The sequence below is a fragment of the Zalophus californianus genome, chromosome 1, assembly GCF_009762305.2.
Source record: "Zalophus californianus isolate mZalCal1 chromosome 1, mZalCal1.pri.v2, whole genome shotgun sequence".
NCBI classification, from domain to species: domain Eukaryota; kingdom Metazoa; phylum Chordata; class Mammalia; order Carnivora; family Otariidae; genus Zalophus; species Zalophus californianus.
In genome coordinates this window covers 52,573,687-52,632,227 of record NC_045595.1, presented here as the reverse complement: position 1 = coordinate 52,632,227, position 58,541 = coordinate 52,573,687, and the positions used below count along the sequence as shown (strand labels likewise).

At 45.5% G+C, this 58,541-nt stretch overlaps 1 long non-coding RNA gene across 1 annotated transcript; it reads right to left on the bottom strand.

Annotated features, from left to right (window-relative positions):
- Window positions 1-21,271: 21,271 nt before the first annotated feature.
- Window positions 21,272-49,272, bottom strand: LOC113918882. The gene is made up of 5 exons (XR_003518711.2): window positions 49,157-49,272; window positions 38,001-38,131; window positions 32,513-32,596; window positions 31,311-31,417; window positions 21,272-21,566 (listed from the first exon to the last, which is right to left on the bottom strand). It is a non-coding gene; the product is annotated as an uncharacterized LOC113918882 (long non-coding RNA).
- Window positions 49,273-58,541: the final 9,269 nt, after the last annotated feature.

The following is a 58,541-nucleotide window of genomic DNA, read 5'->3' as shown; positions in this document are numbered from 1 at the left end:
TAAGTGAAAATGGCTGGTTATAGAATGTGTGCACAGTGGGGTCCTATTCATATGCAAAACATGTCTATGTGTTTGTGCAGAAGAAACAGTGAAAGAGTGAAAGCTACATACAGCCTCTATCTCTGGCTGGGTTTTCATTTTTTTAATGTTTAGCTGTATTGTTCAAATTTTATACAGTGGACTCTGATAATGTCTAAACTGGGATTGACCTTTGAGGTCATTTATACCCATTTTAAAAATGAGGAAACTGAGGTCAAGAACATGTAAATTCATTTCAACCGAACAGTTACTGGAGGTTTGCTGTGAGCAGAGATCCACGCTACAGGGCCCCTGGGGCATCTAAAGAAAGGTAACACCTAGTCACTTATTCATTCCTCCAACTCAAGTGTCTCCAAATGTGCTTGACTTCGGGATATAAGGATGAAGATGACAAGAATCTGCCCTCAAGGTATTCTAGCTGTGGAGAAAATATCGAAATAAACCATCCCAGGTTTACCCATGATGTGGTAAATGCTAAAGTAATGCTGTGGCAGAGACTGTGCTTGGCCACTTAATAACCATTCTTTCAATATTGAACCAAAAGATTGGATTTCCCAGCCTCTCTTACAGCAAGGTATGGTCCTGTGATTAAATTTTGGCTAATAAGATATAAAGGTAAATGTTGTGGGGGTTAGTGAGAAGTCTTTTTAAAAGGAACTTACAAAAAATATAAAAATAAATAAAAGGAACAAGCAAATGCTCCTTTCTTTTTTTCTGCTACTTGGGATGTAGATGCAATGGCTGGAACTTTAGCAGCCATTCTGACCTACAATGTCACATTGGGAAGGGAGCCCCATACTCAGATGATGGAGCAAATAAAATAGCCTCAGTCACTAATACCATGGAACTGCTATATCAGCCCTGGATTGTCTATCTCCATACTTCTTTTACAAGAAAGAGAAACTTATTTTGCTTATCACCCCATTATTTTAGATTTTCTCTTTCATACAGATAAACCCAATCCTAACTTACACAAATCCTAAAAATAAAGTGCTATGGGAATGAAGGAGTAAAGGGAGGGAGGAATGAATATTTCTACTCTTGAGCATCAAGGACATCAGAGGAGGTGTGAAGGGTGTGAAGAGTTCACCAGTGGGATGGGCAGGGATTAAGAAGGGAGAGGGTTTCAGGCAGAGTGAACCATGCAGGGAACATGAGCACAGGGCTGGAAATGGGCACTGGAATGGGCTGGAGATGGGCACATGTGTGTTGGAATCAAGCAGCCTGGACTCCAATCTTATCACAGTCTTCAGCAAGTCACTTCATTACTCTGTGCCTCAGTTTCTCCATCTGTAATAGGATAATAGTATTAACCTCATTGGGTTATAGTGAGGATAACATGGGTTAATACATGAAAAATGCTTGGAGCAATGCCTGGCACATGGTGAGTGCTCAGTAAATGTTGGCTGTCATATGCTTATCTGTAAAATGATCTCCTGTGGTGGCCAGTGCATATAACATGGCACGGGGCTTTATACAGAGGATGTGCCCAACTATGTAGCTCTCTTTCTCTCTCTTCCCTCAAGGAGCTTACAATCAACATTTAACAAATCTTCGTTAAGCTTCTACTCTGTGCCAGAGAGGTGGAACCTTGCTCCTAAATATGCTGCATTTCCCCATATTAATCATGTCATTAGGACATAAGAACCTTTTTCTGTTGCTCCTGAGACCCTAGACTTTTGAAACTCAAAAGACAGGAAAAGATTTTGGTTTCTTTTTTTTTCTGCGGGGCCAGAAAAAGAAAGTAGCCTTGAGACAGTAGCTTAAGATAAGACCTCTGGGTAACAGAAATTAGCAAGAATGCAAAACAACTCAATGGGCTTCCTTCATGCCCCCGTCAGAACGGCTGAAATAAAGACGAGTGACAACATCAAGTGTTGAATGGGATGTGGAGCCCCTGGAACTCCCCTACATGCCTGGTGGAGACACAAAATGAAACAGGCACTTTGGAAAACTGCTTGGCAACTTTAATAAACATAGATCTGCCTTATGATCCAGAAATTCCACTCCTAGGTATGTCTTCGAGAGAAATGAAAACATGTCCACAGAAATTGTACATAAATCATAACAGCTTTATTCCCAACAGTCCAAACTGGAAAAAAAACCAAATATCCACTCAAACAGGAGTTTGAATAAACAGATTCATTGTCTGGGATACCATACAGCAATCAATGTAGATGAACCATTGCTGCCCACAACAACACAGAAGAAAAAAAAATCATTATTTTGAATAAGAGAAACCAAATGCAAAAAAAGAAAAGTGAATATTGTATAATTCTACTTATATGAAGTTCTAACTGGCAGGACTAATCTATGATTTTAGAAGTGGTTACTTCTGTGGGAAGGGCGGGGAATGGGACTATTTATTGACCTAGAAGAGGCACTGGAAGCAGGTGCTAGAAAAATTCTATACTTTGATCTTTGGGATGGTGATACAGGTACATAGATAGGTGAAAATTTTAATACCTGTGCATTTTACTATGTGGAAATCGGTTTTTAAAAAATCTCATTTTAATTAAAAAACGCAGAGGCTAATATTTCAAAAATAATATGCTACCCTCAGTGCTATGACGTGGTAAACACATAGCACTCTGTGATAGCCCAGGAGGGGTATTAACCACACTGTGTGTGGGATAGGTGTGCAGATGGAGCGGTCCCCAAGGAAGGCTTCCTGGAGGAAGTGATGGCTCAGCTAAACTTCAAAGGACTTGAACTGAAGGTCAAGCAAAAGATGTGGCTAAGGGCATTCCAGGCACAAAGGAACAGCATGCAAAGGCACTGGGTGAGTCCTAAGAGAACTTGAATGGGGGTGAGGGTGGGGCATGAGACTGCAGATGGAAGCAGCAGTCAGATCTGACAGAGTCTCATAAGCTGGAGGGGAGTTCAAAGGGAAAGGACCTGAAAAGTTGTGGTCAGATCTGGACTTTAGAAAAAGCTCCCTCAGGAGGGAGGGAGTACAGTGGTGTAGAGGGAGTTGCAATAATCCAAGAGATGGGGGTATGTGGTCTGAGCTAGGGCAGGGTTGAGAGAAGAGCTTCCAGGGACACTGAGGAGGAAGGCTTTGTCAACTAATAATATTGGAGGGAAGTTAAAGAGACCGTCAAGATCTTGCCGTTCATGTCGGGCTGGAGCCAACTGCTGAGAAAAAGATCGGAGGCGGTAACATCTGTAAGTGTTGTAGTGGTTGGCTAGATGTTGTTTTGCCTGTCCAGACCCTGTTTCCCCCTTTCTCTTATGACAGAACCCTGCTTTGCCTACAGAGAACTTACTCCTTCCTAACCTCAGGCCAAGGGCCTAAAGTGGGAGTGACCCCACCTCTCAGCTGTAGGACATGTGACCCTGGCCAATCAGCAAGTTCCAGCTCTCTGGTGGAAGGCAGTGATTGGTTCAGGGATTGACACATGACCCAGATTGATCCAATGAGAGTTAGCCCTGGAAATTCTGTTGGAACTCTTGGGAAAGAATCCGGTCTTTTCTTCCGGGGTTGCCGAGCTGGTGGAATGGAAGCCTGGAGCTGCTGATGGCCCTCTTTGCCACCAAGAAGGGGAAAGCCTGCCTGAGAATAAAGCCAGCACTTGAGTAAACAGAGCCCTATGCCTGATGATATTTTTTCGGGCTTTTAGATCCAGCCATGTCTGAAAAGTGACCTGTACTTTTGACTTTAGTGAGCCAATGCCTTCTCTTCTTGGAGTAATTCTATTTGACTTGGGCTTTTTGTCCCTTTCAGCTGAGAGAGTTCTGATGACTGTAGACTCCACTGAAAAGCTTTACTTAGGTACAGAGCTTCTGTAAGGAATGATGTAAAAGCTCTGGGAATGAATAGTGGTGATGGTTGCACAACATTGTGTATGTACTTAATGCCACTGAATTGTACTCTTAAAAGTGATTAAAATGGTCAATTTTATGTTGTGTATATTTTATCACAATAAGAAAAGTTAATAAAAACTTTTTAAAGATATGAGAGACAAGCAACCCATTCCCCACACAACAGGTAGAGGACCCCTTTGATGCACATTGGATCATCTTTATTGAAAATCGTTCAGGGGCTTCCCATCCCACTTAAAATTCAGCCCACACACCTTCCCAAGGTCTGCAAGTCTCCCTGTCATCTACCCTTGCACCCCTCTGTCCTCATGCCCCACCCTCCTCCCTGGGCTCACTATCCTCCAGCCACTCTAGTCCCCTTGCTGCAGGCAAACACAGCAATCTTTTTCCTGTCTTGGGGCCTCTGCACTTGATGGTCCTTCTGCCTTGGACACTCATTCCACGCCCACGCCCTTCCCTCCCCCCACACCGGCCAATCTTTCCAGGGTCACCTCACCATCAGTCATCCTGTACTCAGTTGTCGCCCTTTGGAGAAGCCTTCCCTGGTCAAAATAGTGCCTCCCTGCCTATCATTTCACCCTTCATGGTTCTCGTGGCTGTCTGCAGTGGTCTTTTTCTTTGCTGGTTTGTTTATTGTCTCTCAGCTTACATTTGAATGTAGGAGGGCAGCTAGAGGGCAGGAACTCTGGCTTGTGCCTCTCTGTGTCCCCAGCACTTGGAAGAGTACGTGGTCCATAGTATGTGCTTAATAAATGGTCCTGAATGAACTTTGCACAGGTAAGTTCCTTACAGGCAATGGTGCAAGTGGGGAAAGCTGAACCCAGAAGCGTGGGAGGGACTTACCAAAGGCATCCTACAAATCACAGTCAAAGACAGACCTAGACCTAGGACTATTGGTTCCACATTCAGTTCATTTTCTGTAATTCCCATCCACCTCTTTTTGCCAAAAGACTTTCAAGGCTTGAATGGTTTTTCCCCTCTGATGCAAGCATCTCAGAACAGAAAGAAGATTGAACTAGAAATCAGGAGACTTGGGGGCTGGATCTAGCTCTGCCATCCACACACCATCCAGATTGGGTCTCCTGAAGGACAGGGGCATTGCTAGCATCTAGTGCACTCATAGTACAGTAGGTGCTTAGGCAAGGTTTGCTGAATGAGTAAGTGATTGCTTGCATGAAGAAAATGGGTGTCAACAAAGGGTGGTGCTTAAGATCTCAGAGTCTCAGCTAGACAGATTTGAATTCAAATCCTGGCTATGCCACTTTCTAGTTGTTGGACACCTGATCTCACATGAAGAATATATTTGGCAACATCTGTGATAGTCTGTCTCCAAGATGGGTCCCAATGACCCTTACCCCCTGGTATTTATGTTTGTGTGTAGCCCACATTAAATTAGGGTTGGCCTGCACTGACCCATAGAATATACTGTAGGAGTGACAGTGTGTGACTTTTGAATCTAGATCATAAAAGGTGTTGCAGCTCCTCCTTGGACTTCTGGATGGTTCATTGGGTAAATCAGCTATCATGTTGTAAGGACACTCAGGAGCTCTGTGGAAAGAGGGACCAAGGCCCCCACCCATCCCAACAGCCAGCACCATCTTGGGAACATATAAGTAAGCCACTTGGAACTGGATTCTTTAGCTCAGTGAAGCCTTCAGATGACTAAAGCCTCAGCTTTATGAGAGACCTTGAGATAGAACTGCCCATTCAAAGTACTCCTGAATTCTTCACCCACTAAAACGATGAGAGAGAACAAATGATTATTGATGTTTCAAGTCACTAAGTGTCTGGGCGATTTGTTATACAGTAAAGGTAACTAATATATCATATTCATCTTTATCACTGACATTTACTGAGAGCTTACCATGTGGTTTCTCGTTTGAACCCTCCCAGTCATGCTATGAGATAGGTGCTGTTATTTTTGTCTTATAGACAAGAAAACTGAAGTGTAGGGCAGTGAAATCTCTCCTTGCAGAGCCCCTGAACTTAAGGGCTTTATGGTAGGGCCTGAGAGTCAGAAACTCGCATATGTATGACCTAAGGCAAATACGGCTCTAGGATCCCAGGAAGGAGAGATGAATTTTGGATTCTGGTTTCTGGTAGTTTCTCAGAGGTTGAGAGAACACTCCAAAAGCATCAGACACATCCCCTGCCCTTGAGCACCTGACTAATGGAGGTCAGATGCTTATGAATAGCGTTCAGTGTTCTGTTGCTGAGAAACACACGTTTACGCAGTAATGATGAAACATAATAACCCTTCATAAGGGTCTGGCACTTTGCATATATAAAGCTTCATACCTGTAGAATTCCATGGAATCCCACCTGGCAAGTAAGCATGGATTTATGGACTGAATGTGCCTCCTCTCTCCCAACCAAATTCATATGTTGAAGCCCTACCCCCCAATATATGGTAGGCATTTGTGGGTAGAGCCTTTGGGAGGTAATTTGGGTTAGATGAGGTCATGAGGGTGGGACCTCATGATGCAATTAGTGGCCTTATAAGAAGAGGCACCATGGAAAACTTTCTCTCCCTCTCTTCCTCCTTTCTCCTTCTCCTTCTTCTCCCCCTCTCTTTCCCTCTCCTCCCTCTCTCTCTCTCCCGCTCCTTCTCTTTCTTTCTTTCCATGTACACACATACAGCAAAGGCCACAGCAAGAAGGTGGCTGTCTATAAGCCAGGAAGAGAGCTCTCACCAGAACCCAACTACCCTGGCACCCTGATCTCAGACTTCCAGTATCTAGAAGTGTGAGAAAATAAATTCATGTAGTCTAAGTCACACAGTCCATGGTATGTCACAGCAGCCTAAACAGACTAAGACACACGGCAATGTACGTTTTACAGATGGGGACACTGAGGCTTAGAAAAAGTTAATAGGACTCTCAAAGAGTCACACAGGCTTTAAGGGGCAAAGCCCAGATTAAAGCCTGGCAATTGGGTGTCCTTACAAGTGCACAGGGCTGTCAGTGGGGTTCCTCTAAGGGAGGTTCTAGGAAGAGGTGAGCAGGGAGCAGGGTTCTGAAATGGGGGGGTGGCCTGGTAGAGAGGATGGGGCATGGAGGGCCTCAAGGGGCAGGGTGAGCCCCCCGGAGGCTCCTGGAGGGTGTGAAGACAAAAAGGGAACATAGCTGGAATGGAAAGAATGAGCAAGTGTGGGTGTGTGGAAGAGGCTTGGCTAAAGGAATTCCAGTGTTAGGTGCAATTGCAGCAGGAGGGTTGTGCAGAGTGAGAGATCTTGGAGCTGGGGCCAAAGTCAACCACCGTGCCTAAAGTGGGAAGAAGAGCTTATTTTGCTTCTTGGGTGGTTTTATATTCACAATATTTTGCAACCATCACCACTCTCTACCATTACCTCAAAAAACAACTCCATTTTCCCCATTCCCCTCCCCCATTCCTTGGCGACCACTAATCTACTTTCTGTCTCCATAGATTTCCCTGCTCTGCACTTTCGTATAAATGGAATCAACTCTACCACATGCTGTCTAATGTGACTGTCTTCTTTCACTTATCTATGGCTTTCAGGGTTTATCTGTGTTATAACATTACTTCATTCCTTTTTAAGGCTGAATAATGTTCCATTGTAGGGATATTCCACATTTTTGTGTATCCATTCATTAGTTGATGGACACTGGGTTGTTACCTCTTTTTGGCTGTTAAGAATAATGCTGCTATGAACATTCTTGTACAAGTTTTTATGTCAATATATGTTCTTTGTTCTCTTGTGTATACATCTGGAAATGGAACAGCTGGGTCATATGGTAATTCTATGTTTAACTTTTGAGGAATCATCAGACAGCTTTCCAGAGCGGCTGCACCATTTTACCTTCCCATCTGCAATGTTTGAGGGTTCCAAATTCTCCAGATCCTTGCCAACACTTGTTGTCTTGTGTTTTATATAGCCATCCTAGTGAGTGTGAAATGGTATCTCATTGTGGTTTTGATTTGCATTTCCCTAATGACTAATGATATTGAGCATCTTTTCATATGCTTATTAGCCATTTGTATAACTTCTTTGGAAAAATGTCTATTCAGATCCCTTGTCCATTTTTTAGTTGAGTTGTTTGCTTTTTAGTATTGTTTTGAATTCTATTGTTTAGAATTCTATATAGAATCTAGATACTAGACCCATACCGGATATAAGATTTGCAAGTTATTTCCAAATAATTCGCCTTTTTCTTTCCTCCCATTCTCTGATGGGTAAGGCTCTTCTGAGCTGGTAGGGACCTTACCCCTGGTGCCAGAGCACCAAACACTCTCCCACCGTGGAAGCAAACGGTTCCTCAGAGGTCTCACCCAAGAGGACATGTTAGTACCTCAGTACCTTTACAGTGAGTGCCCCACGTGCCAGGCACTCAGGGCATAAGTCTAACGATAACATGGTCCCTTCCCTCTTGAGCTGCTTGTGTCCATGAACAATACCTACAATCACCCAGACTCTCCAGGGGAAAACTCCAGCGCCCCCTCAGGCCACCAGCCAATTTGCCCCCGTAGCCCTCACTTCCTGTCCTCTCTCCTCCCCCCACACCCCAGTCTAGGCCCAGGTTACCTGAAGGATTTCAATCACTGCATAGCTGCCTATAGACCTCCCGGCTTGCTTCTTCCAGTCCATTCTCCCCTCCATCAGCACAGGAGCAGAGTGACTTGCCTTAAATAAGAATCCCATCATGGGTCTCCCCTCATCAACACCCTCTCAATGGCTATAGTCAAGAGAGAAGACCCACACAGAAGCAGTGGCATTTGGCTTAGACAGCTCTCTTTACCCTCGTTCTTCAGTGACTCAGCCAGGCTGAACCTTTTGCCAATTTCCCAACTCCGCCTCCACGCTGGGCAAAAATCACTCACTGTGCCACGGGAAAGCGTAAGGAGATGGCAGTGGGGAACTCCAAAATAGGTCATGGGTTGAGCCCCAACAGGTCAGGGAGGAGCTGGGGGTTTGTGTGGGGAAGGGGGAGGGGAAGAGTGCGGGGCGAGGGGAGGGAACCTCACTCACGCATGTGCAGTGATGAGCTTGGACTTGGACGTGCAGGCCCGCTGGGTGGACTCACCTGAGTCTCTGGGGTGTGTGAGAGCCTGAGTCAGCCCTAGGTGTTGGGAGGCAGATTCTGCTGCCCACCCCCCACCCCCAGCCCCATCTTCTGATGAGGTCTGGTTTTCTTCCCAGAATTCTGAGATGTGCCTCTGGCGAGAGGTCAGTGAGGTCCCATCTGTGTGTGGTTGACCAGCTTACTTTCCAGGACTGGAAGCCAGAAGCCGGCTTGCCTGCTGCCCAGCTGCTGAAAATACTTCTCCCTGCTGGAAATACTTCTCCCTGCTGGATTTGGCTGTTAGGGATGTTCTGGGGAGAGAAGTCTCTTGGGGTGCAGTCCCTAATGAGCTGTGAAGGGGAGGTTTGGGGAGGGAGCGTAACAGGAAGCTCCATCCTACATTGAATAGAACTGAAACCAAATTAAACAGAAGACAAGTTTGTCTTGGAGCAGGGTGGGGACTGCGGTCAGGAGGGGGCTGGCTAGGGCTTCAGCGGTCACCTCCTTGTCTGTCTCAGCCTCCTGGCACCTTCCTGGCTCCCTGCTTGCCCTTGCCCTTTCCATCTAAATGTGCTCTCTGGACAGGATCTGAACCTCATCCACATTCAAGTGCAATTGTCTAATAATACCGATCTAAAACATGATCATACTCCTTTCTTTTCTCTTTTCTTCCTTCCTCCCTCCCCACCCCTTCCATGGTCTGCTTTCTAATTTTGCCTCTGGTCTTGAGCTCTTAATCGGAATTGCTTTCCCCAGGTCTTTATTTCTTCATTTATGATTTGTGTTTTCCATGCTCGCTCAGCAAACCTACAACTCTGGTCATGTCCACTCTTAGCCAACGCTGCGTCCACCCCCATGCAGCTGTAGCTGAACAACCACTCTGGCTGTGCTCGCTTTAAAAATTTGTGACCTTGAACGTCAAGAGAGTCCTTGGTACTGCCTGGCAATTAGGCTCTACCTACCTACCCATTGGCTCTCCAGCTCTGTTAGACCACTGTTCCATTCCTCTGCTCCCCTAAACCCTTAGTGGCCCGCCCCCCACCCACACTCTCCACTGCTTATTCACTGACAAAATTGAAGCAGTCAGGATGTCCACATACCCACCACACACTGACCCTCCCACGTACTCAGGCTTCCTACTTGCTGCCACAGGTGAATGATGCATGAGCTCCTGTACCTGTCTTTGTGCACTGGACCCCACCCCGCTTCATCTGCCCTCTTTTTCCACAGCATCATTTTTATTTATTTTTTTAAATTTTATTAATTTTTTTTATTTTGCTCTTATTTGATTTCCTCCCACATAGGATTTTTTTTAATTATTAAGTTCATTTAGCCAGCATATAGTACATCATTAGTTTTGATGTAGTGTTCAACGATTCATTAGGTGTGTATAACACCCAGTGCTCATTACCACACTTGCCCTCCTTAATACCCATCACCTGGATACCCCATCCCCCCACCCCCTCCCTTCTGTACCCCTCAGTTTGGTTCCCAGAGTCCAGAGTCTCTCATGGTTTGTCTCCCTCTCTGATTTCTTCCCATTCAGTTTTCCCTCCCTTCCCCTATGATCCTCTGTGCTATTTCTTACATTCCACATATGAGTGAAACCATATCATAATTGTCTTTCTCTGCTTGACTTATTTCACTTAGCATAATCCCCTCCAGTTCCCTGCATGTTGATCCACAGCCTCATTTTTAATCTCTTCTGGATCATTCTCATCAGCACACAAACATGCCATTAATTTCTCCCATCCTTAAAACAACAACAAAAATCTGGGCAGCTATGTGCAAAAAAGTAAAACTGACCCACTTTCTTACACCATATGCAAAAATAAACACAAAATGGACTAAAGACTGGAATGTAACACCCAAAACCATAAAATTCCTAGAAGAAAACATAGGCAGTAATCTTCTTGACATCAGTCTTAGCAACATTCTTTTGGATCTGTCTCCTCATGCAAGGGAAAAAATAAAATAAACAAGTGGGACTATGCTTAGTGAATTGTGTCAGAGGGTAAAAGACAAATATGGTATGATTTTACTTATATGTGGAATCTAAGAAACATAACAAACAAAACAAAACAGGAATAGACTTATAGTTACAGAGAAGGAACAGGGGTTACCAGAGCGGGGGTGGGGGGAGGGGGGTGATGGGTGAAATGGGTGATAGGGATTAAGAGGTACAAAAGTCTACTTATAAAATCACTAACAGGGATATAATGTACAGTATAGGGAATATAGTCGATAATATTGTAATGACTTTGATGGTGATGGGTGGTAACCAGACCTATGTTAGTGATCATTTTGTAATGTATAAAAATATCCAATCACTATCTTGTACACTTGAAACCAATATAATACTGCATGTCAACTGTAATTCAATAAAAAAAGAGTGATGCCATCACTACTAAGAAAAAAAATCTTGACTCCTCTTCCCTCTTGACGATCCCTCCATGTTTCCTTGTTTGGATTAGTTACTACTGTAGAGCCATCCATCCCAAACTTAATGGCTTTCACACAACAACCAGTTCCTTATGTCTCCACGCTGTGGGGTGGCAGGGCTCTGCCGGGAAGCTCTTCTGCTTCATGTGGCATCAGCTGGGGCTGGAGGCTTCTGGAGGCCCCCCTGGGCTGGGGTGTCGGAGGGCCTGTGGTGGGTGCTGGCTGGTGGCTGGAGCCTGGTTTGGCCTGTTGAGTGCAGGGCCCCCTTTCTCCCCTCCACGTGGCCTGCCCTGTGGCTTGGGCCTCTTACAGCATCCTGCCTGGGTTCCAGCAGTGTGGAAGCTGCCAGGGCCTCTTAAGAATTAGGCCTGGAACTGGCACGGTGTGGCTTCTGCCACATTTTATGGGGTAAAGTCGGTCCCAGAGACAGCCAAGATCCAAGGGAAGGGACTATAGAAAGACTTGAATACCAGGAGACAAGGTCCCTGGGGGCCACCGAGCAACAAACTGCCACACTCTGATGTGCAACAAAACTCCTCAAAGGAACTGTCTGTCCTCGATCCTTCTGACGCCTCCCTCCCATCCTTTGTAAACCCATTCTGATCAGAGGGCCACTCCTGCTGCTCTAGGGGTGCCCCTTTTGTCAAGGTGGCTAGTGGCCTCCTCATGGCAAAATCAATGCTCATTTCTCAGTTCTTGCCTCCCATGTGGGTTAGCACGGTTGACTCTTTGTTTCTCTCTCGTCTGATTTCTGGACCCTGTGCTCCCCCAGTGGTCCCCGTACCTCACTGGTCTCTCCTCCTTCTCCTTCAGTGGTTCTCTTCTCTCTCCAACCTCTTGATGCTGAGAAGACCCAGGGCTCAGTCTTTGATCCTCTTCTCTTCTCCGTCTGTATCACTCTTATTAACCTCGCCCAAGTCATTGCTTTCAAACCCATTTACATGTAAGTGACTCCACATTTATGTCTCCAGCCTAGACCGCTCTTGAATTCCAACCACAGTGATTGCCTGTTTGACATCTCCATCAGATACCCAATGCACATCCAAACGCTTCGGGTCCAAAACTCAGCTCCTGATTGTGCCCCCTTCCAAAACCTTGACCTGACCCCAGCTCTCCCCATTTAGGTGGGTGGCAACTCCTTGTTTGCCGTTGCTCAGGCCCAAAACCCCAGCATGAGACCTGCTTCCTCTCTTCCTCGGATACCCGTATGCAAATCGCCATGAAATCCTGCTGCATCCACCTTCAGAATATACCCAGTCTCTGACCACCTCTCATCCCTTCTACTGCCCCTACTCTGGTGTGAGCCACCATCCCCTTCGGCGGAGGAATTCTCATAGCTCTTTCTGCTTCGATTTCAACCTCCTATGGTCTACTAATCTATAAGAGTTTTCCGAGGGATCCTTTTAAAATCTAAGCCAGGTCACATCCCTCCTCTGCTCAACACCCTCCTGTGGCTCCCATGTCCCTCAGCAAAAATACCAAAGTTCTCAGCATCACCTACAAGGTCCTATTTGACCTGGACACCCTGTGACCTCTGACCCCCTCCACTCACTTTGCTCCAGGTGCTTGGCCTCTGATATTTTCCCTTAAACACAGAGGCACACTCCCACCCAAAACCTTTGCACAGGCCCTCTCCCCACCTGGAATGCTCTCCCCCTAGATCCCTTCAGGGCTCCCTTCCTTATCTCATTCAGGTCTTTGCTCAGAGGTTACCTTCTACATGAGTCCTTCCCTCATCTCTCTGTTTAGGATGGCATCCCATCCCCGCCTCTTTGGCTTTTCCAACCTCTCTTTCTCTGCTCTTTTCTCTCATCAATAGCTCTTAGCCCTCTAACATACTCTATATAATTTACTCATTTGTTATGTTTATTGTTTATTGTCTGTTTCATGCTGCTAAAATGGAAGGGTCACAAGGGGAAGAATCTTTGTCTCTTGTTCACAGATGTATTCTATTGCCTAGAGTGAAGCCAGGCAGAGAGACTGTGCTAAAATTTTAGTTTTTTAATTTTACTATAAGTATCTTGAATCCTTTTGAGTATCTCAAATTCTTTGGGACATGAGGCAGGGTGTAGACCAATTTATTCTTGCATTCACCTACCCATCCAATCATCCATCTATCCATCCAATCTACTGCCTATCCATTTGCTCATATCCATTTATCTGCTTATCACCATCCACTCACGTCTGTCCACCTGTCTGTTTATCTATCCATTCATCCCATCCAACATATTTCCAAAACAATCTTTCAACAAACATTTTTAAAGCATTGACTTTTGGCCAAGCACTGTGCTGGGCTCTAGAATCAAATCCAAGACAGTAAGACTCTGACCCCTGAGGTGACAGTAATGGGATAACTGTTACAGGATGTTTGCATAAGAAAAACTCCACAACCACAGGGCCTCAAGTCTTACTGTGAAGATTGACACCATAAATGACAGCTGGTGAATTGCTTGGGTGCAGGTGGGCTAGGGGAAGGAAAGAGGGAAGTTGCTGGCTCTTTCCATGTCTCTGCTTCGGCTCCCCCTGCCCAGCAGCAGGCACAGACCTGGGACCTCTAGATTCTACTTCCCTCCAGGTCCCCAACCCCCAGTCTCCTCATCTGTGAAGTGAGACAGCAGCACTCGCTTGACAGAATTAACTAATGCATGTGGGAAACTTTCTGTATCTGTGGTACTTAACCCTGGTGGCACATTCTACCCCTCAGAAAGCTGATGCCCAGGGTCCACCTCCAAACTATGAAACCTGAACCTTCTGGAGTGGGGCCCGGGCATCAGCATTTTAATCATTTGGCAGTGGGGTCTGGGCATTACTGTTTTTAAGAAGCTTCCAGGGGATTCTAATGTGCAGCCAAGCTTGTGTACTGCTGGAGCTAGAGCCATTTAATCAATGCCCCTTATCTAAATAGATTGATCTTGAATATTGCAGCTGGAGGAAAGCAGATTTAATTAGAGGAGATGAGACATTTGTGAAGATGCTGAAGACAATGTCTGCACACTTTCAAGGGCCTCACAAGTTGTACGTTTCTTCTTATCTTACTCTTAACTTGTTTTTGATTTAGCTTATGTCACGGGAAAAACTCATGGAGAAACCCTTGGAGAGAAGCTCTCAAAGGCTGAGACCAAGAGAGAAGAAGAGAAAGAGAGAGGAAGAGGGAGGGAGAAAGGGAGGGAGAGAGAGGAAGGAGGCAGAGGGAGAGGGAGAGAGGGAGAGAGAGGGAGGGAGATATTTTCTTGAGCTAATTGGCCAAGAGTAAGTGGAGAAAGAGCAAAGAAAAATGTGGAGAAACAGCAAAGAAAAATCTGTGGAAGCACAAGAGCCCTGGCCAGAGATTGTATTCCCCAGTGCCCAACATGACCAATGAGAAAGTATGCTGGGCAGGGGCTCCCCTCCTTCCAGAGGAAGGTGGAAAAAGAGCCTCAGACCCAGGCTCCCACTTCACGGTCTTATTGAGACTGGACACCAGTCCAGGTCCTCTGAGAAGTGGACCCCAAGACAAGAGGCGTGCAAGGGATTTGGTGGGGGGGCAGCCACTTGTGAGGAATAATCAAGGGGATGAGGAGCAGAAGGAGACAGGAGAGCCTCAGGTCCAAGTGCAGTTGGACACCTGTGAAAGCTGAGCGAGAAGAGGCCTCGGATGGAGTGGTGCTGAGAAAGCCGAGGCCAGGCAGATGGGGAGCCCCAGGACAAAGACTGGTTGTTAGAGGGGTCTCCATTGGGAGGGAAGGCCCAGCTCTGGTACCCCCATTGTGCTCTGTGGTTGGGAGCCAACTGGGGCAGCTGCTGGAGGCAGTCAGCCAATGGCTCACATCCCAGCAGGAAGCCTTAAAGGGGCAGCTCTGTGGCCACCACAGACACCCAACAATGGAAACGTTCATTCTTCCAAGCAACGTTATTGAGCTCATGATAAACATAAAGACAGTGTGGCTGTGACAGTGAACCGGGCAGGCATGTCCCTGCCCTCCAGGAGCTTTACACCACAGCTGGAGAGACAGTATTACACAATGAATTAGTCACAGTTGCTAGAAGGGTCTATAGTGAATGGATGACCATTTGATTTACCATCTAAATCTAGACCTTTTGGAAACTGAAAGTGAGTGCTGTTAATAATTATGCCTGGACAACTGGCAAAAACTGGGACTATCCTGGGCAAACTGGGACATAGAGAAGCACCATCTAGCCCAGAGAATCAGGGAAGACTTCCTTGAGAAAAGAACACTGAAGCTAGGATCTGAAGGATATGTAGAGGTGAACCAGTCGTTTGGGCCGCCATTATATGTTATCAGAGCCTGGTGATCCCCCCTGTATGGCTGGCACCGCAGGTGTCGGTTCATCATTTGGTGATTGATTTCTCACAGTCTTAGGGACTCCCATGTCGGGGATGTCACCACGGTCTGGAAGAGCACTGCCTGGGATTTTTTGATGGCACTGAAACAAGGGCACCTAGAAGAATCTGTCAATGGTTTTCCCTCTGCCTTTGATTATGTTATTCTGGACAGAGGATAAGGGAATCTGTTGACATCTGATTATAACCCACTTTTGCCTTTCATTTTATTTTTTAAATTTAATTTTAATTTAAATTATAATTGAATTAAATCTATATTAATTGAATTAATTATATATTAATTAATTATATATAAATCAATATATAATTAATATATAATGCATTATTGATTTCAGAGGTAGAGGTCAGTGATTCAGCAGTCTTATATAATACCCAGTGCTCATTACATCACGAGCCCTCCTTAATGTCCTTCACCCTGTTACCCCATACCCCACCCACCTCCCTCTAACAACCCTCATTTTGTTTCCTATGATTAAGAGTCTCTTATGGCTTGTCTCCCTCTCTGATTTCATCTTGTTTTATTTTTTCCTCTCTTCCCCATGAACCTCTGTTTTGTTTCTTAAATTCCACATATGAGTGAGATTGTATGATAATTGTCTTTCTCTGATTGATTTATTTCACTTAGCATAATACCCTTTCCATGTCATTGCAAGGTTTCACTTTTTTGAAGGCTGAGTAGTATTCCATTATTTTTTTTAAAAGACTATCTATTTATTAGAGAGAGAGTGAGCATGAGTGGGGGGAGGCACAAAGGGAGAGGGAGAAGCAGGCTTCTCGCTGAACAGGGAACCCCATGCAGGGCTCGATCCCCGGACCCTGGGACCACGACCTGAGCCGAAGGCAGATGCTTAACGACTCAGCCACCCAGGCACCCTCACTTTTACCTTTTTTGAAACATCAATGAAACTGCTTTCCACTTATCTTTTTTAAAATTGTTGTAAAATACATAACATAAAATTTGCCATTTTAACCATTTTTAAATGTACACTTCAGTGGCACTGAGTATTTTCACACTGTTGTGCAACCATCCCCACCATCCACCTCTAGAACTTTTTCATCTCCCCAAACTGAAACTCTGTTAAACACTAACTCCCCAATCCCCTCCCCCAGCCCCTGGCCCCCACCATCCTACTTTCCATCTCTATGAACTACTCCTAGGGACCTCACAGAGGTTGAGTCATGCCGTATTTGTGACTTTTGTCACTGGCTTATTTCAGATAGTACAATGTCCTCAGGGTTCATCCATGTTGTAACGTGTGTCAGGATTTCCTTCCTTTTTAAGGCTGAATAATAGTCCATTGTATGAATTTACCACATTTATCCGTTCACTCATCAATAGACCTGTGAATTGTTTTCACATCTGGGTATTGTGAATAATGCTGTCATAAACATGTGCATAGAAGTATCTCTTCAAGTCCTTGTTTTCAATTATTTGGGTATATACCCGAAAGTGGAGTTGCTAGATCATAGGGTGATTCTATGTTTAATTTTTTCAGGCATTACTTCACTGTTTTCCACAGCATCTGCACTATGTCACATTCCTACCAACGATCCACAAGCCTTCCAATTTCTCCACATCCTCTCTAACACGTTAATTTCTCCTCTTATCTTTTATAGGGACTTAATATTTTTTTTGAGATAATTGTAGATTTACATACAGTTTTAAGAAATACTGTGGAGAGGTCTTATATACTCTTCCCCCAATTTCTCCCAATGCTAACACCTTTCACAAGTATAGCCTAATACTACAACCGGGATATTGATGTTATACAACCTGCTGACCTTATTCAGATGTCAGCTTTATATGCACTCATGTGTGCGTGCGTGTGCGTGCGTGTGTGTGCGTGTGTGTGTGTGTGTGTGTGTGTAAGCAGTTTTTTGCAAATTTATCCTCTGTGTAGATTCATGTGACTCTCCCCCCCATAGTCAAGATACAGAACAGTTCCATCACAATGATCCACAATAGGGATTAAAAAAAACCTTTTGTTTTAGAAAAATTAAAACTAGTAGAGAGCATAGTGTAATTGACATCACGTGCCATCAGCCAACTTCAATAACTCCCAATTTATGGCTGCTTCCGTTTCCTCTGTAGTCTGGCCCACTCCTGTATTATTATGCAGCAAATCCCAGCCTTTTCATCACTTCAACGGCAAGCATGTCAGACTAACTCTAAGAGAAAAAGACATTACTTTTAAGCAGAACCACAACACTACCCTTGTGCTCTCTCCCCTGCCCCTAGCCAGCAATAATCCCCAAAAGGGCTTCACAGGGAATTGGCAGATACTGTAGCTTCTCCTCCAAGCTACATCTTAGGAAGGGCACACATCGGCCATGAATAAGTTGCTGGAAGATAACAGACAAGAGTAACAAGTTCCTTTTCTCCCAGACCCCACAACCAATCCATCAGAAAAGCCCGTCACTCTACCTCCAAAATAGAATCAGTATCCAACCATATGTCACCACCTCTGCTGATGTCACTGTGTCCCAGCCTGCACCCTCTCTCACCTGGGTTGCTGCAGAGCCTCCTCTCTGCTCTCGCTGCCACCACCTCTGCCCCCTACAGCCTCATCTTTGCACTGAGCCAGAGGATCTGTCAAGAAGGAAAGGAGAGCATGCCCCTCCTCTGCTCAGCACCCTCCAAGGACTTCTCATCTCATTCAAAAGCCTAGACAATCGCTCCCACGCAGTCTCCCGTTACCTCATGCAGTCTCCTGTTACCTTCTGATTTCATCTCCTCCCCTCACTCTGCTACAGCCATAGGCCAGTCTGCTGGGGCATAGATGCCCCGGGCACACTCCCACCACAGGGCCTTTGCTCATGCTCCCCAAATACTCTTTTCCACATGTCCACTCAAACTTATCCCCTTCAGGTCTCTGGTCTAATGTCCTTGTGTAGTTTCTGTTTGCATGCTTGGATCGACTCAACACCTATTTCCACCCTTCTCCGTCTCCTGGGTGCTGACTCTAGGGAATAAATCAACAGAACCTTCGCCCTCTGGCTTCCACTGGGTTTGGCCTATGGAGGGCACCACGAGGAGTGCGCTCCCTCCCAGGTGACTGTTGCAGGCTGGCTGTGGCCCTGTCAGGTGGCCTCTCTACACTACTTCTGTCTTCTGTCATGTGCCCTCCCTTGCCAGCCTCAGAGTCATAGTAGCCTCTCTTCACTGTCCTTGTGGTTTCTCTCCATCCTGCCCACATCATTGTAAATAGTTCCTCTGCTAACTCTCCTCCAGTGACCCCCTTCAGTGTGCCAGCTGTTCCCTGCTGGGATGCTGACAGATACAGTAATCTTCTCGGGGAGCTTGTCCCTGGCCACCCAGTACAAAATTGCACCCTCCCACATGTCCACACCCCCTCTGTATTTTCTGCTTTATGTTCCTCAGCATTTCTCACCATCTACTGTGGTACATATTGTACTTACCTATGTTGTTTATTATCTGTCTCCCCCAACTGGGGCAGTTGTGTCCTGTTGCACAGGGTGTGCACCGCACAGTTCCAGAAGTCACTATTTACACAGACTGCAATGTGATAGGACAGTGGCTCCTCCTAGAGTTGTGCAGCAGGGTGGCCCTGACCCCCATCAGAATATAAGCTCTGACTTTCCCCCCCCCACTATTCTATCTTAAGTGCTTAGAGGAGTGCTCAGCACATAGTTCTCACAAAATTGTCATTAATGACTGTTAATCTCTTTTACTTCCCATGAGAAATATAAGTGCAAGTACCTTTATAGGGTGGTGTCAGGAGTTTTCTAAGGGTTCCCCTTGATACACTGTCTTGCAACTGCAAGGCCCTGAGAGTAGGAAGCATGTTTACCTTCTGTACTACCTACCGCAGTGTGTGCTCTTGGTGCCTCTCCCAGTTCCCCTGAGAATTGCCCTCAGCCAGATGGGAGCCCTCTTGCTTGGGAGGTCTGCCTTCCACACGTGGGAGAGTCTGTGGCCAGGGACTAACACAGATACAAAATCCTGCCCCTTGTCTCCAGGTGGGACCAGCTCAGCGGTGCACACTTGCAGGGCCTGGATGAAGCCAGCCTCCCTGGAAGGTCGCATCCTCACCTAGCTCCCACCCCACATGTCCATAAGCATCTTGACTGGGACTCCCCTTCCTGGGAACCTGCCCTAAGATGCCTGTGTGCTGTCCATATGTGGCATACTGCCCAGCACACAGCAGGGGTCCCGTCACTATTGTTAGTGAATGAATAAATCCGCATGGGTTGGCTTCCCAGCCCTGCCACTCACTAGCTGTATAACCTTGGCCAAGGCAGTCCTGATCCTAGCCTCAGTTTCCCCAAAGGCCAGGTGAGGTAATCCTATTCACAGAGATGACCCTCCGTGCTGTGAGGGACAAATGCTAGTTAGGGATGGCACACCATCACCCTCAGCTCTTTCACTCCTCCCTGAATGTTAAATCTTGTCTGGCCAGCTTCCTCGTTAGCTCCTGCTGGGGTGGCTTTCTGTTTCCTGGCCTCTTTCCTCCAGGGGACAGGGCTCACAGGTGCTCTGGATGCTCTTTGCTTGATTGGAAGTGCCTTGGGAAACAGGAGGAACTTGGGGAAAGACAGCGATTAGAATAGACCATTAGGTATTAATGCCACCCACCATCAGTGCTGCGGCCAGACTGGCTTCCTTTGAGTCTGCTGAGCTGAAGTTAATTAGCTTTTGGATTTCTTAGCTGTGGGGTGTCGCTTTAATCATCTGCCACCTGGCCCCAGCTCAGCCCTGGTGGGAGAGAGGCCTTTAGAAGCATGAGCTGAAGGGAGGCCAGTCTTGCAGAATGAGAGCCCCTCAGAGCCGAAACTGTGATCCAGCAACCGGACTGCCCACCTGCTTGCCCCATTTGAGGGAACTGAGCAACCGGACTGCCCACCTGCTTGCCCCATTTGAGGGAATCCCGCAGAGCTGGGATTCAAGCTTGGGTTTCCTGTGTTATGGCTTGGGGCTCTGTCCATTTCGCAATCCCTCCCTTTGTTCCACAGATACTTCCCTAGCACCTCCTCAGGGTGGGACATTGGGATTTCCCGGATGAGGAAACCAGAGCTAGTCCTTCCCCCCCGGGGGCTTACCCTGTAGTAGCAGCCATTGACGGGAAAGCGAGCAGATTCAGTATTAATGACAAATGGTGAAAAGGGCCCTGGAGGAGACCAATAGGGCAATGAAAGGGAGTACCACGAATGGCCCTACAAAGGGCGGCAGGGGAAACTTCTCTAAGGGGCTGACTTACGTTCCCTAAGATGACAAGAAGTTTTTCTCTATAGAATGGCAGCTAATAAATAAAGATGAAATAATAGCATGAGACTATCATAATTTTGCAACCCCAAAAGGGTAAATGGACCATGCTTTGAACATCAGTGGCCGCAAGCATCACAAAAAGGGAGGCCAGCAGACACTAAGTGCCTCCCGACGGAAGAACGTGGCATCACCCTGAGATTGCCAGAAAATTGAACCTAAATCTGATCAAGCCCTTAGCTCAGGACTATTCAGTGAAATACACACAAATGCAAGTCACACAGGTCCCATATGTCATTTTAAATTTTCTAGAAAGCGCACTGAAAAAGAGGCGAAATTAATTTTAATAGATCTTACTTGACTCAACATATCCGACACATTATCATCTCAATATACAATCAGTACAAAAAACGATCGATGAACTTGTTTCCATCCTTCTTTCATGCTCTGTCTTTGACATCTGGTGTATGTTGTACGTGTACAGCACATCTCGGCTCGGACGAGCCGCGTTCCAAGGGCCCCGTAGCCACACGCGGCTGGAGGCTACTGTCCCGAACAGCGCAGCTCTGCTCAACAACCGGTTTCCAGGAAATTCAGAAGACAGAGGAATGTGTGAACACCACCACTCCGATGCAGTCAGCCAAGTTCACAAGCTCTGATTTTCTGGAAAACTCTATAGAAAAAGCAATCTAGCTTTTTTTTTTTTTTTAAGAAATACATTCTAAAGGGGGAAATTAATGGAAAGAGGACCCATAAATTAATAGAGTCTTCAGAGACATACATATCAACCAATCAGTGTATGTGAACCTTACGGGATCCTGGTTGAAGCAATCTGTAAACAATCTTTAAAACATTTTATAGTGTTTGAGATAATTGGACATCTGAACACTGAATATTTGGTGCTGTTAAGAGTTGTTATTTTTTCTAGGTGTGATAATGGTATTGTGGTTATTTATTCTTTTAGAGAGTCATTATCTTTTAGAGAGACATACTGAAATATTTATGAAGGTACTTTGACGCTATGACGTATCAATGGGGTGAATTCATCCCATGGGCCATCAGTTGGAAACCCCTGGTCTACCACCTACATTGTGTGTTTTTCTCTCTGTATGGTCATCGTCTGCCTGCCTCACTGTCTGCCTCTCCCATAAGATCACGAGTCTCGAGAAGGCCAAGATCACGATTCTCTTGTTTCCCGCTGAATCCCATATGCCTCGCTCACTCTCTGGCATAGGGCAGAGTTCAGTAGATGCACGGATGGACGGAAGGACAGAAGGAGTGAGGTCACTCACACAATTCATGGAGGACGACAATGCAAAGATATGCATCAGTACCATACCCGGCAAGGGAGGGAGAGAGGGAAGAGAGGCGACTTGGCTTCTGAGTTTGGATGTAACTGCACCACTAGCCATTAGCAAGCTCCTCAGTCCAGGGCCACAAGGGCCAGACCAGTCCCTTTGCGGAGCTGCCAGATTCTGTTCTTGGTATTCCAAGTGCTTCTAGAGCACTCACTCCACTCACGGTGAGGACCTGCCTTCCTGTGTCCATAAAGCTTACTGCCTGTGGTTACTCAGCACTGAGGGCCTGAGGGCTATGACTCCCATGCTTCCCCCCCCCACCCCCCGCCTCTGAGCACCCCTGGTGCCCAGAGCTCCAGCAGGGAAGCAGCCTGCCTGGCCCCCTGCCAGCCTCAGAGCATCGAAGTCATGGCTGTCAGGTCAGGATGGGGCAGGGAGGTGGGGCTTCCCTTGGTCTGCCCCCCTTCGCTTCCTGCTGGCTTCTTTTGAGGAGCTTCTTCTTCCCCTGCTCCACCGCCCACTTGGCTGTGAGGACACAGAAAGGCTCATCAGTTGCTATAATAACACCTACCACCTTCCTCTGCACTTAGCTGGGCTATTTAGTCCCTGTTGGATAATGGACCTGCCTGTAGAGTGACCTGGTCCCCCTTAAACTGGCCAGACACTGGCCCAGGCTGTGGCCTCAGAGTTGGGGCTGAGGCATTATTACTATTAGCAGAGGTGTTGTTGTTTTAGGTGGCCAATTACTGAGTGCTCACTGCGTACCAGTATTATAACGAAGCCTTTACAAGCACTATCTCATTTAATCCTCACAGTGACGCTATGACATGGGGAACATGGCTTTCGATTTATGGCTGAGGGAAAAGCCAGTATGGTCTAATGAGAGCGGGGACCCTGCCACTGGGCTGCCTAGGTTTGAACCCTGCCTGCCAGTTGCCAACTGTGTGGGCAAACCACTCCCTCTGTGCCTCAGTTTCTTCATCCATAAACGGAGATAATCATGTGGCCAGGAATGGTGTCTGTCATGTGGCAAGTGCTGATCTTGGTCAACCCCAGAAGGAGATCCTGAGACAAGCGTACCAGCAGAAATAGTTTGTTTGGTGAGATCTGAGGCAGGGAGGAGGGAGTGAGGCAGAAGAGGGAGGCCGCCGGGAAAGTGTGCTCTGTTGAGTTACCAGTATGAGCAACTGGAGATGAACCCTGCCGAGAGCCGGTATGGCCACACTCTTCTGAGTTACCCCATCTGAAGGGTGATGGAGTTGGGGGCTTATCCACTAATTCCACCAGCCATAGGTTGAGGGTTGCTCCTGGGTGGGTGAGAGCTCCCTAGCGCTTCTGTCCTACTGGATGGGCTCCGTGAAATCACTCTGGCATCTGCAGGAAGCTTGTAGCCAGGTGCTGCAGGCACCAGCAATGTGGAGCTGGGCTGGGCCTGCCCTGACAGCACCCACAGTATCTGCTACATAGCTCACAAATGTGTGTTGAATGAAGGAATAAAAGCAACCAGGGAAGGCAGAACAGCCCCCCGAAGAAGTCAGTGGCCCAATCCCAAGAGCCTGGGGATATGCTACATTACATGGCAAAAGGACTTCGCAGATGTGATTAAACTTACAGATCTTAAAACAGGGAGATTATGTGGCAGACCCAATCTAATTATACGAGCTATCAAAAGCAGAGGACTTCCCCAAGCTGGAGTGAGAAGGAAGCAACAGAAAGAGCAGCTGGAGAGGTCCAAGCACGGGAGAGACTAGCCTCACTTGAGAAGCAGTGCTTGTGGCCCATAGGGGCAGAGGCTGGCTCCCAGCTGACAGCTAGCAAGGTAACAGGGACCTCAGTCCTCCAGCCACAGGACCTGGACCCTGCCTACAGCCCGACTCCTCTCTGAAGTGGGTTCTTCTCCAGAGCTCCAGCTAAGCGCTGGGGCTGGCCAACACCTCTACTGCAGGCTTGTGAGACTCCAAGCACCATACCCAACTGAGCCCCTTGCACTTCTGAGCTACAGACTGTGAGATTATAATTGTGTGTTATTTTAAGCCACTGGATTGTGGTAATTCATTACAGCAGCCCTGGGAAATGACTACAGAAACTGAGGCTCAGAATGGGTGAATAACTTGCTCAATGCCATATAGTCAGTAAATAATAGAGTTGAAAAGCCATTTATCATCAATAGCCAGGTCCCTGACCTCTAGGTAACGCACTTCCTGCTTTTTGAGGGGCAGGAGAAGAGAGGAAACCCCTGAGAAAGGCTGTGGAAAGGGGGAGAGTATGGTTAAGAGCTCAGGTTCTGGGTTGGATCTATATGGATTGACGTCTGTTCTGTAACTAATTAGCTGGGTCACTTTGGGCAAAATCACATTACTTCTCTAAGCCTTAATTTCCTCATCTGTAAAATGTAGCTGACAATGGCACCTGCCTGGTGGGGTGTATTGTGAGGACTAGAGGAGATTGTGCTTACAAAGGGTTGTCTGTGATGCAGGCACATGGGAAGTGCTAGGTAAAAATTTGCCTAGTATGGTCATATATTCAGCATCCATTTTGTGTCATGTGCCTGAGTGGAATCCCAATGCACATAACCACTGAGGTAAGTATTGTTGCGCCTATTTTACAGATGAGGCAACAAGGCTCCTAAACACTTTTACTTTTTTACTGTGTGCATTTTAATTTATGAAATTAAAGGAAGTAAGGATGGGAATTTCACTTTCATCCATGAAAAAGGCAACAACCAGATGGAAAGAAGGCAAACACATGAGTGAATCCTCATGTTTACCCTGATGTTTAGCCTAGAGGTACTTTCCAGATCACAATATAAGATGGTGGCAGAGAGCAGAGTTTGAATCTGCTGAAGTAGTTGACATTTGCAAGGCAGAGTGCCAGAGGGGAGGGATTTATGCAGGGGAGGATGGCAGGGGGAGAAGTTCATGTGGGGGTTTCTGGTAGGTCCTTGGCCAAGGGCTGGAGTGCACATGTGCAGGGAGACTCTGAAAGGCCCAGCAGAGAATGAAGACACTGGTGGTCACCTAATGGAGTTCCATCCCAGTCTGAGTGGACAGACCTCACTGAGTATCTTGGACATTCACTTGACAGCTCAGAAAGGCCACACCTTAAGAGTAAAGATCAAGCACTGGGGCCATGTCCTAGTACAAAAGACAGAAAAAGATATACCACCCCAATGGTAAGCTAAACAAAGCTGGTGATATGTAAATAACAGACAAAACTAACTTTAAGATAAGGAGAGCAATCAGAGATAAAGAGAGACTTTTCATAAGGACAAGGGAGCCAATTTAATCTTAAATGTATAAGCACCTAATAACAGAATTTCATAATAAATAAAGCAAAACCTCATAGCTTAAGGGAAGAATAGACAAATCTATCATCATGTTTGGCAAGGTAACAACCTCAGTAATTGAAGAAAAAATAGACAAAAATCAGGAAGGATATAGAAACTTTGAACACTGTCAATCACCTTGATCTAACTGACATTTTAAGAGCACTACCCCAAATAATTGCAGAATACCTTTTTTTTTAAGGTACATGAAGTGTTCACTAAGATGGATCATAAACTGGGCCATAAAATAAGTCTCAATAAAATTCAAGACTTGATATATTTTAAAAGACTGAAATCATATAAAGTGTGTTCTCTGCCCACACTGGAATGAAATTAGAAAATCACCACAGCTCTAAATACCTATAAAAAAGGAGAAAGACATCAAATAAATAACCCAACTTTAATTAATAACTTTAAGAAACTAGAAGAGGAGCAAACTGAACTTAAAGCAAGCAAAAGGAAAAAAATAATAAAGATCATGGTGGAAATGAATGAAAAGAGTACAGAAAAACAATAGAGAAAATTAAAACAACCAAAAATTGTTTCTTTGAAAAGATAAACAAAATTGACAAACCTTTGGCTAGATGATCAGGAACAGAAGAGAGAAGATTCAAATTACTAAAATCAGGAATGAAAGAGGGGGCATTATTACCAACCTTACAGAATAAAAAATTGCCAATGTTACTTTGATACCTAAAGCCAGAAAAAGACATAAGAAAACCACAGACCAACATCCTTTGTGGATAAAGATGCAAAATCCTCAACAAAATACTAGTAAACCAAATCCAGCAACCTATAAGGATTATACACTATGACAAAGTTGGATTTATCCCAGAAAGGCAAGGTTAGTTCAACATCCAAAAATCATTTAATCATATCAATAGAACAATAAATAAAAATCCCATGGTCATCTCAATAGTTGCAGAAAAAGCATTTGACAAAACCCAAACCTACTCATGATAAAAAATTCTCAACCCATGAGGAATAGAAATGAACATTCTCAACGTGCTAAAGGACAACTATGAAGAAGCCACAGCTAATGGTATACTTATTGGTGAAAGACTGAAAGCTTTCCCTCTAAGATCATGAATGAGACAAGCATATGTACTCTCATCACTTCCATTCACTATTGTACTGTAGGTTCTAGCCAGGAAAATTAGGCAAGAAAAAGAAAAGTCTCCACATTGGAAAGAAAGAAAACTGTCCATTTGCAGGAGACATAATCATGAATATGGAAAATCCTAAGGGATAAACACCAGAAAGAAGAAGGAAGAGAATAAGGAAAAGAGGAAGAGGAAGAAGAAGAAATCACAAAAAAAGGAAAGAAGGAAGGAAGGAAGGAAGGAAGGAAGGAAGGAAGGAAGGAAAATTAGAGCCAATAACTGAGTGCAGGAAGGTTGCAGAATGCAAGATAAATGTACAAAAATCAACTATATTTCTATGTACTAGCATTGCATAATCCAAAAAATGAAAACAAGAAAACAATTCCGTTTACAATCAAAAGATTAAAATGCTTAGGAATAAATTTAACAAAAGAGGTGAGAGACTTTTACATGGAAAACTACAAAGTACTTTGAAAGCAACTAAAAAAGACCTAAATAAATGGAAAGACATTTGTGTTCATGGGTAAGACTTAATATTAAGATGGCAATACTGCCCACATTTAGCTACAGATACAATGCATTCTCTATTAAAATTAGAGTTGTCCCTTTTTTATTTTTGCAGAAATTGATAAGCTGATCCTAAAATTCATGTGGAAATGCAAGAGAGCCAGAATAGCTAAAACAATCTTCAAAAATAACAACAAAGGTGGAGAAATCATACTTCCCAATTTCAAAACTTACTTCAAACTTACAGTAATCAAGACTGTGGTACTGGCATAAGGATAGATATATCCATCTGGAATAGAACTGAGAGTCTAGAAATAAGCCCCTGCATTTATGATTGATTGATTTCCGACAGAGTACCAAGCCAGGTGGAGAATTGTCTTTTCAACAAAAGGTAGTAGGAGAACTGGATAGCCACATACAAATTGAATCAGCGACCTTAGTATAAGAGCCAAAGCTACAAAACTCTTGGAGGAAACATGGGTGTTATTTGTAGTTGGATTAGACAATGTTTTTAGCTATGACATGAAAAACACAAGCAACAAAATAAAAAATAGATCAATTGGACATCAAAATTAAACACTTTTATGCTTTAAAGGACACCATCAAGGAAGTGAAAAAGACAACACACAGAATAGGAGAAAATATTTGCAAATCATATCTCTGATAAAGGTCTAATATTCAGAACACATAAAGAACACTTACAACTCAACAATAAAAAGACAAATAACCCAGGGGAACCTGTGTAACTCAGTCAGTTGAGTGTCTGATTCTTGATTTTGGTTCATGTCATGGTCTCAGGGTCCTGGGATCCAGCCTCACATCGGGCTCCGTGCTTGGCAGGGAGGCTGCTTGAGATTCTCTCTCTCCCTCTGCCCCTCTCCCACTGTGCGCACGTGCTCTCTGTCTCTCTCTCAAATAAATAAATGCAAAAAAAAAAAGGACAAATAACCCAATTTAAAAACGGACAAAGGATTTGAACAGACATTTTTCCAAAGAAGATGTACAAGTGCCAGTAAACACATGGAAGCTCAACATCATTAATCATTTGGAAATGCAAATCAAAATCACAATGAGGTACCACATCACATCTACTACGATGGCTAGAATTAAAAAAAAAAAAGCAACAATAACAAATGTTAGTTAGCAAGGATGTAAAGCCCCTAGACCCCTTACACCTTGCTAGTGGGAATGTCAGAGTGTGCAAGCTGTAGAAAACAGGTTGGCAGTTCCTCCAAATTTAAACACAGAGTTATCATATGACCCAACAATACCGTTCCTAGGTATATTCCCAAGAGAACTAGAAACATATGTTCACACAAAAATTGTGCACAAATATTCATAGCAGCATTATTCATAAGATCTAAAGGGTAGAAACAACCCAAACGTCCACCAACTGATGAATGGATAAACAAATATGGTCTATCCATACAATGGAATATTATTCAGCCATAAAAAGGAATGAAGCTATAAACATGGATGAATCTTGAAAACATTATGCCAAGCAAAAGAAGCCAAACATACAAAGCCACATATTGTATGATTCCATATATAAGAAAATTTCCAGAATGGGCAAATTCATAGAGCCAGACCAGTAAGTAGATTAATGATTGCCAGATGTTGCTGGGGGAGGGGAACGGGGAGTGACTGCTAATAGGTACAGGGTTCCCTTTGGAGTGATGAAATGTTCTGAAATTAAATAGCAGAGGTGGTTGCACAGCCTTATGAATATACTAAAATCACTGAACTGTATACTTTGTTCTTTGTTATATAGTTTAATAAAATAATTAAAAGAACAGCATACACAGAGCATTTGTGTTAGGAGGATTTTAGCTGCAGGTAACACAAATACAACTTCCACTAGTTTAATCAATAAGGAAGGTTATTGACTCAGGAAGCTTTCAGTCCAGAGGTAGAAGGAGCCCTCCAGATTGATTGATTCAGTAGCTGAATGTTGGTGTCAAGGACTCAGATTTTGGTAAATCTCTCTGCTCGGTAGTCCTCAGTGCCAGATTTTTTTCAGACTGGTAGTAAGCAATTTCAAGTGACTCCAGGCATCACATCTGGACAAAACAATGTCCTGAGGCAGAAAAGAGAGCTCATCCTAAGATTTGCTCTTAAGAAAGAGGAAACTTTCCCCCAGAGTCCCCAACAGACCTGCCTACACATCTCATGGCCAGAGGTAGCTCGTGTGTCCATCTTAAGCTAGTCACTACAATCAGGAATACTATTACTTTCATGTCCCTGAGGCCCAGCCTGGGTCTTGGGGTGCTATCAACCTTCCCTGCAGCAAATGGCTGAATGGGGAAAAGAATGAGTACTAAACATAGTAAGAATTAGGAAGGAAGGGGGAAATAGATGCTGGATGGGAAGCCAATAGTTAAGTTATCTCAACAGAAGATGATTGATTCAATGTTTATAAATTTGATTACATAGTATTAAAATATTCAATCAATGAGCTAGAAAAAAGTACATGCACAAGGTGAAATCCAGTGCTCTCCATGGAGATTTAAGATGTAATTGTACCAACCAAGGATACAGTATGACCTCCATCCTCTCTGCCAGAGGTTCCCCAGAGAGGTTCCATCTTCTAGTAACTGGACATCCCCTAGAAGAGACCTTAGCTACAGAATAAAGCAAGCCCCAACCTGAGAACGTGTTATATGTATCATAGAACAAATAAATGAATTTCTAATTATTCCTAAGACAGGATGAGCCGTAGAGTATTTTTCAATTTATAAATAAAAATGGTTAACAAAAATAAATAATAAAAAAAGCTTTTTTAAAAATAGGCAAAAGACTTAACAGATACTTCGTAGAATAATATATCCTAATGGCCAATGAGCATGTGAAAAAGTGCTCAACTTCCTAAGTCAACAGGGAAATTCCACTTCTAAAATTAACAGCACCTAAATGCCAAATGTTTATGAGGACATAAAGCAGCTCGAGATGTCAGACATTGCCAGTGGGAGTGTAAAATGGTACACCCATTTTGGAGAACAGTTTGTTAGTTTCTTACAAAGTTAAACAGTATCTACTAACCCACAACCCACCCACCCCACTCCTAGTTATTAATCCTCAAGAAATGAAAACAAATGCCCTCAGAAAGACTTGTTCAAGAATATTCATAGCAGTCTATTCATAAGCCAAGAAGGAGAAATAACCCAAATGGCCATCAAAAGGAGAATGGATAAACAAATTATGTATTCATAATGGAATACCGCTTAGTAATGGAAAGAAATGCACAACTGCCCAGTATGGATAAATTTCACAGACATGATGTTGAGTGAAAGAAGCCAGACCCCCAAAAGTACATACTGTGTGATTCCATTTATATGATTTTCAAGAACAGGTACATCTAATTCAAGGTGATAGAATCAGAACAGTGATCGCCTATGGGGGTTAATTGCAAAGGAACATGAAAAAACTTTCTGGTGATGGAAATGTTCTGTATGCTGAGAATTGTGTTGATTACATGGGTATATACATTTACCCACCTCTGTTTATTGGTACACCCAAGATCTGTGCATTTCAGTGTGTGTAGATTTTTCTTCAATTAAAAGAAATGAAAAAGGTGAGAGGCAGAAGTGGTGACTAGAAGGCAGGTGTCTAGAGCCAAATTGGAAGAGGCAAGAATTCAGAGTTCCAGAGTTTGCCTCTGGTGGTCTGGGGCCCTGGGGCCCTGGGGGGTGTCTAAGCAGGGGTGTGGCTTAGACTCTGGTGTGTTCCAGGGACACTGTCTGCCTCTACCCTGCTGTACGGCTTTGGCGGCTGTGTCAGCTTAGCTCCTAGGATCTGGGCTTTACCCTCTGCCCCGTCCTTCCTTTAATGCCACAGAGAGTGTGTCCCTGAGGAGACGCTCAGCTGGAGGGACAGGAGCCCCTGGGCCTCTAGTCTCCAGCCCTGGGTGAACCAGGAGTGAAGGGGAGCCATCCCTCCCCCAGCCCACCCGCAGCCCCAAACCCTGCTTTCCTGAACTGAGCAGAACTGAGGCTTCTGAGAAATCTCATTTTGAGTGCCAGCCACCTTCCCAGTCCTGCTCTATGATTTATTACCGCTCTGCATGGGTGATGACTCAGTGTGGGGGAGGTGACAGGAGCCTTGTTGCTGCCAAGGCAGCCCAGGGCTGCTGCTGAGGGAGGAAAAGCTGCCCATCCCTTTGGGGACTTGGGATTTCCGCTCCTGACCTGTTTGCTGCCCACTCTGTCCAGACAGGATGGAAGAGGCAGAAACGGCTTGAACTTTGGGGACAGACCAAATTGGGGTCATCATAGGTAAGCCTTAGTTTCTTGTTCTGTAAAATAAGGTAGGGGTGTTTTAGGGCTTTGGGTGCATGTGATTTATTGAGGGAGTACCCTTAGGAAAAACCTTTTTGGGGTGAGGGAAACAGATAGGGAATAGGGAGGAGCCAAGGGGGAATGTGATCCCAGGTTAGGTCCAGCCTCAGCCTGATCCACTGGGGGCTGTGGGATCAATCACACTACAAAGTTGTTCACAGCTCCAGATGAGATGGGGAGCCAGCCTTTTGCACCCCCTTTCAGCACTGACTGTGGGATGCTCTTGGAGGGATGTAATCAACTAGTGAGGCTCCTGTCAACCTAGGGCAATTTTCCAGAGAAGGAGGGCAGCTTTGAGCTCTTGGCAGCCAACACACAACTGGTGAGTGGGCATGCTGGCCTGGTTGTGGAGACCTGACTGGGGCCCCAACAGCACCTATTAAAGGGGTAAAATACCCATTGCCCAGGGCTTCTGTGAGTTCACAAAATAGGCAGTAAGAAATAGTGACTACTTCTTACATGCATGAGAAGTGGCACTTAGGACTGCAAATGTGCATGCCCTGCCTACTGTAAATTCAACTCTTTTGGGGACCAGGGCAGGGTGAGAATCAAAAGTCAATGCATTTAAGCAAGAGCAATATAAAAAATCCTTAATAGCCAGAAAGAAGCTGTCAGAGCAGCTGGGTCCTGGAGGCCCCCTTTAGTTCCTGGAAAGTTTGGGGTTCCTAAGGAAAGTTTGGCTGGGTAGGGTGGGGAACCCTTCAAGAAACTGGGACAGTGGCTACCAATCATCTGGTCTTACCAGCTTGGCACATCATTCTGCCTTCCTGCCATGCACGTGGGTGATCTTTATGGGTACCTATTGGAGACAGGAGAGCCTTCAGTGACCTGTCCCCACTCCACCCCCTGACATTTCTCTATCATGTGCTTCTAAGAAGTTGAGCATTGACCACTAAGCATCATCTGGTCCATTCAACCTAGGACTCTGCTTTTGATGGGGGCTTGCCAGAAACAGTGAGTTTAAAATGTTCTTGGGAAGTCCACATCTTCTCTAATAGCCTATTGAATGTACATCATGGAGGGAAGAACATTGACTTTGGAATCAGATAGACCTGGTTTTGAATCCCACTCTGCCACTTCTTGGCTGTGTGCTCTTGGGTGAGTTGCCTTACCTCTCTGAGCCTCAGCTTCCCTCTCTGTAAAAAAAAAAAAAAAAAAATTAAAGGGATAAATTAATGCGCCTGCTCAGAATGATGACTGGGAGCAGTGAGGCTCATGCTTAGCACACAGCAAGCCCTTGACAAATATTTGCTCTTTGCCCCTTTCCTCTTCTGGAACAATGTATTTTTGGTCCTGTCATCCCTGCGGTGGGGGAGGGGCAGCTTTCCTAGGTTCACCACCTGCGCTAGGGGGTCCTGCTCATCCTCCTTATTTATCCTAATGGAACTCTTCACCCTCTGGGAGGGGACCCTTGTCCTTTCAGTTTCCGGCCCCAGTTCCAGGAACTGCCCCACAAAGACTTGGTTATTTTTTCTCAGCTATTTCTTACACCTCCCAGAAGACTCATCTCTTTTATGAGCACCCACATTGTCCCCTCCATCCGGCCTCCCTTTCCTTGGAAAGACAGTTTTCCTTGAGGTAGAGCCTTTGCCAGTAAGCTGTGTCCATTGTTTAGAAATCCCGATGAGATGGGATGAAAACACATGTAGAATTTTCCATTAGAGATGACTTCAAAGGGGCTGATGGTCGGTGCCTATTTCCTCCCCTTATTAGAGGTGCTTCTGCAGAAGATGAGGCACTTACAGGTCATAAATATCAGGGACAGGCAGCACAGTCTCAGCCTGATCTCAAGGTCCACGGAGGTAGCTAACAAGTGAAGTGTGTCTCTTGATAGAGTCTGGGAGTTCAGACCAAGTGAGGGAGATCCAAGTGTGCAGGGACCCTGCCCTGAGTTTCAGGACTGCTCCCCGCAGGGGGAGGGGATTGGGGCTTGAGTCCTGGCATGGCAACTTACTAGCTCTGTGATCTAGAGCATTTTACCAAACCACTTTGTGCCTCAGTTGCCACCCCTATAAAATGGATATGATGATAATCAGTATTTTTTCCTGATAGTGAGGGTTTTCCTCCTTGACACACAGGCATCGTCACTTCTGGTAGTGTCACCGGCTTCTTCTGGAGAGTAGCCCCTTCACACCCAGGCCCTATATTTGGGAAAGGCTGGCCTTCAACCTGGGCATGTATTTCAGCCCTGGCCTACAAGCGTATTCCAACCTCAGGCCCTGCCTTATTGTGCAGAGATGGATGCTGGACCCCTGAAGGTTCAATGGACCTCGATTCCAGGACTTCTGTTGGAAGTGTTGAGAAACAGCTCTTTCCACAGGGGTTTGTGAGGTGTCCAGGGAAGGTTTGCACTCTGGACTGCTCGACCATTTTGCTTCCATGAAAGGAGCATTTGACTGAGAAAGGAGCCAACCCAAAGCCATGGGATAGAGTGGAAGGTGTCTGATAACATCCTCTGAACACCAGGACCCAGCTGGACCTGAACTTCTCTTCAGGGTTTTTAATCACTGATTTTTGCTAAAGCCAGTTTGGGTTGGATTTTCTTTCCTTTGAAGTTGAAGAGTCCTTCAGTAGTGTCATATATACAACAATAACACATTCCTCTCGGGTTGTTTGAAGACAAACCATGAGAGGCTCTTAGCACAGTACCTGGCACACAGTAAGCACTCCAAAAATGCCCTTTTCTCCAGGGCCCGTTTTCCCATTTGTCAGATGGGTGCATTGAACCGTGTCCCAATGCTTCTTAGAGGAGATGGAGACTCTAGAGGGGAAATCTGAGCAGTCTGTTGAAGTAACAGGAGAGCACTGGGGTAGGAAGAACACTCCCCAGATGTCCACATCCTAATTCCCGGACCCTGTAACTTGCACTACATGGCAAAAGAACTTCAGCAGATGTGATTGATTAAATTAAGGAGTTTGAGACAAAGAGATTCTCCTAGAATATATAGATGGGTCCAACCTAACCATGAAAGTCCTTAAAAAATCTGAGAATCAGGTCAGAGATGCAATGTTGTTAGCTCTGAAGATGGAGAAAAGGGGCCTTAAGCCAAGTAATGTGGCAGCTTCTAAGAAGCTGAAAAAGGTGAAGACATGGATTCTTTCTAGATCCTACAGAAAGTAATGCAGCCCTGCTGACACTTTGACTTTAGCCCAGGGAGACTGGTGTCAAGACTCCTAAACTCCAGAACTGTAAGATAATCAATTTATGTTGTTTTTAGCCACTGAGTTTGTGGTAATTTAACAGCAGTAACAGAAATTCATATGAGCATTCGCACACTTACTTATTCTTTTCACTCATTCGTCGTTCAGCAACTATGTATCAGGCCCTATTAGTAAAACAGATTTCACTTCTGCTCATAATCTACTGGGGACACAGAAACTACTACTCAGTTTGAAAAGCTCTGTCATGGGAAAATGAAAGCTCTACAATGAGGAATGTACATGTTGCTATGGGAACACGCAGGTGGCACCTAACGCAGCTTGGGGGTGAGATGGATGGTGGCCAGAGAAGACTTCCTGTAGGAAGTGCCATCTTAGCAGAGACATGAAGGATGAACAGAATTAACCAGAATATGAGCAGTCTTCTCTGGGGGGAGCTAAAAAGTGTATGGTGGTGTATTAGTCAGAGTTCTCCAGAGAAGCAGAAGCAACAGAACACGTACATATGTACACAGAAATTTATTTTAAGGAATTGGCTCATACAATTGTGGCGGTGTGGTAAATCCAAAATCTGCAGAGTAAGCCAGCAGGCTGGATACCCGGGGAAGAGTTGCAGTTTGAGTCCAAAGGCCTCCTGCTGGCAGAATTTCTTCTTGCTCAGGGAAGGTCAGTCTTTATGCTATTGAAGTCTTCAACTGATTAGATGAGGCCCATCCCCATTATGCAGGGCAATCTGCTTTACTCAAAGTTCACCCATTTAAATGTTGATCTCATCCAAAATACACCTTCACAGAAACATCCAGAACAATGTTTGACCAAATGTCTGGCCACTGTGGTCCAGCCAAGTTGACACATAACATTGGCCATTATAGGTGGGCACCAGTGTACTCCACAACATACAGACATACGAAAAATCATATTATTTTGTCTTAGTCACTTAAGGATGTCCCTCTATCTACACTCACCAGATTGGCAAGCACTTCAGTCTCAGCTATGTTTTTGCAGGCTATCCCTTTTTAGGTTCAAAAAAGAATGAAGGATGAGGGCATTTTAAGACCACTGGGAAAGCAGGGATGGGGCCTGTTCCCTAGTCCACATGAGGGCTACTGTGGCCATTTCTCCCTCTGCTCCCCAACGCAGCTGTTTGGCCTGCTTCTCTGCTCCATCAACCCCGACTGGGTCCGAAGTTTTCCTTCACCACCAGCCACATGCTTGGATGTGGAAACCCTCAGGAATTCACTCATGGTCTCAGGGCTATTTCACCAGGCTTTCTGCAACTGCATGGACACTATGTCTCTTCCCTCCTTGCAAAAACAACCACCCTGAGAACCCCTCCATTTCCTTCCCTGCCCCTTCCTCCCTAATGGGATCTCAGTCTGACCCCAGCTCCCCTCCACAGACTTATGAAGTCTAGCTGAAGTCTGGTGTAGGTGAGGGCCCTTCCAGAGGCCTGTCAATTTCTGTCTGAGGCTCTGAAACACAAAAGCCCCTGGAAGTATCAGAATCCACACTCAGAATTATAAAGGGATTTGGGGGAAAGAGGAGGAATTGATAAAGGCTTGTAACTTTTCTAACTCATCAGCAGAAGTGAGAATTAGAAATAAATTCTTCAATGAGTGACTTTGTCGCATACACATTTGACAGACAGACCTGCTGTGCAAAGGCCCTGGGGCAAGAGGGAAACCACACGGAGGCAGGGGTGGGCAGAGAAAACAAGGGGAGAATGGTGAGAGATGAGGTTGGGATGGTAGGCAGAGGCCAGACCACAGGGGGCCTTGTGCCAGATAAGAGGTTTGAAAAGTATCCTGAGGATGGCAGGGAGACATGAAGTACTTTGAGTGGGAAGCAACACTATCACATTTGTGTTTTAGAAGACTCCCTTGGGCAAGTGGGCAGAAAGTGTCCTTGACGGGTATTATGGGCGGAATCATGCCCTACCCCCATATGCTGAAGTTGGAACCCCTAGAAACTCAGAATGTGACTGCTTTGGGAGATAGGGCCTTTCAAGAGGTCATTAAAATCAATGAAGAGGTCATTAAGGCCAAGTCATACGGATGGGCCCTAACAGAAGATGTCTGGTGTCCTTATAAAAGGATGAAACTGGGACACAGACACAGAGGGAGACCATGTGAAGAGACACAGCATGGCCATCTGCAAACCAAGGAGACAAGCCTCAAAAGAAATCCAGCCTGCTGACACCGTGACTCAGATGTCCAGCCCCCAGAACCATGCGGAGTCACATTTCTGTGGTTTAAGCTGGCCAGTCTACGGTGCTGTTGCAGGCAGCAGCCTGAGCAGACGTGTAGGACTGGGCAAGAGTGGCCCCAGGGTGCAACCAGGGCAGCTGCTGTGACGCTTTGGATGGAAACTCAGCCTGGGGGTGACGGGCAGACAGCCACCAGAGGGGCTCAAAGGCCTGCAGCTGGGCGAGGCCTGAGACCAGACACGTTGACGTCCCAAACACTTCTGTGAGCAGGGCCGGGTGGTGATTACATCCGGAAAACTGTTCTCTGGCCATATTCCCACGTGCTTCTGCACCACGTGGCACGGATTTGGCTGCCCTGGGCCTTAAACAGACTTCCTCAAACCCGAAACTTTTTTTTCTTCTTCCTCCTGCCTCTTGGATACAGTGGCATTTTCCAAAGCTCGGTCACACCAAGAAATTTTTATCAAGAAGGATCAGATCATTTTTCTTCCTTTGAGGGCATGATCACACTCATGTGTATACTTTGTCAATTGTTTTGTGAAAACTTGGCATTTGGATACTTCTAGTGGTTTTAATTCTGTATAGTTCTAGAAGCAAAATTCAGGCTTTTATATTTTTATATGTAAATGTTTATATATTGTGGTTTATGTAATTATATATATTGAGTTATTATTAAAGTACAGGAAAATGCATACATCTTAGGTATACAACTTGATAAATGTTTACCCGTTTAAATTGATGTAACCCCAGCTCCCCTTCCCCATCCAGATCAAGGTGTAGAACAAGTCATCTCCCTGTGCTCCTTTGTATTCAATAACCACCCTCCTCACCCCCAAAGTGACCCCTATTCCCCAAGCTTTATCTGTTTTTGAACTTTATATAATAAGCTCATGTAATCCATGGTCCTTTGTGTGCAGTTTTTTTCACTGGATATGATAGCTCAATACCATACTTTTCTGAGATTCATCCATGTTGTTGCATTTATTTGTAGCCATTTTTTAAATTATTGCTGAATAGTATTCCATTGTATCACTGTACCTCTCTGTATCCAGTCTCCAGTGGATGGACAAAGGCCAACTTATTTTAAGCAAAGCAAATATAAGTCATGTTAAATTTCAATGAACAGAATGTCAGGGCTGAATGGAGGAAAGCTTGAGATCATCTTTTCAACTTACTTATTTGTTACATGAGGCCCAGAGAAGGAAAGTGAGTAGCTCAAGGTCCCACAGCTTTGTCCGACCAGAACAAGGATCCAAACCAAATCTTCTACTTCTCTGGCCAAATTCCTCTCCACATCTCACCGTACCTTTTAAGCAAATATGGAAAAATTAATCCTTTATTTCCTAAAAGGACATATCCTTTTAGGCATGTAAGTGGCAGGGAGGTGGGAATTCGGTCTGGCGTGTGTGGGAGACAATTTTCTCCTTAAAAAGTTTGACATTTTCCTTGGCAAGACCTCAAAGATTTTCAAGCCTCTGGTGCCTGACCTTGTCTATCTGCTTTGCTCTCCCCAGGGTCGCATCTTAGAAAGGGAGGCCAGGAAAAGGGCAAGGCGTGTGTGATCTGGAGGGCACAGAACTGGGCAAAGATAGCCGTGGTGTGGAGCCCCAGCCTGGCACTAAGCCTGGGGAGGACTGAGCAGTAAGAAAAGAGAAAGAGAAGGCCCCAGGTAGGTAACTCTGATTTTTTTTTTTTTTTAATTTTTCAGGGCCTTCGTAGACCACCATGAATGGGGTTAGCCTCAAGAACTGGGGTATCTGGAGCAGAGGAGGGAGCCCAGCTTGCTGGACAGCGCTGTGTTGGGATCCCTGCTCAATAAGCCATGTGGCTTTGGGTGAGTGCTTTTCTCTCTGTGGGCCTCAGTTTATTCATCTGCAAGATGGGAAATTTAGGAGGATCCAGTGACCTGACAATGGGAGAAAGAAAGGTGGTGGGTCAGGTTGAGTCCGTCTTCCCCTGTGTGGTGGTGGGTAAGTCCCCAGGCCGCACCAGCTAGCTGAGCTGTGAAGTTACTGATGCGCCCCCATCCCAGATCCAGGATCAGTCAGGCAGCTTCCACAGGCACCTCCACAGCTCAGATCTGTGCAGCTCCAGGCTGAGGAGACAAGCCCAGCGCCCGCACTAGAAGGGCATGGCTATCATTCTTCGTGGGAAGCAAAGTGGACGTCTTGGGATTTTCTTGATGGACAGATGCTGCTTGCCATGTGACGCAGCAAGTGTCCTCCTCGCTCCGTTTCTGTTGCTTTCACTGTAAAATGGGATTAAATAATGCCCCCCTACTGCAAGACCATCATGAGGATTAAGTGAAGCAATGATTGCCAAAGCACTTAACACGGAGCCAAGTCATGTGCGGTGGACAAAAGAATGAGCGTGGGATTCAGGCTGGGTTTGAACCCTGTCCCCACCGCTTCCTAGCTGGGTGTCTTTGGAAAACCCGCTTAAGCCCTTTGGGCCTCAATTTCCTCATCTGTAAATTGGGGGAATGCCTGGAACCCACTTCACACAGTGGTTGAGCACACCAACAGGTCACAGGTGTGAAAAAACAGAACAGTTTGAAGCTGACTAAAGTCACCATCTTGGTGGGGTAATAATGGCTAAGGATTCTTTCTTCTTTAATCTCTCTGTCTACCAATCATAGCAATATAACTGAGCTGTAATCAGTTAGAGCAATATAATTGAACTCTATGGTATTACAGCAGGATCTTTTTTATTTTTAAAATTATTCTCTTTTCTAGAAGGGGGTGTTAAAAAGGAGACAAACAGGCCCAAAAGGGAGTCACTTGTGCTTAACTCCACATCAGCAAACCAAGACTTAGTACCTCATCTAACTGCAGTTTCCACAACCACCCCGGCCCCCAAATGTAACCTTTAACCAGTCAACATGGAATTATCTGGTCAGCACTCGTGAGAAAAATCCATCTGATAGACCCCTTCCATTCTCCTCAGGAGGGTGACCTTGCCTGAAACAATGCATTCTTTGCTAATAATTTCCTCCATTCTCTCCCCTTCTGTCATTAAAAACTTCCTTTTTACAGCTTTGCTGGAGCTTCTTTCTACTGATAGAAGGGATGCAATGTGATTCACAAACCACTGAATAAAGCCAATTTAATCTTTAAATTTATTCAGTTGAATTTGTTTTTTAACAGATTTGGTTGGTAGCTATGGGATCCAAAGTGACCTTCTGATGGCATTTGGGGACAGTGAGAAATACAGGCATGGTACTCTGTAAACCCTTTTGAGATCACTGCCTTCCTTGCCACTTCTGAGGGCCATGAGTAAATCCCTCTTGGTTTTGAGCTCTGCTCTCTTTGCATTAAACTCCCAATCTAATTGACTTTCCAGTCCAGAGTTTAATGCGTCAACTCGTTCGCAGACAGTTCCATCCGGAACCCAATCCCTGGCCTTTGGGTCAGTCCACAATTCCTCAGTTCCAGTCCGCAGTCCCCATTTTAAGATTGATTTTATGGAGCCAATAAAACCTTTTGGAATAATCAACCTGGTACCTTGCTCACAAGGTTCTAGCAAAACAGTCTTCAAAAGAGCTTTTTTTTGAGGGCGCCTGGGTGGCTCAGTCGGTTAACTGTCTGCCTTCGGCTCAGGTCAATGATCTCAGGGTCCTGGGATCGAGGCCCGCATCGGGCTCCCTGCTCAGCGGGGAGTCTGCTTCTCCCTCTCCCTCTGACCCTCCTCCCCACTTGTGCTCTGTCTCAAAAAAAAAAAAAATAAAAGAGCTTTTATGGTCAATCACTATTCTCGCGGCACTTATGATTAGGCGAAGTTTAACACAAACGAATGTTTCACTGTGATTATCTTTTTAAAAAAACCGGGGATAATTATAGGAAGAAAAATTATGTTTATACCTTTATAGCTATTAGATTCTAATACTGTTAATTGTCCTGAGTATCTTTCAACTGGACTGGACTCTGAATTCTTCTAGTTTCTTAAAATATCTGGTTATGATGCATTAAACTATCATTTCTAACTCTCTCCCACCCTTCTGATTTGAAGTCACTTAAGAACAAAGACAGCCCTTGAATCTCCTTGGAAAGGACTCTTCCGGGTCCTCCTCACTACCCAGACGGCAGCCAAACTTCAGGGGCTTGAACCTTGAGTCCCCATCTCACAGCTGAAGGCTCTGTCCTGTGCAAACACTGGAGACCTCCAAATCCAACTGACCAGGAGAAGGAGGTGACGGAGGTAGACTGCCTCCTCCCAAGATGCCAGATAAAGACTTCATACTTTAACTAAACATGAAACCCTCTGTTCCTCCCTTTCTTTCCTTTACTTTGGCACTGGCCTGGAAAGGTAACACCCTCATGAAACTCTCCCAGGTCACTGCTGAGAGGCATAGCCTTTACCTCCCAGACTGCTGGATTTGTCATCAAAAACTTGTCTGTCCATAAACAATGTCATTTTAGCAGGAAGCAGTTTGTGCCCCAACAGGGATTGCCTTTGTACGCAGTAGTTATCATTCTCCGTGGACCTGTGAATGCCTACATGGCTGAGATATAACTGGACAATGCCTCCCAGGTTATTTGTGTCCCTAACTGCCCCAAAACAAACAGAGACACCTGAGTGGCCAACTCTCCTGGATTTACACCAAGGAGTTAGGAATTGCCAGGAGGCATGCATAACTCAGGATTCCCTTGCTTTGACCGGGCAATACTTGCCTGATTAGAAGTAAATGTAAATGAGGCCATGATCAGGAATCTCTCCTTAACTCTTGGAAGTATCACAGAATCCACTGTTAAAACAGTAGCTGCCCAACAAAAATCCTGACTCTCGTCAAAGCTATCTTGATAACATGACAACCTGATTACCATTTAGCTGAGCAAGGAGGTATCTATCTGTGCCTTGGGCAACAGTACCTGCTATACCTGGGTTAACACTTCTGGGGAAGTTGAAACTCAGTCACATATTATCACTGAGCAAACCACTTGGCTTAAAATGGTGACCCCCTTCAATGAGTCTTTCTTTGACTTACTTGATTTTGATTGGTTTGGGCCTTGGGGACCGTGGTTCTGAAGTACAGTCCAAACATTGGGAATTATCCTGCTTATAATAATCATAATAATCTCCCTGGTGCATTGTATTCTCCCAACGATTTAAATGCCTATTTGCAGCCACTGACCACCAGGCAAACAATCTCCTGAAGACTGGAATGTCAAGAAAGGAACGAAGAGAACAACTTAAGAATTGTGAACCTAAGGTCGTGGCCCGTGACTATCACAAAGATTAACCCAAAAACATCACAACCTGTGACTACCACAAAAAAGGATTAACAGAAGCTTCAAGAACTACAGAGCAGTAGCTGGGAGTGGAGCTAATGCCCTAAGTTTTGATGACACCTCTCAGTTAAGCTGATGATAGTCGGATCAAAAGAGGGAAATTGTTTAAAATACAGCAAGTCCCAAAATGGAGTCATGTGTGTTAAACCCTAAGTCAGCAAACCAAGACTTAATACCTACCCTATTCAGTTTTAAGCCCCCAGAAATGTAAACTTTAACCAATCATCATAGAATTACTTGGTCAGCACTGGTGAGATAATCTGCCTAACAGACCCCTCTTCTCCCCTTAGGAGGGTGATCTTGCCTGAAACAACGCATTTTTTTGCGAATAATTTCTTCTTTCTTCCCCCTTTTCACCTTTAAAGACCTTGCCTTTTCTACTGCTTTAGTGGAACTCCTTTCTACTGCTAGATGCGATGCTGCGGGGTTCATGAACCATTGAATAAAGCCAATTTGTTCTTCAAATTTACACAGCTGAATTTTCGTTTTTTAACAGGGGCAACGTGGTAATTGGGAAGGATGGGGATGTCAAGTTCAGACCAAGTGCTGAATCCTGATTTGGTTCCCTAGCAGCTGTGGGAAACTGGGCACGCACCTCCCCTCTCTGAACATTACTTTCTTCCTCCGGAAAATGGGGGTAAGTATGCCTACCTCAATGGTTCCCCTGAGGCTGAGATGACACAGATGGGGCCTAACCCCAGTCCACCCTCTGGCCCAGGATCAGCCTCCCAGAGTAGGGTTTCCTGGCTTGCCTTTGTGCTATAGTTGTCATGGTAGTAAAAGTTTAGTTCCAGGGCATCAAGATGACTCCCTGCCTTTCACGGAATGTTGGTATTTGTTTACTGTTCTTCAGGCTCTCAGCCTGTGCCCTCCACGCCTGCATTCTGCACGTGGACAAGAAGGCAAAGAAAGGCACAGCCCCAAGTTCCAGGAAACAATCAGGATTCCTGGCTCCTATGCCTTCCTCTGGCCAGCTGGAAATACGGTTAATGAGGCCTTCTCCCGGGAAAGGTGAAGGATCTGGGCTTTCATGTCCGACAGACATGGGCTTGAATCTGTCTTGTTCCTTTTAAACCACACACCCTTATGGAAGTGACTTCATCGCTCAGATCCTGTGAAATGGGAAGAATGATGGTCCTTCCCTGGAAGGGTTACTGAGGCACCCTGCTTATGGGTAGTGAGTGGTACCTTCTATTGTTGTTGAGAGAAATAAGGGCCTGGGGCATGGTTTGCTGGCCAAATAGTAAATTCTCCAGTGCGAGCAGAGGCAGGCCTTCTCCTTCGCAGCTCTTCGTGGGCCCTGGGGAGTGTGGTAGGAACCAGGGTAGCACATGTCCATTTGACAATGTCAACCGAGGGCTTGGCACATAGTAGGTGCTCTATAAATGTTACCCCCCCCCCCCCAAACTCTCACAGGTAGCCTGAAGAAGGGCCCAGCACCTCTTTGGGTACCACGGTCCTCAATTCCTTCTGCTCGGCCCTTTACGATGTCAAAGGGCTTGGAGTCTCCTTCAGCCCCCAAGACAGCCCCGTGCGGCCTTGTTCCCACGCAGGGGAGGACGCTCAGCAGGGAGGCTCTTGGTAGCTCTGGCGTCAGGACAGAGCTGGTGTGCCATAGCAGTTATGGTCATCCACCTGCCGCCCACCCGTCCTTCGTTCACTCAGCGAATACCGGACACCCACACTGTGCTCTGGGCATAAAGCAGTTAAGAGGACAGACTCTTCTTGGCCGGTAGAGTTGAGAGTCTCACTAGGAGGGAGACACGAATAGGTAACTACATAAAAGTTTCTTAATGGCAAGAGTGATAAAAGCTATGAATGGGAAATGCAGGGAGGTGCCTGAGTGTATAGGAATGACCCAGCCTCCTCTGAGGGGTCAGGGAAGGCCTCCACAAGGAGGGTCTCAGCCTGAGTCCCCCAAGAGCAGTTTGAGGCAGGGACTTGGTTTTGAGGGGTTTATTTGGACAGAGGGAGTGTCCTGGGGAACAGCAAGGAGGGAGAAGGGTCGTGGGACAGGACAGGAGAAAAGCCAATAAACAGAGCCGTGTTCTTGAGGCTATTACTGTGGGCAACTGGGCCAGCTCCCAGGACCACCTGAAGAGGAGGCATAGAGCTTCCTGGCAGTGTCCCCGCAAAGGCAGGAGGGAGATCATCCCTGCAGAAGGCCTACCCAGCTTCCGCGGTGTCCCATCCATGGAAGGAGCCCAAGGGCAGCTGTCCAGCCCAGCCGAGACTGAATGAGAGTCTGGACCCAGATGAGTCCGGCCCAGGAGGTGACATTTTCCATGCAGTTTGGGAGGGCCTGGGAGAGGGTGCCAGGGCGGGGGGGGACAGCTCCAAATTCACCAGCCTGTCAGAGGGGTGGCTCATCTGCCACAGCCCAGGCCCTCAGCGCTTCTGCTGGTCTGAGTCCCAGAGAAGTATTTCCTGGAGCAGTACATCTTCCCAAAGCCCCAGGCTCCTTCCCGACACCCACCCAAAGCTGCATTTCTCACTGTCCAGCAGGGCACTTTCTCCACCCAGGGCCTCTGCTACCGATCCAGGTGGGCGCGGGGTACACGGGTGAGAAGTAGATTTGTTTCCTTCTCCTCTTTCCTGGACTTCTTGTCTCCTAGACTCTCAAAGGCTTCAGAAAGAAGGAATGGTGAGGAAAAGGTATGCTGGCCTGCTCCGGACGTCTTGGGAAAGCCGTGCTGTCGGCTGTCGGCTGTCGGCTGTTGTCCACTTCAATTCCAGAAAATCTTTACTTTCGGGCCACCAGATGGTATGCAGCTCCAGTCAGGGGTTAGTGCTTTTTTTTATAGGTGATTCACATGAATCCAACAGTCTATTCCCTGGAGTTCAGTGGCATGGGTTAGCAGTTCCCGATAGGGCCTTTCCAGAGAGGTTGAAGGGTCTTTCTGGGGCTGTATTTTTTTAACAGACGAAATCTCTAGGTTACAAGGTGTGATGCTTAAGGTCAACTCCCAGGAGTGCACCGTAAAGACTGCTCTACCAAAGCATGGTTATTTTTAATAGAAGCAATTAGGCCTTTACATTATTGAAATAGATTTCCTTTTATCAACTCTGGGTCAAAAGTGGCAGGGGCTCAGGGCTTTGGACTGTGACTATCTCAAAGAGCGAGAGCCTATGAGTTCCCGAGGGCGTGGATCAGAGATTTAGAAGGACTGATGGCAATGCTTTAGGCCAAGGTATTTGGAGGATCTCTACAGTTTTGCCAGTTGATTCTTAATAATGCCATGAGTGCATGCAACCAAGCTTGAGACTGAGGGTGGTGTGCATGACAGAAGTGCGGTAGAACTGGCCAAACAGCACAGACTTGTCAAAACAAGTTCAAGAGGGGTTCTCCGGGTAGGTATCCTCTTTTCTGTCAGAAGCAGCATTGGACGGTCTACAAGAGAATGTTCTGGTCCAGTGACAAAACATACAGACTATGATTAAAACATATTTATTTGTGAGAGGAGCAAGTTGTATGAAACCCGTTTGTGCCAACAGGTTTCCCTGGAATGTACTTTGGACAGGTGGGACAGGTGAGGTAGTCACCTTTTTATGGCCTTATTAACTTTTCCCACCGGTGCTGGCCCATGAATGCCATCATCTTGTCAGGAGACCAGTGGTTTGATGCATGTACAGTGGTAAGGGGTGGGAATTTTAAAATCTTCTGGTAGGGCGATTGTGATTTGGTCCAAACCAGAGTTCTCTTTTTATTAGGCTGGTAATTATTAGATTTCCAATATTCTTTTTTTCCTCTCTGGGGCCAATTATTGGATATCCCCTGTCAATTTTTCCAAAATTATCATCTGTGATAGTGTTCCTTTGGACCACGACAGAGGTTTAGCTACTGATTTCCCTGAGAGTGGCAGTTTTTGGTGGAAATATCAGCAAGGTGGAGTCAAGTCTAGAATGCCCAGGAACCGTAATAGCCAGAGCAGCTGACAAAAGTACAGCATTTAATAAATTTTGGACATAGACATTTTTAATTTATTCCCACAGGAGGTAAAGGCAATTTGTTGTTTCCATAATATTCTAAAGTCACGAGCTACCCCAAAGGCATACCAACTATCAGCATAAATGCTGGTCATTTTACCCTTGGCTAAGGTCCAAGCTCGAGTGAGGGCATATAATTCTGCCTGTTGGGCTGAAGTAGCCAAAATGTAAAGGTGCTGTCTCGATGACTTCAAAAGGAGCTTCAATAGTAAACCAGCACAGTATTTATCCTTTTCATTCCTTTGGTAAGAACCTTCAGTAAACGATGAAAATCTGCATCGGTTAGAGGAGCTTGCTCTGAATTGTCACAGGGATTCCAAAGGTAACCTGTCAGCATTAAGCAGTCGTGAGGGGTTTCATCTGGATCCAAAAGTAGTCCTTGTTTTGAGACCAGATGCCCTAAGTATAGAAACTGAGTTTGAGCAAACTGCATTTTTTCTTTGGAAACTTCATGTCCCTTTAAAGCCAAGAGTTTTAACAGGTGGGTGTGGTCTTCTTGTGAATACCTTTAGCAAGGGGAGCAGAGAAGCAAATCATCTATATATGGTAACAAAGTGGAGCCTGCAGAAAACCTCAGACCATCCAAATTAGTCTATAAGGTTTGTGAAAAGTAAAGACCCTCTGTGAAACCCTGGCATTACTGTCCAGGTGTATTTCTGTTCTTTCCAAGTGAAAGCAAAAAGATTTTGGCTACCCTTTTCAACTGGAATACTAAAATTGCACTCCATAGATCAATTACAGTGGAAAATTTGCTTTCAGTGGGAATGGATGTTAGTAGCACATGGGGGCTAGGAACAACACAGTGCCAAGGGATAACAATGGTATTTATTGCTCAGAGCCACTGGGTTTTCTCCCAGGTAAAATACGGGTATTACAGGGACTAGTGGAGGGGAGAATGAGGCCCTGAGCCTTGTAATCTCTTGTGGGCTTGAGGCCTTAAAGGGCTTCTTTATTTGTAGGGTACTGATTAATTATGAGAAGAGACTTTTGAGGGATCTATTTGAATCTCGAATGGGGGGCACACTGTGGATTCTGCCAACATCAGTTGAGGATCTTGCCCATAAAGAAAATGGTATAGCTGATCCAATAGGAACAAATAAAAGATGTCAAAGGGTCATTTAATTCTCTTCATTAGCTATTTTGATTACCACCAACAAATTCTAGAATTGTTTCCTCCTTTTGGAAGAAAGAAATTCTGGCATACTCCTTTTCTAAGAAATCTCAGTCCAATAAATGACTAGGGGTAGAGACACTGAGGAGAAAAAGATGTGTGTCTCTCAAAGGGCATAGGGAATAATAGGTTCAGAGACAGGAACCTGTTTATATCTATTTGAGCCACTATTTGAGCTGTGCTAGCACTCTGAGGCAGGGGCTGCTTTATAGCAGTGGGGTTGAGTTGAGCACTGAGAGTGTAGCTCTGGTGTCAATAGGGACAGAGAGCCACTCCCAATCCGGAGAGTGGTTTCTCCAAGCCTATGAAGAGGGAGGATTGGGAAGAGCCCTTGTAGTTTCTCAGATCCTCCTGAATAGGAATGAGGAGGGCACTGGAAATACTGACTAGAAGGCTCAAAGTACTTAGAGCACATACATTTCTAACAATCCTTTTTCCAGTGCCCTGGCCCTTTGCTAAAACAGAAACTAGGGTTTTTTTTAGGGTTTGTTTGGGGGGTGTTCATCTGCTGGAATTGAAAATTTAGTGGTTTTTCTTTTAGGTGACTCATCTAGGATGTGAGCGAGCTGGTTTGCCACATTACCTAAATCTGGAGGGGGCAGTTTCCCATTCCATCCTGGCCCTTTGAACTAAAGGAGAAAGATCCCAGTTCAGCCTGTTAATAAGCATAGTGTCAAATGCCACCTGGGTGGATTCAACATCTAAAGGAAGACCAGAATTTTCTTAAAAGACAGTTTGGAATTGATTCTAATAGTTATGAACAGGTTCATCAGGCTTTTGTGTGCAAGCTGGAATTTTGTTCCAGTCAGCAGGCCTGGGAAAAACTACTGCAATTTTGCGGTGGAGATTTCAGGAGAGTGTTCAAGCATCTTGCCAAAAGTTAGCGGTTTCTCTAAATTCCCTTCAGGATGTTCCCTTCCAGCTAGTTTCATCCAATGTTGGGCCTCACCCACAAGCACGCGAACTAACTGATAAAATCTGAGAAACCAGGTTGGTAAGTTGGAATAACTACACTAAATTTTCCGGCAGACCTAGGGGGATCCTCAGTCACTTTAGGAAACTCCTTAACTATGGCTTGCAATTTAGTTTTAATCCAGGGAAGGTAAGAAATTTGGGTTTTACTTAGATCCTCGGAAGACTTAACTTTAAAAAGGCAGGTTTTAATCGATTCAGGAGAGAAGGGAGCAGGGAGAGAGTTGGAGAAAAAGGAATTTTGGCAGAGAGGACAGAGGAAAATGGTGCCAGAGGAGGGACTTGAGCACGAGTTAGGTGCAAAGAAGACAGGGGAGGGGAAGAAAAAGGGGCCTAAGAAGCTGTTTTGATTCCCTCTCAATTTTTTGTTTTACCGCAGTTAATTTAGAAACAGTATTTTGCAAAGAGGCAAATTTAGAATCCTGAAAACATCTGGAGGCCTCGAAGTACCATTTAAAATAGGCATCCCATTCGGTTTCTTGTTGGTTTTGGAGCGGTGGCTAACTTAATTTTGAGTAAAACGAGTTTGGAGAGATCTTAATTCCCCATAATGGCCACTGGTCTTCGAAATTACTTTGTTAAGTCAGTCCATTTAGTTATATACATGCGCATGTGGAAGGACATCATTTTTAAATGTAAAACCGGCCAGGGTCCCAGAAAGGGGGCGGAGGCACCACCCTCAACGCCTTTCGACGACTGGGATCCCATTTCTTAGAGGTTTTTCTCTACAGGGAAGAGAAGAAATTCCTAAACAGCATAGTTTCAACAGGAACAGCCTGGTTCAGAAACAGAGTCAGACGGAAGCGCAGAGTACCCTCAGAGAAAAAAAACCCAAGACCTTAAAAACCGATCCTTAATAAAGTCCAGAGAGCTCAAACACGAAAGAGAGGCTTGAGATCAGGAGAAAACTTACCCTCAAACTCCAGGGTGGGCAAGAAAGCAGTGAGTTCAGCTGGCTCTGTGGGTACCGACACCGGTTTGCTCATCAGCGTGGAGCTGTTGGGGGTCTTCGCGGGACCCCACTTCCGGGTCACCAAGTAATGTTAATCTTAAAAATAAAACTGCCAGTTATTTTACCAGCAAAAATGGGTTTATTCAGGAACAGCAGAGAACTGTGACCCAAGACAAGCAAGCCCCACCAAAACCATAGGCAAGTCCACAGAACAATGAGGAGTGAAGCTCTTTTATAGAGGAAAGCGGGAAGTAGGGAGTGCTTTTATAAAGGAAACATCCATTGGAGTAAAGTGGGCCCTGGAAGTATAGCGGCTTTTCATTGTCTGAGTCGTGATTGCCTCTCATTGGCTGGGCTGTTGCTAGGGTAGGAGAAAAGCCTTACTTGCTCCTGCTGGGATGTTTGAGTAGTGTCCACCTGCAAGGTCCCTCTGGTTGGGTCTGCATTCGACAAGGAGAAGTCGGGTGTGAGAGCGCCCCCTGCTGGCCTCCCCACTCCACTCTAAATGAGCTTTCCTTTCATTAATTTCCATAGGGTCACGGAGGGGTAGCTCTGGAAAGCCCTTAAGAGACCAAAGAAGATGGATCTCAAGCACAGTTATCTCTAATGGAGTTCAGGAAGTCTGAGATATTTTCCACCCTTGACCTGCTCTCCCCCAGCCATCTCATTTGCTAGGCAAATGGCTTCTGGCCAGGGGCTCGAGGGAAGATGCCTTCAGGTAGGTGTCAGAGCTACACCTAGTCCCCTACCAACTGACAGTAGCAGAGCAATGGTCTGGGAGCTAGACATAGTTTCCAGGGCCACCGACTCTTTGGACCATTATTGCAAAAGAGACCTAATCTGATCTGAAATGCACAAAGTTCTTTTTGGTGGATGACAGCAATAGCCAACAATTAGGACCAAGGAAGGATTTGCTGCTTCCCCACAGTCTTGCTACCAGGCTACAATGAAAGCAAATGATGGACAGAATTCTACTCCCACGATGACATTTATTAAGCAACTATTATGAGCAAATAAGCCCCAAACAGTGCATACAATGTGTTAAGTTCAATAAATCTGAGGCAGACGTAAAAATATTCCAGGGTCACATTCTGTGACTGTTAGAATCCATGTCAGACAACCAGAATCACCCTACACCAATGGCTGGATGCGGATCCACAGGGACCAGCCTGGAGTGCCCTCCTAAGTGTTTGTGGGACTCTTACACCTTGTTCATGCCAGGGAGGGAGCATTTCTAAAATGTTTTAGCCAGGCTGTATCTTCTCATCAATTTCATCAACAAGTACCTGTTTCTAGCATCCATTAAGCTGGCTAACAAGCCACTGATTTCACCTCTGAAAATCTATTTATTTTTAACAGTCATTATGCTAATCAGCAAAACCTCTAGTGTTGATCAACATCAAGGATAAACGAAGCTCTTGTCCTAGTGCCTTCTGGAGCCAGTGAGGCCTTCCTGAAGAGGATGCTAGCTGGCCACCTCTGGACTGTGAATTCCAGAATAAGCAACTGACAACTCCTGTGGAATTGTAGCTTGAACAGGAACACAGGTTTATATCACATTATGCTCTTTAACTTCCAACACAGGGGCAGTAACCTTCCCACAGTCAACTCCCCCACTGGGTCTCAGGGTCCCCATCTCTAGAGTGACTGGTGCCCCATGCCTTTGGCACAGGCTCCTCTATGAAGCTGGAGTTTTGACAAAGCTGTTCCAAGCTCCCTGTGGACAAGGCTGATCATTTTCCAATGCCTTTCTTTTTTTTTTCCAGAGATATAATTGACATAAAATATAATAGTTCCAAGTATACAATATAATGATTCAATATTTGTATATATGTGTGAAATGATCACCACAATAAGTCTAGTTAACATCCATCACCATACATGGTTACAAATTTTTTTCTTGTGATGAGAACTTTTAAAGTTTACTCTCTTAGTAACTTTGAAATATACAATAAAGTAACTTAGTAACTTTGAAATATACAATTAAGTATTATTAACTATAGTCACCTTGCTATGCATTCACATCCCTGAGACTTACTTATCCTATAACTGGAAGTGTGTACCCAAAAGGGTACCCTTTCATCTATTTCCCCCATGCCCCATCCCCTATCTCTGGCAACCATCAATCTGTTCTTTTTACCTATGACTTTGTTTTGTTTTTGTTTTTGTTTTGGATTCCACATATAGGGGCACCTGGGTGGCTCAGTCAGTTTAAGCATCTGCCTTTGGCTTGGGTTGTGATCCTGGGGTCTTGGGATTGAGTCCTGCATCAGGCTCCCCGCTCAGCGGGAAGCCTGCTTCTCCCTCTCCCTCTGCTTGCAACTCCCCCTGCTTGTGCTCTCTCTCTCTCTCTCTCTGTCAAATAAGTAAATAAAATCTTAAAAATAAACATTCCACATATAAGTGAGGTCCTATAGTAGTTATCTTTCTCTGTCTGATTTATTTCATGTAGCATGATGCCCTCAAGATCCATCCATGTTGTCAAATGGCAAGATTTCCCTCTTTTTTGTGGCTGAATAGTATTCCATTATGCATATGTGCCACATTTTATTTATCATTCATCCATCAACAGACACTGGATTGCTTCCATATCTTGGTTATTGTAAATAATTCCACCGTGAATATGGGGGTGCAGATATCTTTTTGAATTCATGTTTTCATTTTCTTCCAATAAGTACCCAGAAGTGGAATTGCAGGATCCTATGGTAATTCTATTTTTAATTTTTTGCGGAACCTCCATACTGTCTTCCACAGTGGCTGCACCAGTTTGCATTCCCACCAACATGAGCGTTCCCTTTTCTCCACATCCTCGCCAATACTTGTTATCTTTTGTCTTTTGAAAATAGCCATGCTAACACGTGTGAGGTGACATCTCATTGTAGTTTTGATTTGCATTTCCCTGATGATGACTGACATTGAGCACCTCTGCATGTACCTGTTGGCCATCTGTATGTCTTCTTTGGAAAAATGTCTCTTCAGATCCCCTGACTATTTTTCTAATCAAATTTTTTGTTAACACCTTTTGTTTTGGCAAATCAGTCCTGCCTCCTAGTTGGGCCTCCCTTTGTCGAGAGGTCGTAGTTGCTCATCCCAAGGCCCCAATCCTACTGTGCTTATCCCTAGGAAAACGTGTCTGTTTTTCACTGGTGGAACCAATCCTTATTTCCATTCTTTTGTTCATTGACAACTTTTGGGCTATTTCCCATGCGTCAGTGACTGCTTTAGTGTTAATTTTCGGTCTCCCCTGCTAGACCACAAGCTGAGCCTCCTGTGCTTAGCACAGTGTTGGCACTCAAGAAATCCTGAATGAGTGCATGAATGAATAACAAGAAAGGAGAAAGAGGTTTGTGGCTGCCAAGAGGCCAGCTCAGCCTGTCCCTGAGGTTTCCTTGGCCCCTCCAACTTAATGCCTCTCCCAGGTTGGTGGTGAGCCTTGAGAGGGAGGCTGAATTAAGTGCCGAGCTCCCTTCACCACCTGAGAAGAGCTTGGTAGAGCTGTGCCAATTAGCTGATCGCCAGCGCACGAGGTGCTTTTCCTTGCCTGACTCACTTGGAAGCAGGTAGGTGTGATTCTGAAAGGCTAAGGTGAGTGTTCATGGACAGAGGGAGACAGAGGAGTAGGAAACAAAGCAACAGAGAGACACAGGAAGTCACGGCCAACTAATATGTGCTGAGATCTCACTCCACGCCAGCCATGTTGGGACGTCCCCAAGGTTTGGTAAACAAAGTTTTATTGGAATACTGCCTTGCTCATTCATTTGAGTAGTGTTTAAGGCTGCTTTCGCCCAGTGGCAGAGCTGCGTCAGGGCAACAGGGACTGCATATAGCCCCGAAAACCTAACATCCTAACTATCTGGCTCTTTACAGAAAAGCTTGCCAGGTGGGATCATATGTGTGACTTAGGGTTCACTTGCCTCCTAAGAATAGAGCTGCCATTCCTTCTTCCATCCCTGACCTTGAAGAGCACCTGCTCTAGGCACATGGAAGCACATGGATGGGCCCTGGTATGTGGCAAGGATGGACCCACATTTTGTGTGTGTGGGGGGGGGTGGGATTTAAAGTTCACATAATTTGAGGGACCCTGCTTAAGTCAAAGATTCCAAAATGATCATTACAAATTTAGGTGCCCATATGAATATTTATTTGGAATTTAAAAAGAAATCACAATGTTACAAATATTTTTAAAAACCAACAAATACCAGAAACACCACAGAATCTAGAAAAATAACATGTATTAATTACCGTCTGGATACTTTCTGAAATAGATTTCCTACTTTCTTTTTTTTTCTTTTCAGCTGTATACTCCTGGTTAGGCAATTCATTTTTGACTAGATGTCGATGAGAACTGAATCCAGTTATAATACTACGTGTCTGATGATGAGAAGAATGTCCCACTTCCACTTCCAGGTCCGTATATTTCCAATCTCGTTTCTCTTGTTACCCACATATCTCCGCCAGGGCACACACAGTTCTTTCAGCACGACCGCGGGTTTCACTCCTTCATGTCGTGAACCAGGGCAGCAGCACGATTTCTGGAAGGCATCGCTATGCATGGCTAATGATAAACTGTCTATGGAAGGGAAGGTGACCCACACGCATATCCCCTCTGGTCCCAAACTAAAGGTGTCCCCAACTCAATGTCCCCCAAATGCTTCCTGTCATGTGACCAAGGGGGTTCATGAAGAAAGAGCTAGTAGTGTTAACCAGTTGGGTGAAAATGTGCTAGTTTTCCTGAACGTCCATCATCTGACGAACGGATAAACCCAATGTGGTATATCCATACAATGGGATATTATTCAGTGGTAAAACGAATGAAGTGCTGGTGAATCTATAGAGTAGTGGTGGCCTGGGACTGGGGGTAGGGAGATGAGGGAGTGACAGCTAATGGATATAGGGTTTCTTTTGGGGGAGATGAAAATGTTCTGGAATAAGATAGTGGTGATGGTTGTACAACTCTGTGAATATGCTAAAAAAAAACAGCCACCCAGAATTGCACACTTTAAGTGGGAACATCTATGATACGTGAAATATATCTCAAGCTATTATTTAAAGAAGAATATTACTTTTGCAAATTTTACAAAACCATATGACTAGGCAAACACATTGCTAGGATCCCCTCCGAGGGCCTTTAAAAGGCCAATACACTGCGTGACAAATTCCCTTGTGGTGTATATATGTATCAGTTATCCATTGCTATAATAAATCTGTATGACAAACAACCACAAAGCCTCAGCAGGTGTTATATGTTTATAGGTATATGTGTATTTGTATGTGAATATAAGTGTGTGCGCATGTGAGGCTGCTGTGCGTGTATACTTTCTTTGAGTGTGTATACATGCATGTGTGGGTGTGTTTTGGAAGCTTTCCTGCTTGTGTGTCTATGCAAATGTGAGTTTTTCCAGAGGGGTGACAAGCATAGTGGGCTGCGAATAGTGTCAAGTCAATGCATGTGACCCCACACCCCAAACCCCAATGCCGACAGGATTCTGGAGTCTCTGTGTCCTTGTCTGTCACTTCCTAAGAAGGACAAGAGCACAGGCTTTGAAATCTGGAAGGCTGGATTCAAATACCAGCTCTGTGAGCTCCAGCCCCAGTTTCCTGATCTGTAAAATGGGAACACCATTTGCTAGTTACCTTGTGAGGACCCCCAGCAGGTAAATGCTTGTTGAAAAGGCTTTGTCCCAGGCACGGTGCTATAGTTTTGTTAATTATAAAGATCCTGGGGGAGCGATTTCCCTTTCCACTCCATGTTCCAAAGGCTTGACCCTTTCCAGATGCAGAAACTGGAGGTAGCTCTGCTTCTGTGAATGTGCTGCCATGGCAACCACTGCTTCCTGCTCTTCAGTCAGCAGCGTGGGCTGGGGCTCTATCGCCCCCTCACCACCGGCTGGAGGTGGCAAAGGAGCAGGGTCACCGGAAGTCCCTTCCTTTTGGAAGCAAGTCAGGGAAGGATGCAGGGAGGTAGTCATCTGTCTATGGTGCTTCTGCTCTGCTCCTTTCATGATGCCTCTTCCAACAGTAGCTTGGCTTGGTACCCGAGCAGCGTCTTCAAACTTTAGCGCACCTCAACAGCACCTGGGCAAAATGCACCATCAAAAATACGCACCCCTTGGCCCTGTCCCAGAGAGTCTGAGTCAGTGAGTCTCAGGTGCACCTACATTTTTAACTTGCTCCCAGGAGCTAGAACCGGAGAAACCCTGTATCCTCAGTGCAGAGCCCAGGGTAGCCCACCAGCTATGGCTGCTGCCCCCGGACCAGAGCCAGTCACTTCATCCATTCCTTCGCTGATGCATCAATTCACTTATCCACTCATCAGTTTCTTCACTCAGTCATTCAATTAGTCACACCTCCACTCACACTTAAATAACCATTCCCTCATTTATTTATGGATTTATTTAAACAAACATTTATTAATGCCCCCAGCTCTGGGAGACGGAGATAGAATTAAAGCTGCAGTCCCTGCAGCCCGGCAGGAGGTTCTAGGGCAGTATTTTTCAGACTGCAGCGAAATGAATTTAGTGGGTTGACTGGCACGTTTTAAAAAATGAAACAGAATAGCCTGTAATTGAAAATATCAGCGTGCATAGCAGGTAGCAAGGGAAAATAGTGTTTGAGAAACTCTTGCATCCAGGGTAAGTGTGATTGTGGGTATTGGATTTCGATGCGAAATGTATTTTCTGGTGGGGGACGGGGGCCGTGGAAAAAACACCAACACTGCTTGGTGGGTGCTATGGTGGGACGTGGGGGGGCCCGCAGGCCTCAATCCCTCTGCCGGGGTGACACCCGGGAGACTTCACACAAAAGGTGGGTGAACCATGAGCAGCAGTTTTTTCCCTAAAGGAAAAGGAAAAGGATTGCAGGTAGAGGGAACAGCATGCCCCAAAGCACAGAGGCAAGGAAAAGCAGAGAGAAGAGCCACACCGCCAGGGAGTCTGGAGCATGGAATGTGTGGTTGGAAATAGTATGAGATTAGGCTGGAGAGTAAGAGAAGGCTGGATCCCAAAGGGTCTGAATGCCAGGAAAAGCACTTGGGTTTTGCTTTGCTTTGTTTTTGTTTTTTATGATACCATCGGGGGCACTGGAGAGAAGTCAGGGAAGTGATGTGCTCAGAGTGGCCACTTAGGAGACCATGCAGGCAAGCCCGGGGCAGGAAGGCCAGCCGGAGACTGGCCATTATGTGGTGAGGGGTGGTTGCAATCGGAGCCGGGAAGCTGTCTGTGGTTGGAGTTGAGAGGTAAGGATACACTTGCAATGGACTTGAGGAGGTAAGATGCATGGGAAGTGATGACTGGACACGGGAAAGGGGCATCTGGAAGAGTCCACAGTGATGCCTGGGTTCCCGACGTGAGAAGCTGGGTGGATGGGGAAGCCGTTTACTCAAACAGGGCCCCTTGATTCTGTTCTTTTTAAGGGTCCCCCTGGTGTCAGCCCAGACTCTCTCCCTGGGAAGTAGAGATAGTTACTCGGCCCTCCAGTGGGAGTTCTATAACTTTATCATATTTCAAAATATTACAATATTTAATAGAAAACAATAATAATGTGGTGTCCAATTCTAGTCTAACTTCCCCCATTCTGAGTATCTGGAGGATGACACTTCCCTTCTCACCTTGTGATGGCTAATTTAACGTATCAACTTGACTGGGCCCTGGGGTGCCCGGATATCTGGCTAAATATTATTTCTGGGTGTGTCTGTGAGGGTGTTTCCAGAAGACATTTGCATTTGAACTGACAGAGTAAAGAAGATCTCACTCACCATTGGGGGTGGACATCACCCTATCTGTTAAAGGCTTGACTAGAACAAAAAGGCAGGAGAAGAGAGACTTCTCTCTCTCTCTCTCTCTCTCTCTCTCTCTGCCTGACCCTTGAGCTGGGGGATGATGATGTTCTTCTCCTGCCCTCAGCCTGGGACTTACGCCATCAGCTCTTTGGTTGGCCAGCATTCAGACTCAGATGAGACCCCCACCACCAGCTCTCCCGGGTCTCCAGTGTGCACACGGCAGGCTGTGGGTCTTCTCAGCCTCCACAACGGCATAAGCCAATTCCCATGATAAATCTCTGTATGTGTAGAGACACAGATAGAGAGATTATATAAATGGATAGGGATGTCTATATACCTCCTGTTGGTTCTGTTTCTCTGAAGAATCCTGACTAATAAGTCCCTGGGCATGGGTCTGTGACTAATTCTGACCCCTGAAATGTGAGAGGCAGTGATGTAGATCATTTCTAGTCAGAAGCCTCTAGTTGCTGTTCAGCTTTTCATCATTCTCTTACCCTCGCTTGATGAACCCTGAAGGCTTTTGTCAAAACATCAGCAGCATAGTTTGGTGCACTGAAATCAGCTGGATCCCTCAGTGAAGGACACCCCAACCCACTGGGGCCAACTTTTTGTTGGACATGTAATATGAGTAAGAAATATCTTTGGGGATGTGGGGTTGTTGTTTACCCAGCACTACAATTATTGTGTATTCTGACTGGTATATATATAAAAAAACAAAACCCACCATTTATTGAACATCTACTATGCACCAGGCTCTTTCCTCATAGAGTAGCTAGAAGGATACTGTTGCTGCGTAAGAGTCATGGCACTCCACTGTTGAAAACTTTCTTGGCCTCCCCTCTCATTCACAGTGAAAGCCCAAATCCTTCCACTATGACCGGGGAAGTTCTTCATTTTCTGGTGCCCTGCTCGGACCCCCTCTCCTCTGACCGCCCTCCTAGCTTACCCCACTGCAGTCCGGCAGACCTCCTTGCTATCCCCAACACACCGAAGACGCTCTCCGCTTAGGGCCTTTGCCCTTGCTATTCCTTCTGCAATGCCCAGAATGCTATGGACCTGTTTCCTTATGGTTTGCCACCTCACCTTCTTTACTCAAATATCACTTTTTCAGCAAAGTGTTCCTCACTCCCAACACGAAGTGTTTGACCCCCTGAATACATATTTCCCACCTGCCTTCTCTGCTTTATTAATGTTTTTCCTTATCACCTTTCCCTGAGTTAATGTTTGCCTTATTTCTCTTCTTTGCTGTCTGTCTCCCCACGAATAGGGTGTCCCTAGGGCAGGAATTTTTGTCAGCTTTGATTCCTGCTGAATCCCAAGGGGCTGGCATCGAGGAGACAATTCATTCGAATGAATGAATACATGATTTCCTTGAATCTTCCCAACGACCTGTGAGGGATTGTTAGCCCATCTTCCCAGATGGAAACAGAGACCCAGCATCTGGCCAGAGGTCACTCAGCTTCAGTGACCCACAGGGCTGACATTCTGAAAGTGGGCCTGTCTCTCTCACACACACCATGTTGGCAGTACTGTAGGAGGCCTTCCATCTTCACCTGAAGTGCCCACCTA